The sequence below is a fragment of the Glycine soja genome, chromosome 10 (assembly GCF_004193775.1).
Source record: "Glycine soja cultivar W05 chromosome 10, ASM419377v2, whole genome shotgun sequence".
Lineage (NCBI taxonomy): Eukaryota > Viridiplantae > Streptophyta > Magnoliopsida > Fabales > Fabaceae > Glycine > Glycine soja.
The window spans coordinates 25,197,512-25,269,600 of record NC_041011.1 but is presented as its reverse complement, the minus strand read 5'-3'; the positions used below and the strand labels follow the sequence as shown (position 1 = coordinate 25,269,600).

Here is a 72,089-nt window from a genome sequence, read left to right as displayed (position 1 = left end):
TTGTGAAATAACAGAAATTTTTGCAGGATCTACTTCAATACCCTTATTGGAAATAATGTGGCCTAAAACTATACCTTGCTCAACCATAAAATGACATTTTTCAAAATTTAGAACAAGGTTAGTTTCAATACATCTATTCAAAACTTTTTCCAAACTATTCAAACAACCATCAAAAGAGGATCCATATACAGTGAAATCATCCATAAACACCTCTATGCAATTTTCTAAAAAATCACTGAAAATACTAATCATGCACCGCTGGAAGGTACCAGGGGCATTGCACAGGCCGAAAGGCATCCTCCTATAAGCAAAAGTGCCGAAGGGGCAGGTGAATGTGGTCTTTTCCTGATCCTCAGGAGCAATAGTAATTTGCATATAACCAGAAAAACCATCAAGGAAACAGTAGTGGGATTTACCTGCCAGGCGTTCAAGCATCTGGTCAATGAATGGCAGGGGAAAATGGACCTTTTTGGTAACCTGGTTCAGCCTCCTATAGTCAATGCAGACTCTCCAACTGTTCTGCACCCGAGTAGGAATCAGCTCCTCCTTCTCATTTCTGATCACTGTGAGGCCAGTCTTCTTCGGGACTACCTGGACGGGACTCACCCATTGGCTATCAGAGATAGGATAAATGATTCCAGCTTGCAAAAGCTTGGTTATCTCCTTCTTTACTACATCAAGAATCCCCGGGTTGAGTCTTCTCTGTGGTTGTCTTACTAGTTTAGCTCCATCCTCTAAATTTATTCGATGCATACATGTGGATGGGCTAATACCAGGAATGTCCGCCAGGGTCAGCCTATAGCCTTCTTATGCTTCTTGAGAACTGACAACAACTTCTCCTCTTGTTCATCAGCAAGGGAGGCAGATATAATCAGTGGAAAACTCTTGCTATCATCCAAGTAAGCGTATTTTAAATTTGATGGCAGAGGCTTCAATTCTGGTGTGGTCGGCTGGACAGTGGTAGAAGGAGATGGTTTCTCAGCCTTTACCTCATAAAGAAAGTCAGAGGTATGTGTACTTCCTGAAACATGGTTAGTCCTATCTGACTCTATAAAATCAATCTCAAGAGGTAAAACACCACCTCCAGGCATGCAATCAATATCACTCTCAGATTCACTCTCAGCATCAAATTCAGACATATGATCAAGTACAATTTCAGACTCAATGCATGAAGAGTGAGAGGCATGCAGATTAGAATAAAGATCAGTCATGTATTCATCAACAACATGGTCAATTATTTCAGCACGAAATACAGAAAGATCTTCAGATGGGTATTTCATAGCATCCAGAATATTAAAATGAACAGTTATGTCACCAAATTCCATAGATAGTGTGCCTGCATAAACATCTATCTTAGTTCTAGCAGTTTTCATAAAGGGTCTGCCTAGAATGATGGGAACTGATCCTTGAGAAAATCCATCTTCCATATTCAAAATATAAAAATCAACAGGGAAAATCAGTTCACCAACTCTAACTAAGACATCTTCTATGAAACCAACAGGGTAGGCAACACTTCTATTAGCTAAATGAATTACCACATCAGTTGACTGCAAGGGGCCTAGAGATAGAGAATTAAAAATAGACAGAGGCATAACACTAACAGAAGCTCCTAAATCTAGCATGGCATTGTCAAACTTACTATTCCCTATGATACAAGGTATGCTGAATGTACCTGGATCTTTGCATTTTTCAGGAATTTGAGGAACAGATTTACCAATCAATGCGGAGACATTTCTGCCCATGCTAATTCGTTCACTTCCTTTAAGCTTCCGCTTATTAGTGCACAGCTCCTTCAAGAATTTGGCATATCTTGGAATTTGCTTTATTGCATCCAACAGAGGTATGTTTACCTCTACTTTTCTAAACATTTCCAAGATCTCTTTCTCTGCCTCTTCCATTTTTTTGTTGGAAACTGCTCTTGGAGGGAATGGAAGAGGGGGAATGTGCTGCTTCTGCAAATCAGAATTACCTGTGGAAGAAGATTCACCTGCACAGAAATTGTTAGGTAAATTTTTGTCATCACCTTTTTTCTGGAATAGAGTGAAGTTTGGCAGGCTCATTTGCAGATAAGGACGGTGCTACGGGTTGAGGTCCTTGACATTGCTTTCCCGACCTCAATGAAATGGCACTGACATTTTTGGGATTTTGGACAGCTTGAGAAGGCAGCTTGTCAGAATTTTGGGACTGTTGTTGATTCAATTGAGTAGCCAATTGTCCCATCTGATTGGTTAAGCTCTGAATGGAGGCTCTGGTCTCTTGCTGAAACTGCATGTTCTGCATAGTCATTTGCCTCACAAGTTCTTCGAGGGAAGGTTGTGGAGGGGCCTCAACTATTGGTTGTTTCTGGGGTTGTTGCTGTTGTTGGATTGGTGGAGGAATGTGTGGTCTGCTTGGGCCAGCAGCATTTTGGAAGGAAGGAGCAGGCTGCTGTTGTTGTTGCTGAGGGCTGGACCATCTGAGGTTAGGGTGATTCCTCCATCCAGGGTTGTATCTGTTGCTGGAAAGGTCATAATTGCTCTGCTGTGGTTGATTTTGCTGCTGAGGTTGAGGAGGTCTATTGTATATATTTGCTGCATAAGCTTCAGGCTGCTCAATTGCTCCAGGTTGCTGCATGGAAGGGCAAAGGTCTGTATGGTGGTCAGCAGAGGAGCACAAACCACAAACCCTTGCGACAGGTACAGATTTCTGATTCAAGGCCAGCTGGGTTACCAAGTTGACCAACGCATCCAGTTTGCCTTCAAGCTTCTTAGTTTCAGATGATGCAGATGGGTTTGTAGCTACCTCATGCACTCCTCTAATGACTATGGCATCATTTCTGGCACTAAACTGCTGGGAGTTGGAGGCCATCTTCTCAATTAAATTTCTGGCTTCAGCAGGAGTCATGTCTCCAAGGGCTCCACCACTGGCAGCATCTATCATACTTCTCTCCATATTACTGAGTCCTTCATAAAAGTATTGGAGAAGAAGCTGTTCTGAAATCTGATGGTGGGGGCAACTGGCACATAGTTTCTTAAATCTCTCCCAGTACTCATACAGGCTCTCTCCACTGAGTTGTCTAATACCTGAGATATCCTTCCTGATGGCTGTGGTCCTGGAAGCAGGGAAAATTTTTTCTAAGAATACTCTCTTAAGGTCATCCCAGCTCGTGATGGACCTTGGAGCAAGGTAATACAGCCAGTCCTTTGCCACTCCCTCTAATGAATGAGGAAAAGCCTTCAGAAATATGTGATCCTCTTGGACATCTGGGGGTTTCATGGTTGAGCAGACAATGTGAAATTCTTTCAAATGTTTGTGCGGGTCTTCACCTGCAAGGCCATGAAACTTTGGAAGCAAATGAATCAGTCCAGTTTTAAGAACATATGGGACATCCTCATCAGGGTATTGGATGCATAAGCTTTCATAGGTGAAATCAGGTGCAGCCATTTCCCTTAGAGTCCTCTCACGAGGTGGAGGTTGTGCCATGTTCTCAGAATGTGCAAAATCAGAATGCTCAGAATCAGAATGCTCAAAATTATAATGCTCAAGATCAGGATGTTCAAAATCACCAATAACAGAATGCACAAATTCACCAATTATGGAATGCTCAGAATGATCAAAAGGTATAAAATGATGCCTAACTAATCTATGAAATGTCCTATCTATCTCAGGATCAAAGGGTTGTAAGTCAGATGGATTGTCTCTAGTCATACACTACATTCAGCATGCACACAACTAGTTGCCTTGTCATGTAAATAAAGGTGTAGGTTTGAACTACAGCTACCCTCAAATGATATCCAAATGACATGAAATTTTGTGAGCAACCTTATAAAATGATGAGAAGATAGCACAAAAAATTTCAGACAAAAATTCAAAGTCTAACTATGAAAGCTAAAATTGGTAGGTTAAGAAAAATAAGTGAATAAAACTTGAAAAATAAAAAACTTTTGACAAAATCGCTTTTTTTGGACGATGGAGACCTCAGCCGGCCTATGGCAGGCTGCCATGACGTAGGAAATTTTTTTCTACCCCAAATGCATATATAATAATTGCGATTCTGATAACCGGAGCAAAAGTTATGGCCGTTTGAAGTTTTGACAAACACAAAATTTGCTAGTTTTTTGGAACTTTCAAATCTGACCAAACTAAAGGCTCTAGCTATTTTTCCCACAAAATATGGATTAAAAGAAGTTACCACAAAAAAATTAAGCCAAAAATAACAACCCTAGCTACTAAAACAAAAAATCCCAATTAATTCAGCATGGGTGGTCGCTAAAATCCGTCTCTAGCTGATTTCTACTATTACTCTGTTTTTGCCGCAAGCTGATTTCTACTACTACTCTGTTTTCAAGCACAATCTTCACAGCAAAACACACAAGACTGAAACAGGGGAAACGCTTAATGAGAAAACTGAAACAGAACACACATTAAACAAAATACCAGGACACTAAACAACACTAACACACATACTAACACAATACTAACAATTAAACATAAAACACGAAAGGATTAAACACACAACACTAGCTATCTATTATGAACCTTTGGACACTGCTCCCCGGCAACGGCGCCAAATTTGATCGAGGCCGTACCCGAATCAAATAAACATGAAAATGCAGTAACTAGGAAGTGATCCTAGGTCGTTTCCCAACGAGCAGTGACAAGCCAAATGTTCATAATATGCTTGTAGTAACAGTAACGATGGGGGGGTTGGTTGTTTGGTAATTAAAGAGCAGAACAAATAAAATGGAATACGAAACTACTAATATTAAAAACGGGTTGTTTCCTCTGATTCAGAAGTCACTCTCTTATCCTGGGTTATGGAGAATTCGTCCCTAACAGTCAACCACTTAATCCAACCCTATTTCAATTTACTAAGCGAAAATCAACTTAGGGTTTTCAATACGTGATTAGGCACCACATACACCAGTTAGCCCTTCGTCCATTAAGCATGAACGCAAGTTAGGCTCAGAGGCAATTAATCGAACACGAAGCGTGCACTGATTAATATTCACGAAATTGGGATAACTGGTGAAGGGAAAACTGCCAGGAAACCACATTACAAGCGAAACCTCAAAGAGAGTTGGGCTTCGTCCTCAAAAGGAAACAACACCAGAAAATCTAGCCTTCCATGGATTCAAACAGAAAATGCAATTGAAACATGAAGCAGAAACGTAAATGAACGGAAATGTAAAATGGAACAGAAACGTAAATGAGAGTAGAAGAAGAAGCAAGAACGAAATTGTAATTAGAAGCAGAAAATGTAAAATTGCATTACGAACTCAGAAGCATCAAAACAGAAAAACGAAAAACCCTAAAACAAAGCTCTGAATGATGAATAGCATAACAGAATAGAATCCCCTACACGAATCCCAAGGCAGCTATTTAAAAAGAGTCACTCAAAGTCACTGGGCCCTATTACAATACTCTGGCCCAAAACGAAATAAACACTGAACAACATAAAATAAAATTGCGAAATTTCCTAATTAGAAATTAACTAAGGTAAGCGCTGCTTTATTTGCCCTCTTCAAGTCCACAACCAAAATTCGGATTAAGCCCAATGTTTCATTAATTCCTGAAATTAGATTAAAAACATCAAATTAGCTAAATGAGCCCAAATTATAAAACTGCCTAATTAATTGACAATTAAGACCAATCAATAATTAAAATGGTGCAAAAAGGGTTTAGAAAATAGAAGAAAATGATGGCACATCAATGTTCATCCCATGAATCTTGATCGACTTCTCCAGATTAACACGCAAGACAATCATTATAGTGATTGGATGAAATATCATGTGGGGTGGATTAATATCTAGGAAAAACAAACACAATGATGTTTTAACTGGACAACGGGTTAAAGGGTCAGTGACACATACACCGGAGTATATGGAATGGTATAGGCAAAATCTATTTTGTTATTATCTGTTGCCCATAATGTTGCAGGGACAATCATTGAAGAAACACATTTTCTAGTTCCACATCCTCAGTCAATGTTTTGTACTCCATCACATGTTCATCAAACTTTTGACCAAGCTCGCGAGTCAGTCAATGCAACTAACCATGAATGGATGACCAATTTATTTGGTGTCAATTTGAATACACCAAATTCTGCGGCATCATATTTAACTTTTTTACACTAGTTAGATGCACCATATTTGTTTGGAGAGCAAGGACAAAGTTCTTCAATTGTACCAATCCATAGTCAAAACCCTGAGACAAAACAACAACATCATAAGGGAGAACCCATCATACAGGAGAGAAGAAATCCGCAACATAATCGACGTCCATCGCCCTATGGGATTGATCATCGTCTTAGTCATTAAAGTATAAAATATTGTGATAATGGGATCAACTATGTTTAAGTATCCTTCTAATGTAGTTTTAAAAATTATGTTAAAGTGGTCATGCCATGTTATGTTATGTTTAAGTGGTCATGTTATGCAATTTATAAAATTTATGTCTAATACATTAAAAATATTTGTGGCAAATTTATTTCATAGTTTTGACGTCAAAGAACCCAAAAAAAATATATCATATAACAGTTTCATCAAGAAAGACCTCAAATAAATAGCAAAAAATAAAAAAATAAAAACTATGTTTTCGACCCTTAAAATAATGTTTAAGTGACCATATTATGCCATGCATAAAATTTATGTCCAATACATTAAAAATATTTGTGGTAAATTTATTTCATAGTTTTGACGTCAAAGAATCCAAAAAATATATCATGTAACAGTTTCTTCAAGAAAGACCACAAATTAATAGCAAAAAAAGTTATATTTATGACCCTTAAAATAATGTTTAAGTGGTCATGTTATGAAATTTATAAAATTTATGTCCAATACATGAAAAATATATGTGGCAAATTTATTTCAGTTTTCATCTCAAAGAATCCAAAAAAACATATATTGTGTAACCGTTTCATCAAGAAGGACTTCAAATTGATAGCAAAAAAACTATGTTTTTGACCCTTAAAACAATGTTTAAGTGGTTGTGTTATGCAATTTATAAAATTTGTGTCAAATACATTAAAAATATCTGTGGCAAATTTATTTCATAGTTTTTACATCAAAGAATCTCCAAAAATATATCTTGTAACAGTTTCATCAAGAAGAACCTCAAATTAATAGCAAAAAAAAAATGTTTTCGACCCTTAAAACAATGTTTAAGTGAGCATGTTATGCAATTTATAAAATTTATGTCCAATACATTAAAAATATCTGTGTCAAATTCATTTCATAGTTTTCACGTCAAAGAATCCAAAAAGCCTTATCGCATCTCGAGCCTATGTGCTGGTCAGGTTCGCATGTCAATTACCAGTGCATGTGATCGCGCGTTGAACACCTGCACACAACATACAAAAGCCTGTGTGAATGATTCAAACTCTTTTTTTTATTATTATTGCTCAATGTATTGACCCTTATCGCATCTCGAGGCCATGTGCTAGATAGGCTCTTATGCCAATTACCAATGCATGTGACTGCACAGTGAATACCTGCACACAATTGACAAATTCTATAAATACCACTACTAGCTAAAGACATTCGTAAAAATTTCAAATATTCATATGAACCCCTACCACTATGCGTCACCCAACTGCATATGTTTGTGTTTACTACAATGGCCAAATCTGCAACACTAGTGAGGGCACCACCTTCATTAGTAACAATACAAAAACTTTCATGGTCAACAAGGTCCTAACCCTTACGCAATTGGTTGAACTTGTTCAACAAAAAATAAACATTGAACCACACCAACATCTCCAACATCTCCACTTTTGATGCTCCATATTTGAGCCAGGACAACCACATATGTACACATGTTTTATCTGAGAGATGATCATGATGTTCGATAGAAGTTCAACATTTTTTACAACAACATAACACTACCTTTTGTGGAGTTGTTTGTCACAATTTGTAACAACAGTAACCCATCAAACAACCAACATGACTCAACCTCCAATCTTGAGGACTTATTAGATGAATACGAGAACAATGTAGATTTTTGGGTCAAAGACCATGGTAGTGATAGTGATAGTGAGAGTAACATGTTTCCTTCCCATGAACCAATATTCAAACGAGGTTGGTAATCTGGGGATGATTTGTGTGTTACTTATTTTTGCTTTGAGGTTTTCCCATGGTGTGCTATGTCGGTGTTCATTACTTTAACATTATGTCATTGTGAATTTGCATTGCCTACTTCATTCCATTGTTGTTGTTTGTAGTACTTACATTATGTAATGAAATAAATCATTTGTTTCAGTTTATGTTAACAACGAAAATAAAAAAAAAATGACAATTACCTAAAACGCAAACACTTGAAATTTTTAAGTCTATGCAAATTAATCAAGTCTCTATTATTTACAGAAAGCTGACTTTGAATTGAAAACTCACAATTTAAATTTAAGTCTAAAAGTAGTAATGGATTTCTAGTGCACCATGTACCAGAGTAAAATGACATTCAAAATTGACAACACTTTGCAATTTACCCAAGTCTCTGGAAAAAATAGTGTTTAGTCAAATTGTCTCATAAAAAGCATTGTGCAGTCACATCATCTTGAAACAAGTAATGTGAGGTCAAATCGTATGGGGAAAAGTAACATGGGGTCAAAGTGTCTCGAAGGAATGAATGTTCAGTTAATTTGTATAAAAAAAATGCAATACTCAGTCAATTAATGCATTGTTCAATGTTTATTCAATCAACAAGGGCAAACTGACAATCAACATAATATGACATAATTAACAGGGGCAAGTAATTAATGTCATTTGTGTCCACCAGTTCCACATCTGGGAGGTTGCTTGTTTCTTGTTGGCTATCGACATACACGTCAATGTTCTTTTTCTCTCACTCCCGAGTTCACTAGTTCATCCTCATTTATTCACGCCAGGAAATCCAATGCTTCATATCCTCATTTATTCATGTCAGGGAATCCAATGCTCCAAACCCTAACCCTATATCATCAACCCTTAACCCTAACCCCGAACCTTACATTTAATAGGAGACAAATTTTCTTTGATTTTTCTTATTTTCTTCTTTTTCTCTCACTCACGGGTTCAGAACTTCATCCTCATTTATTCACATTAGAGAATCCAATGCTTTTGATCCTCATTTATTCACGTAAGAGAATCCAATGCTTCAGACCTTCATTTATCCACGTCAAGGAATCTAATGCTTCAAACCTTAACCCTAGGTCGTAAACCCTTAACCCTGACCCCTATATATAGAACTCATATTCACCTTCGTTTAACACATCCACACAACACTTCCTTGCTCAATTACTTTCTTCCAACCTTGCAAACATAAACCTTCTGTCACATTTCTTTCTCAATTGTTTCTCTATTACACAACATGTTTTCCTCATCTATGAAATGGTTAGTGCACTACAATGGTTAAATAATCAAAACAAATGAATGGGATACATTTAAATGCCCCTACCCATTGCTCTTTCAAACAAAGTGAGGCCTCACACTTGAAGTCTTGTCGCAGCCTACCCTTCGACGGGAGGACGGGGCGAAAAGGATAAGCCAAAGCGTTCGTCTCCAAGGGAGAAAACGAGTGGGGTCACCACCAATGTTTATTTGAGGAAAACATTAGAAAAACCAAAAGTGGTTTGTGAATATTGAAAATAAGGGTTCGAGAGTTGTTTACGCATGAGAAAGGTATTAGCACCCCACGTGCCCATCACAAGGGATGGTAGCCTTTAATCGAGTGTGCACAACGTGACTTCAAAATCATTTATTTTCCCCTTTTTATGTTTTTTACTTTTTTGGGGTCCACAAGGGTGTTGCCCTTGCTCCTATGCATCCTCAAGTGTGATGAGGAATTCAGACCTACGTAGTTCTTTATGGCAAAAGTTTGTGTGTTAAATTGATTTTATGTTTTTTGAAAGATTGATTTTAATTGCGAACAAAAGTCGTTTAAGGCGTTGGACCTTGAAACGATGCTTTAAATTTTGAAAAGCGGAGAAAGTCGTTAAGGTGTTGGACCGAGAAACGATCTTTGATTTTTGAAAAGAGGAGAGAGTCGTTTAAGACATTGGACCTTGAAACGATCTCAAGCGATATTTGATGAAATGAAGAAGTTTATGAGTTGGTTTTATTTTGCTTTTGCTTATAAACCTTCAATATTTTTTAAAGATAATGTACAATATTAATGATCGATTAAAACTTACTTTACAAGAAGGAAATGAGATTACTGATGATAGAAGAAGATGAAGATGCACAAAACAAGAAAGAGGACCCCAAAGGGTGCATAGATCGCATTCAAATCCTTAAAACAAAAACTAACCGGATGACGAACAAAGAACACCAAACGAAGAATGATGTAGAAGTTGATTACAGTCGCAATTTGGTAGCGTCGCAATTTGGAACCTTTACTCATCCTCCCTCACGCATATTTATAGCAAAAGATGGCATTAGGGGTCATGGAAGCTTGCCCAAGCGACCTGTTGCTTCATCCTGAAGTAACCTTGCTCGCCCAGGCGAGCTGAGCTCGCCTTACTTCACCCTTAAGCTATTTGGGGGCCCAGGTGAGCCAGACGCTAGCCTGGATTCAGAAAAAGGCTTAAAATGACCCTTTTTGCCTCCTGAAAGAAAGAGGAAAAAGAGCCATGCTCCCGCTAATTCACTCTCGACAATAGCAAAAGACTATCAGAAGGATTTTGTTGTTGTCATCTTATGTAGAGCTGCCACAAAGAGGGTCCCCTAGTACTTATTGTACAACCATGTTCCATCTACCTTGATGCAATCCTCCCTAGGAAGGGACCAGTCACTAGAACCATGAGCAAGAGGCTCCAAGAAGATTGGGCTAGAGCTGCTGAAGAAGGCCCTAGGGTTCTCATGAACCTCAGGGTAGATTTCTGAGCCCATGGGCCAAGGTTGGGTCCAATTATCTTTGTACATATTAGACTAGGATGTCATTATATTTGGTCCTTGTATTTAGGGCTCCATATTGTAGGTAGGGTACCCTAGAAATATAGGATTTTTTCAGCCCTTGTATTTTAGGGCACCTAGACTAATTTTTGTATTAGGGGTAGTTTTGTAATTTCACATGCACTTAGTGGATATTTGATGTGTGTGGTTGGAAATAAATTTAATTGAATTGGTAGGAGCCCAATCCAATTAAATTTTAGAGGGGGAGGTGAGCATTTGCTTACTACACCCCATTGTCACATCATATAGTCACACTTTGTGCATGTCCTTCATGCTTTTCATGCCTCATGACACCTAAGCACACTTAGTGGAGAATCTTGGAATTGATCTTGGATTAGTGGGCTGAACCATAACTAAAATTCACTAATCATAATTAGTGAAATTTTGGCTCCAAAGTTTGGCTCCACAAATTCAATTTCAAATTCAAGTGAAATTTGAATTTCCCTCCAATTTTGTGTGACACTTAGGCTATAAATAAAGGTCATGTGTGTGCATTTTTTAAAACTTTGATCATTTGAATATTAACTTCAGATATAGAGCTCTTTTAGAGCACAAAATTTCATGCTCTTCTCTCCCTCTCCCTTCATTCATCTCTTTCTTCCTCCAAGCTCTTATCCATGGCCTCCTATGGTGGTGAGCTTCTTCTAGACTCATCTTCTCCTTGAAGTGGCGTCTCCTCTCTCTCTTCCTTCTCCATTCCGCTGCCATTTATCTTCCAAGAAGCAAAGGAATCCATTGATGAAGAAGATCCTAGGCCTACAAGCTCCAATGGAGCTTACATCATGTGGTATCAAGAGCATCTTCATCTAGGTGATGTTCTTTTGCTTCCTCTATCTTTTTGTTCGGTGAATTCTCTTTAATTCCTTGTTCTTCATCTTATTCTCCATGTATATCCTCCATTGTCTTGTGGTTTGGTTTTGTTTAGAGTAGATTCAAAAAAAAATAAACCGATTAAATCTTAGATCTACACTTGTTCTTGCATTTCTATGGTTCAAATTTTGTAGATCTACTCTTGAATCTTGTTTTTGTATTGATTTTAGGTTCTATCATTCTTCATTCATAATATTCTTGTGCTGAACCTTAGATCTAAATTTTCTTCCAAAATATTGATTAAAAAAAACACAAAAAATCTAAGTGTAAATCACTTAATCCATGTTGTCTTAGAGTCATATATGTTTAGTCATAGTAATTGTCACATTATGTTCTAAGTTTGTGTTGAATTTTATTTTGTTGATTGAATTCTAGATACATTTGTTCATGTATTCTTGTCATTCTTAGCCTATCTTTTGAATTTGGGTCTAATTCATGCATGTTATTTAGTTCATAACATGTTCTAAATCAATTCCTAGAAGTAGTCTTGTTCTTGAACTTTTTTTTGTTTTCTAAGTTTCCTACATGATGCCTATGATGAAGTTGAGTTGTGGTGCTGAGTTGTGGCTGGATTTGTGAATCAAAATAAGTCTTAAGCTCTCTTAAATTGTGTTATTCAAGATAATTGAGCATAAGCAAACACAAATTGTAACTATCCAAGCCTTAAGCAACATAAACACTACTCTTGATTTCTAGGTTGAAATCGTTGGTGTTGGCAGCTTGAACATACGAACTTGTATAAATTACTGGGAATTGGTCACTACGTTTTTTGAGCTGAAAGTTTTACTGAATTTTCTAGACATCTAGACCAAAATTATAAAAAAAAAAGAACCAAGTGATTTGGATTAAAGGAAAAAAATAAGAAAAATCGCATAAGTTGGCAGAAAAATCAGTGTCCAGGAAAAAAAAGTGAAAGGAAAATGTGCTTGTTGTTTTGGCTCAAAATTTGCTCTATAATTGGTATGGCGTCCCTAAATAATGACTAGTTTAATAGTAATAAATTAAATAGCAGAAACCATGGGAAATTTTTTTTTTCTTTTTCTTTTTCTCCTTCTTCTTTTTTTTTCGCACTGTTATTCATTTCACGGTAATTAAATTCAGAAGGAAAATTATCACTATAGAGTCCCGAATGGCCAGTTCACAACTCTATTCGGATTCATTTCTTTTTTATCACTCATAATCTCTAAACTATTTTCCTCTTTCAAAAAAATATGCCAGCCATCATTTTAGGTCGTCACGTGAAAAATAATAAGATGCGGTCGGTAAACTCTTTTCAAATAACAAGATAAAACATAATTATATTTATCATCTAAAACTGTCCAAAATATGGGAGTTTGCAAAATAACATAGTGACATCCAGAGCAAAGGTAACAACTGTGGTGGCTTCAGCCACAATATATACAACCATCAAAATTTCTATACAATAGGTCTACCCACCCAAAAATTAAAAGAGTAAACCTAGCAATCTGAACTAGATACACCCACCCACAAAAAGGATGTACGCCTAGTCTAAGGAGCCGTCTGCTATGATGAAGAGCCATCACTATTCGTTGTCCCTCTAGGGCCGCTCTCCTCTGTAGAGTCTGCCTCAGATGCTAACATAACATCCTCTGGAGAATCAACATCAGGGAGTGGGTCCTCATCATCCTCTGGGAAGTCAAGAGCATCCACAGCAGGTTCAGGAGGTAACTCCTCTGGTTCCTCTTCAAGATCCTCTTCAGAGGATGACACCTCTATCACTTGAATTGGCTCCACTAGTCAATATAGAGTAGGTGTAGGTAGTATCCACTCCACAGGCTGCTGAAGTATGTGTGCGGGTTCCTCCGGATGTACTAATGAAGTAGCAGTGAGTCGAATTGTGCCACGGAATCGGCACCTCTCATTGCCTTCGAGGGTCTCCCAAACACCCTCTAGGCACTCCATCTCAACTCGATCATGGATCAATTGTGCTGCCATTGGGATCTACAAGAGATAAAAGAAAGAGGGTAGACTCTTTCACAAGAAATCTAACTACAGGTAACAATACAATGCGTCCCATAACGGCTACGCATAGTCAAAATGTCTTTCTCGAGGGATTTCCTCTCTGGTAATCGATTACCAAAGTATGTAATCGATTACCAGTGCCTAAAAACGAATTACTCAGCCTTTTCACATTGGAATCTACAAATTACACTGTGTAATCAATTACACCTAAATGGTAATCGATTACCAGTGGCAGGTAGCACTGTGTAATCGATTACACACAACTGGTAATCGATTACCAGTGCCCTATCATCCTGTGTAATCGATTACACACCATTGGTAATCGATTACCAGAGGCCATTTAACATCATATCTCCATTTTTAAGCCCTGTAATCGATTACTCACAAATGGTAATCGATTACCAGAGACTAATTTCCAGATACCACCCAAGATACATAGCTAGCCAGCCGCCACACAAGCTTCCTTGCTTCGTGGACTTTGTTCTTTTATTGGTTGACTGCCAGGAGCTCGCCTGTTTAGGTACGTCATAGGTTCTCACTGACTGACTATGTCCGGGTTGGGTCAGGATTAGTCAAGCTTGGTTTTGGGCAATAGCACCCCACCTAACGTCCCCAAGGTCTCCTGACCCCCGCGACATATCTCCAGGTACCACTCTGTGGTCAACAAACAAAAGTAGGAAGACTGACTCTTCCACGCTTTCTCGCATCAAGCTTATTGGATTATGGGGCACCCGTCATATGTGGTACTAGGTGGCGATCGGGTGATGGCGCAAATCAACTCTACCACTTCCACAAGTCACACATAAACACACCATCCCCAGTTGCCCACCTTTAACTTGAGCTCACGCACTCCTACGTAGCACTTATCCTCGTTCCTCTCAACACCGGGTCCCCATCAACCCCTCCAAGCTTTCACAATATCCAAACAATTCGATTTCATTTATCAGGAAACTACCCTAAACCAAGAAAACATAGTAGAGGCAGAAAACTCTGCCCAAAACTCATTCAAATTCCATAGTTTTCCCTACTCACATACCCTAGTAACATTCTCTTCATTCCGATTCGTTAACCGTTGGATCGCCTTGAAAATTTTACTGGAGGTTCCTAGTACATAAATCTACATTTTGGCCGTTGGGATCTACAAGAAAATGCCTGGAACACGAGATGTACTACCCTTCCCGTGACTAGCAATACACAACCATTTTTCTGCGCTATGGTAAAAATCTGTTGCACAATTTAACAACATTTTTCTGCATAATATGGCAGATTTCGAAATCCAACTTGCCCACATCCAATTTTACTCGAAGTGGATCCTACAACTCCTAAATCATGTATAAATCATATTTAAACCAAAAACAAACTTCAGACCAAGGCAAATCAAAATATAGGTATCCAAAGCCCACCAATTTAGTGAATTCTCAAGGTTTGAAAAGTGAAAATGAGAATTGGGTCATTTTGGGGTAAACTCTCATCTCAATCAAGTCTATAACATTGATTTAGACTTGCTCAAACTGGTTTTAAGGTGAAAACCCCACCCATTCAAAAGTTGACCTCTCAACACCCAATTTACCCTAGAAATGGCTCTTTTCTTTCACATTTGTCACTCATTTTTCTCATTTGCTCTGCCCAAGCTTTCTTACAAGTCATAATTGACATTCTAAACTATAATCAACTCACTTTAGACTCCAATTTCTACTAACCCCAAATTTGGCTTTTCTAACCCTCAAAATCTCACACTTTTCCACTCACAACACTACCATTCTCACATTTAACCCTAAGTTAACTCTCCCCATCATCTCTACCAGTTTTCTATCAACATTTTTAGCATACAAATATCACAAAGCATCATCATAAAACCTTAAATCAGCATGGGTAATTTGGCTCACATCAAACATGTCAAGTTTAGCATGATTTCAACAAATTCCTTCACAAATAACTACCCTAAGGCAATAACCTAATAGAACTACCCATTATAGCTCCCAAAAACCCAATACCCACGAATTTCAAGTGAGAAGAAGTCCACCCATACCTGAAATTTGAAGCCCCACGAAGTAGAGGTGTGCTTCAAGACTCCGAAAATGGCTTCTCCTTGCAATTTGGAGTAGAAATGAGGAGGAATTTTGGAGCTTCAATGGACAACAATGGTGGAGAAGAAGAAAGAAGAAAAGCAACGTGGAAAGAGAGGAAAAGCTTCTAAAATTTGCTGAAGGAAGAGAGAGAAGAGTTGGGCTTTTTATAAAAAAATTGATTTTCTTTTCTTTTTCTAAAAGCAATGCCACATGTCCCATTTTAAGTGGAGCAAAAAGGGCCCACCCTTTTCCTTTGATGTGACTTCATACTCAGCCACAAGGAGGAAAAATTGAACCTTTTTGGATGTTGAAATCCTGCCTCGGTTTGCGTGCCACCTCTCTGGTTCCAGTTCCTCGCGTTTCTCTGCACCCGTTGGGGTTCATTTTCGAAAGTAGGCAATATATATATCAAAACGCTCAGAATGAGACCCTGAACGTGGTTCAGAGGTTGGTTTTGTTAAATTTTAAGTTGCACGCAAAACGATAATTTTTAGACTAATTAATTGAGGATTAATCTATAACTGTCCAGTTATGGATTACTCTTCGCTAATTCGTCTAACACGCGTATCTTTCCCCTAATGTACATACTTCTACCAAGAATATATATATATATATATATATATATATATATATATATATATATATATATATATATATAATTATTTAAAATGTAACACTTACAAAATTCCGGGTAGAAATTCTAGGATGTCACAATTGGTGCCTATTTTATACCAATCCTAGTTCTGAAATTTCAATTGAAAATTATTGTGAAAACAAGTGCCAAAACTAGAGGTTTCTTGAGTCTTTTTTTTGTTTAGTTTTTATACTCTACTCTAGAGCCATTCTAGGTTTCTCTTTGAGTCCTAGCTTGTTTTTTTTGTGCTTTTCATTGCTTTAATTGTTGAATAATCCTTGGAAATTTGTCTTGTTAAAACTCTATTGGTTTAGCTTTCATTTCATTTTTTTTTGTCTTTGGTTATTGCTTTTCACTTTGTTTCCTTGCTTGTGAGTTGCCATATAGGGAATTGGAAAGGAGTATTGGTGCCATATCTTGAAGAATTTGAGTAAAGAAGCAAGGGGCCAGCCACCTTAAGAGCTATTGGATTAAGAAGCACTCCAAATTGAGTGAAATACTAAAGAGAGAAGGGTCTTGTCTATCCCAAAGTGGCCCATGAGAACTTTTTTTTTTTGTAATTTTGTAATTGGCAATTTGTTTTGCTTTCAAATTTTGTAACAAAAAGGCCTTTCATTGGAAGTAAGTTGGGAGCCTCCAATAGGTCACCCTACTTCCATTTGTGTGTAATAATTTTAGGCAATTTTCCCTTAGGATAGTGAGTGTTTTGTTGGGAACCTTAAATGAGGTCATCCAAACACTTAAACCAATAGAGTTTTAACAAGACAAATTTCCAAGGATTATTCAACAATTAAAGCAATGAAAAGCACAAAAAAGCAAGCTAGGACTCAAAGAGAAACCTAGAATGGCTCTAGAGTAGAGTAGAAAAACTCTATAAAAAAAGACTCAAGAAACCTCTAGTTTTGGCACTTGTTTTCACAATAATTTTCAATTGAAATTTCAGAACTAGGATTGGTATAAAATAGGCACCAATTATAGAACAAATTTTGAGCCAAAACAACAAGCACACTTTCCTTTCACTTTTTATTTCCTGGACACTAATTTTTCTGCCAACTTGTGCGATTTTTCTTATTTTTTCCTTTAATCCAAATCGCTTGGTTCTTTTTTTTTAAATTTTGGTCCAGATGTCTAGAAAATTCAGTAAAACTTTTAGCTCAAAAAACGTAGTGACCAATTCCCAGTAATTTATACAAGTTCGTATGTTCAAGCTGCCAGCACCAGCGATTTCAACCTAGAAATCAAGAGTAGTGTTTATGTTGCTTAAGACTTGGATAGTTACAATTTGTGTTTGCTTATGCTCAATTATCTTGAATAACACAATTCAAGAGAGCTTAAGACTTATTTTGATTCACAAATCCAGCCACAACTCAGCACCACAACTCAACTTCATCAAAGGCATCATGTAGGAAACTTAGAAAACAAAAAAAAGTTCAAGAACAAGACTACTTCTAGGAATTGATTTAGAACATGTTATGAACTAAATAACATGCATGAATTAGACTCAAAATTCAAAAGATAGGCTAATAATGACAAGAATACATGAACAAATGTATCTAGAATTCAATCAACAAAATAAAATTCAACACAAACTTAGAACATAATGTGACAATTACTATGACTAAACATGACTCTAAGACAACATGGATTAAGTGATTTACACTTAGATTTTTTGTGTTTTTTTTAATCAATATTTTGGAAGAACATTTAGATCTAAGGTTCAGCACAAGAATATTATGAATGAAAAATGATAAAACCTAAAATCAACACAAAAAAAAAAGATTCAAGAGTAGATCTACAAAATTTGAACCATAGAAATGCAAGAACAAGTGTAGATCTAAGATTTAATCGGTTTATTTTTTTTGAATCTACTCTAAACAGCACCAAACCACAAGACAATGGAGGATATACATGGAGAATAAGATGAAGAACAAGGAATTAAAGAGAATTCACCGAACAAAAAGATAGAGGAAGCAAAAGAACATCACCTAGATGAAGATGCTCTTGATACCACATGATGTAAGCTCCATTGGAGCTTGTAGGCCTATGATCTTCTTCATCAATGGATTCCTTTGCTTCTTGGAAGATAAATGGCAGCGGAATGGAGAAGGAAGAGAGAGAGGAGACGCCACTTCAAGGAGAAGATGAGTCTAGAAGAAGCTCACCACCATAGGAGGCCATGGATAAGAGCTTGGAGGAAGAAAGAGATGAATGAAGGGAGAGGGAGAGAAGAGCACGAAATTTTGTGCTCTAAAAGAGCTCTATATCTGAAGTTAATATTCAAATGATCAAAGTTTTAAAAAATGCACACACATGACCTCTATTTATAGCCTAAGTGTCACACAAAATTGGAGGGAAATTCAAATTTCACTTGAATTTGAAATTGAATTTGTGGAGCCAAACTTTGGAGCCAAAATTTCACTAATTATGATTAGTGAATTTTAGTTATGGTTCAGCCCACTAATCCAAGATCAATTCCAAGATTCTCCACTAAGTGTGCTTAGGTGTCATGAGGCATGAAAAGCATGAAGGACATGCACAAAGTGTGACTATATGATGTGGCAATGGGGTGTAGTAAGCAAATGCTCACCTCCCCCTCTAAAATTTAATTGGATTGGGCTCCTACCAATTCAATTAAATTTATTTCCAACCACACACATCAAATATCCACTAAGTGCATGTGAAATTACAAAACTACCCCTAATACAAAAATTAGTCTAGGTGCCCTAAAATACAAGGGCTGAAAAAATCCTATATTTCTAGGGTACCCTACCTACAATATGGAGCCCTAAATACAAGGACCAAATATAATGACATCCTAGTCTAATATGTACAAAGATAATTGGACCCAACCTTGGCCCATGGGCTCAGAAATCTACCCTGAGGTTCATGAGAATCCTAGGGCCTTCTTCAGCAGCTCTAGCCCAATCTTCTTGTAGTCTCTTGCTCATGGTCCCTTCCTAGGGAGGATTGCATCATACCTGAACCAAGAGCTTGCAATATTGAAACCCATTGATACATGGTCTGAAACTCCAAAAAAGATGATGGGACATCATGAAACCCTCTACCAGAGACTAGCCTTGAAATGTCGAATAATCTTTCGTCTTGTGTGGCAACTGGTGTCAAACAACTTAATTCGGCTAGCGAGAATCAAAACGTTAGTGAATGATAGTCCCAAGACAAAATTAGGGTATGGCAAGCCTTGAAAAGAAAAATCCACGAAAGGCTCTATCTTCAACCATTGGACCAAGTATGTGATATTTCATTTTGATACCCACAAGTAGTGGGGCACAAAATGCTCAAATTTATAGCAGTGCAACTTGTTGACGACCAAGATGTTAAAGGTATGATTTATATTATTCGCCAAAGTGAGATTAAGCGTAATACACTTCTCACCCCAAACCCTCAACTCGTACCTCATCAACCACAATATTATTCTCAGTCTTGTTATTCACACACATCTAATGCAATTCAAAACACTTTTGCTTTAACCCAACCACAACAAAATTTATTTGAACCAAACATGTCTTCTTTTACCCAACTTCTTTTTGTACCATTTTTCACCAATTTTTTAGACTCATAAGCATTTAATGCTATTGAGGATCAACCTCACTCATACTTAAGTACCCCTGCAGTAGAGCCTACCTCATCAACTCGACCAAACGAGCCTGAGTTTATAGTAGAGCTGGCTTACGTAACAAAAAACTTGGTCCCTCTAGTGAGGATGAAGACGAAGTTCTACACAATCAACCCCATGAGAAAGATGATGAGGAAGAAGCTGGGCCTGTTTCACCAATCACAACCGTACCACTATATTACATACCACCACACTTACAAAATTGTGAAGAATCTAATTTTCAAGATTCTAAATACGGCTATAGCTCAGATCACGAAGAAGTCCAACATTCGATGGGGACTCTCTTTGAAGGAATGCATTTTCTGACAAAACAAGAAGTATGACATGCTTTGCAGCAATATCATGAGAGCAAAGGAGCTAACTATAAGATACAACCATCAAACCCAACAAAGCTAATTGTTATTTGTGATGATGATAGTTGTGCTTGGAGGTGTAGGGCATCATACATCCTTACAAGTAAGTAGTGGGAAATAAGAAATCTCTATGAAACCTATACATGTTCAAGTCCATGAATCTCACAAGATCATGCAAAGATATCATATTTGCTCATCAGTAAAAGCATCCTCAACTTGATTGAAAATGATCCATCAACTTCAGTGCTAGCCTTGATAACACACATCAAAAGAACTGAAGGATACACCACCACGCACCGCAAAGTATGGTTGACAAAGCAAAAGGCTATTGAAAAAATCTATGACGACTGGGAAAGATCGTACAATGATTTACCGAGATTGTTACAAGCTATGCAACAATTTATTCTCGATATGGTCATGGAGAAGGAAACACTACCAATACCACCACAAGAAGGTCAAGCAGTAGAGGGTTTCATGATGTCCTGTCATCTTTTTTGGAGTTTCAGACCATGTATCGATGGGTTTCAATATTGCAAGCTCCTGGTTCAGGTAGATGGAACATGGTTGTACGGTAAGTACTAGGGGACCCTCTTTGTGGCAGCTCTACATAAGATGATAACAATAAAATCCTTCTGATGGTCTTTTGTTGTTGTCAAGAGTGAATTAGTGGGAGTATGGCTCTTTTTCCTCCAAAATTTAAAAAGGCATGTCACCCTACAACATGGTATGTGTTTGATTTTAGACAGATATAAGTCAATAAAAAGTGCTTACTTAAGACATGATAGTGGATGGACGACCTAGAATTTTGTGCATGTGTTCTGCATTCGACACATTGCACAAAATTACATAAGGAGGTTCAAGAACAATGTCATCAAAAAACTAATTATCAATATGGGTGAGTGACATCTTATTTCTCTTCATATTAAATATCACTTCATTTTGTATTATTCACAATATTGAAATTGTATGTTTATAACTACCCAGCATATGCAAGGACAAAGCCTATTCTCAATCATTACTACAACATTCTGAGGGATGAAGTAGATGTTGACCAAGCAATTAATTGGCTCAGTGAGATTCTGCTTGAAAAATGGACTCTTGCATGGGATGGTGGCCGACGATGGGGGCACATGACCACCAATCCTACTAAGTTGATTAATATGATACTCAAGAAATCAATAAATCTACCAATAGGTGCACTAGTAAAATCAACATATCTAAGGTGTAATGCATTGTTCAACAAAAGAGGGACAGAAGCCACAACAATGCTTGCATCTAGACAACTTTATATGCAAGTACTAAACAAGGCCATCAAAGATGCATAGAGAAAGGAAAATGCTCACATTGTTCTTTAGTTTGATCGACGTGATGCATGGTTCTTGGTCCAAAAGATAATAAACCTGAGAGAGGTTCGATCTGCAGGAGATTTCACAATCAGGCTGGATGAAAGGTGGTGTGACTATGGCAAATTTCAGAAATTGCACATGCATTGTTCTCATGTTGTTGCTGCTTGTAAGCAAGCTCACCATGAGTATAGGAACTACATACATCTTGTGTATACGTTAGAAAGTGATTCCAACGTATACAGAGGATTATTTGCAGAATTGCGCAACGAAGCATTTTGGTCATCATGTCACGAGCCAATGATTTATCCCGACCCAAACAAGAAAAGAAATTCTAAGCGTCATCTTGTCTCCTCTCGTATCCACACCAAAATGGATATCAGAGAATCGGGTCAACCAAAGTGATGTTCCGTGTATTACATTCCAGGTCATTCAAAGAAAAATTGTCCCCACCATGTAGGCTCAAGCCAACAACATTGACTTCATCTCATACTCTTTCTATTTTCAAATTTTTGTTGTATTGTTTCAAATTTAAATACTTTAGTTCAATTTAACTTGTTAATATATTTTTTATCTTCTTTTGCTCATTTAATTTTCTAACTAAAAAAATTAAAATTAATAAGTAAGAAAATATATTATCACTTAAAAATATGTGCATTTTTGGTGAAAATATATTAAATAAGTAAAAATATTAATAAAATTAAGATGTAAATCATAACAAGGAAAATTTAAAATTGTTTTTTTTAATGTTTTTACATATGATAGTTACACATTATATCAAGGAAAATGTTTAACTAAATTTAAATACAATATAAATCATATGAAATTATATTTTTTATAAATATTTAACTAAATTATATTTATATTGAGTATTTAAATATATACATTTTTCTTAAATACTATTGAAGATAAATTGTATTTTTTATAAATTAATATATAAAAAACAAATTAAAACAAAAAACAGTTAACTTTCTTTAAAAAAACTATAAGAAAAAAATATAAAAAAATTGTTCAGATTCTAAATTGTGTTTTAAAAAAATCACCTTATGAAACTGGTTTATGGGAACCAATTTCATAATGACATTTAGAAAGGAAAAAAAACATTATGAAATCACTTCTAGGGAATCAATTTCATAGCATCAACAAAAAAATGCAGCTGAGAAATCGGTATGGGGGAGACCGATCTCTCATAATGACCGATGTGTTATATCATTTGTGAATATAATTTTTGGGTTATATTATTTAGATGATTATTTATTTTTTTTTGTATTATAGGAGTGAAAAATCAATACCTACATGTAATCTTAATACATGTTAATTTATTCATGTCACATTTTTTTAATCAAACATAAGCTACAATTATTACTTGTTGAATATATATATATATATATATATATATATATATATATATATATATATATATATATATATATATATATTATTCATGTTAATGTTTGGAATTTAGAAATAAAGTTAGTTATATACGAAAAAAGATGATGAAACTCAATAAACCAAGAGGGGGTGAATTGGTTTTCAAAACAAAATGTACCTTTAAAAATTAAAGTTACAAAAAAAAACTTTTCTATGGATCATATCAGAAACAAATATATGAATCGAACGTAATCAATACTTAATCAATCCTTCCTTAACATGATCATTCATTAGCATCCCTTCTTTCACAATTATAAAACTTGAATCCTTATGAAAAAATTGATTAGTACTTGACTATTTACGAAAAACGTGATTAATCCTTGAATGAGAGAAAATGATTAGAACAAGAGAAGAAAGACACGATCGTTTTATATTGGTTCACTCTCTATTTCTAAAGAAGCTAATCCAATTATCTAATCTACAACCTGAATTAGATTTCCACTATGCATCAAGAATTCTTACAAGATATCACAACCAATCTATAATTCCCACCCCGAAAAAAGACACTAGGCACCCAACACTAGGGTCCTTTGTGAATATAAGCCTAAGAGAACCCTACTCTTAGCCCAAGTTAGAAAACCTTGTTCTAGCATGATGTAAGCGATTCACGCATAACCAAAAAGACCATGTAAAAACCAAACACAAGAAAAATGAGTAAGAGAGATACAACTTGACCAATCTTTTCACAAAAACTTTGTTGGATTGAGGAGGTGATTTTCTTCAACTCAAAAGACACAAATCACATCCAATAAAAGATCTTCATAACCAAACGATTAAGAAGTTGTAAGTTACTCTAAAGCTCTTTTCTTCTCTTCTCTTATTCATTAATGAAAGCATGAAATCTTGCTCATTTAGAGACTAAGATGTTAATTTCGAGATGTATTGAGTATTCATTTTGAATCACCTTGACAAGTTTGTGAAAAGCATCAAAAGCTTCATTTATGGTTTTCAAAAACAAAGTCCAAGTGAACCATGAATAATCATCCACTATTACCAAGCCATAGTAATTTCCACCTAAACTCATAGTTTTAGAGGGACCAAATCAATGTGAAGTAGTTCAAGGGGTTTTGAAGTAGAAACAACATTTTTACTTTGAAAGGAGTTTTTAACTTGCTTCCCTTTTTGACAAACTTCACATAGTTTATTTTTCTCAAACATGAGTTTTGGAAGACCAATTACTATGTATTTCCTAACCAAATGATTTAAATGATGCATGTTAATGTGTGCAACCCTACAATGCCACAACCAAGAATCATCTATATTACTTACCAAACAACTCAGCTTATGAAATGATGCATGATCAACATTCAGCATATAGATATTACCTATTCTCTTGCCAATGTGGACAACTTTACCGGATATGGCTTCACTTATAAGACAATAGTTCTTGTTGAACTCAATTTTGCATCCTTTATCACAAAGTTGGTTTTCTTTGAAAAGGCGGTTTGCTTGTTATACCCCAAACTCGTCTTGTCTGTAGTATTCTTTTGCACACTGAGCACGTGATTGAGATCACTCTTTCTTTTATTTAATTTTCCAAACAAATTTTTAAAGTAGGAAAACTCAATTTGCAATTTCATACATTCAGCATAGTGATCCTTTTTTAAATTTTCAAATTTATTTTTCAAAAACTTGTAATCATCCATGTTAAAGGAAATAGAGATATCATCACAAGCAGTGGCTTTACATCTTGAAACAAGCTTTTCATTTTCTTGCTTCAGTACATTTAGCTCACCTTGTATTGAAGCCAATTTATTGATATGCAATTTCAGTTCACTTTTCAGTTTTTTGTTTAACATAGCAAGCCTTTGAGCTTCCTCTTGAATTTCATTAAATGCTTCTAAAAGTTCTTCAAAATCAGGATTTGCCTCAATTTCTTCACTTGTTGACGGATCATTCATGGACTTTGCCATTAAGCATGCATTTGCAATTTCTTCATCACTTGAAGAGTCAGAAGTTATTGATGCAGTATCTTCCCATGCTATGAAGGCTTTCTTTTGCTTTGTGTCCTTCACTTTCTTTTCACCAACATGTTTTCTAAGGTAGATAGGACACTCAGATTTTATATGACCTTGCTTACCACATTCAAAGCATGTGTAGTTGTTGTTGTTCTCAATCTTCTTGGAGGATTTGGAGAATTTTCTATCCTTAGCTTCCCTAAGAAATTTTCCAAATTTTCTTACCATTAAATTGAAGTTTTCTGCATCTTCCTCACTAGTGGAACTATCTTGATTTTCTTCCCTTGAGGAGCTTACTTTAAGTGCAATTCCTTTCCTTTTCCTTTATGTTTCTTCTACATAAGATTGTTGAGTCAATTCATCATAGGCTAGCAATTTACCGAAAAAGAGCTTCTGTCGCCATTGTAGCTAGATTCTTGGATTCCTTGATTGTTGTAATCTTTGGTTCCCAAGTTCTTGTAAGACAATTTAAGATCTTGAAGTTCAGCTCTTCATCTTAAAAGGAGATGGTTTCTCAATGTGAGTGAATCTTGTTTGAAGTTCTGAAATGGTTTCCCCATTCTTCATATGAAATACTTCATATTCGGATACAAGAGTATGCTTTCTTACTCTTCTCACATCTTTGTACCTTCATGAGTGACTTCAAGCATATTCCAAATTTCTTTTGCACTTTTGCACCTTGCAATACGAAAGAATTCATCAAAAGATAAACCAGAAGTTAAAATGTTTTTAGCTTTTTTATCATCTTACACTTTTCTTTTCTCACCATCTCTCATTTCATCCCATTCTTTAGGTATTAATTCACTATGCACTTCTTTAGTAGGAATGAAATGACCTTTAATGATGACATTCCATGCACTGGGATCAATTGATTGAATACAGATTTCCATTCTCTTTTGCCAAAAAGAAAAGTGTTCACCCTCAAACAAAGGAGGTCAATTCAAAGATGCATCCTCTTTGAAAGTAATTTGTTTTGATTCCATCTTGTTAGAAAAACTATGATCTTGAGTACCTTCTAAGACTTAGCTTTGATACCAATTGAAAAAAGATGATGGAACTCAATAAACCAAGAGTAGGGGGGTGAATTGGTTTTCAAAACAAAATGTACCTTTAAAAAACAGAGTTACAAACAAAATTCTATGGATTGTATCACAAACACATATATGAATAAAACATAATTAATACTTAATTAATCCTTCCTTAACATGGTCCTTCATTAACATCCCTTCTTTCACAATTATAAAACTTGAATCTTTATGAAAAACTTGATTAATACTTGAATGTTTACGAAAAATATGATTAATCCTTGAATGAGAGAAAAAGATTAAAAGAAGAGAAGAAAGGCACCATTTTTTTATACTAGTTCACTCTCTATTTCTAGAGAAGTTAATCCAGTTATCTAATCCACAACCTGAATTAGATTTCCACTATGCATCAAGAATCCTTACAAGCAATCACAGTCAATCTACAATTTCCATCCCGAAAAAAGAGACTAAGGCACCCAACACTAGGGTCCTTTGTGAATATAAGCCTAAGAGAACCCTACTTTTAGCCCAAACTAGAAAACCCTATTCTAGCATGATGTAAGCTATTCATACATAACCAAAAAAACCGTGTAAAAACCATACACAAGAAAAATGAGTAAGAGAGATACAAGCTGACCAATCTTTCCACAAAAACCTTGCAAGATTGAGGAGGTGATCTTCTTCAACTCAAAAGACACAACTCACTTCCAAGAAACTATCTTCATAACCAAACGATTAAGAAATTGTGAGTTACTCTAAACCTCTTTTCTTCTCTTCTCTTATTCACTAATGACAACACAAAGTCTTGCTCATTTAGAGACTAAGATGTTATTTTCGAGACGTATTGAGTATTCTCTATTGATCTCTTGATCTGTAGATGTGAACACAAGCTAGTTATTTATAGAAAAAATAGTTATAACTGTCTGTAATTGATTAAATCTATTAAGTAATTGATTATTTCAACAAAGTAATCGATTAAATTATGTAAGTAATCGATTAAAGTTTTCATCCCAACATTTGGAAATAACTCAAGAACAATGTAATCGATTAAATGTCCTAAGTAATTGATTAAAGTGTTCTTGTTCACCTTTGAACAACTAACCCATAGAGAAGTAATCGATTAATCCACTTGATAATCGATTAAAACAAAGACTCTTGAATAAATCATTCATTGTCTCAAACAACAATGTAATCAAAATTATGAGACTACTGTAATCGATTAAACTGATACGAGACTCAATTCTTTAAGATTCAGACATCTTGTTGTAATCGATTATGACAACTCTGTAATCGATTAAAACATAGAGTTTTTTCCTTTGAAGAAACTTTTCTTCACACTAACCATGATGATTCATGATGCAACACAAATATCAAGTGTACTAAGATGCAACAACCAAGATAACAACCAATACAAATGTCACTTAAGGGAGTTGGGCATGTAAAAGCCAAAACTTCTTCAAAAAACTTCTTCAAGCTTTTCCTTGAGCTTCAAGCTTTAGCCTTTGGGTTGTTCACCATGTTGCTCATCTCATGTTGTTACTCCCCCTATCTCTAACAATATATTTTAGTTTATTACGACAATATAATTTTTTTTTGTGTTAACTTTATTTATTATGAGATATTATATATTTTGTCATGATAATATATTTTAAATTTGAAGTATGAATTAATCAATCAATTTATGTTAGTTATATATATAATTTAATTTTTTTAATATATATCGAGTCAAATCGGTTCAATTAGCAATCCTTGGTTCGACTACTAATTTATTGATCCAATGTCTCAACTGATTTGATTATCGGGTTAGTTTTTATAATACTACCTTTTGCACTCTACTTTAATTTCAATTTTTATTTAAATCCCCTTTATTTTGATTCTCTAAATCAAACACAACATTAATTATCCATGAGGGGAGTGATTGAGAGACACCACTTTTGGAAAGTTGGAATTTTTTTTTTTTACAAAACTAGTTCGATACCCATGCGTACGCACGGGTCATACCTACGTATTTTTTATATCGATTGATAAACAATATATATATGTGAAATGAGAAATTAATTAAAACTATATATTTAGGAGAAAGATATACTATTGGTTGGATTTTTAAAAAGCAAAATATTGCTAGTGGTTGTCTTTTTAAATGAATATATGTAACACAACTAGGATTGGTAATAAACTACATAGCCAAAAAGATTACAATATTAAGAAAGGAGTTTTAATTAAATCTCTTATCTTAAATATAACTATGCCTATTACAATAAATTAGCAAAACAACATAATTGTATTTAGATGTCCTAATATAGCTGCTACAAACTTATAGTCCAAATTGACAAAAGTTGGTCAATATATAGTTTGTTGCATGTACAGTCGTGGTTGAATCTATTGTGGTAAAGTGGTACCTAGTGACAAATTATATTAGCAAATTAGTATTTTATGCAATACAAAATTTAAATATTGATTGATTAGTGTCGGCACAAATGTATATCTCTAAAAATATTTATTAACAGAATTTGTAGCATAATAGTAGGCATCATTCTTCTTCAGATTTTTATATCAGAAAAGTGTATTATCAATTATTATTGTGAATTGGAAGCAAGAGTACTGAATTTGAGAATATCATTTCCTAAAAGCACTTAATGGAATATATTCAATGTCTATTCAAAATGCACTCAATTGTTGTTGAAGTGTGTAAATATGCATAATTATCAAGAATATGATTAGTATTTTGTAGAAAGATAATATTATAAATACAATGAATCAATTTTAAGATACTTACCATATTTGCTTATAGAATTAAATTTTCATATTAAAATAAACATAATTAATTATTTAGTATTTATATTCTCTAAACATGAAAAAGTGATTAGAATAATAGAGCAACAAAATAATTCAACCATATTCTAATTTTTAGGCTATTTAAATCATGGTATGCTATTATTTGAAAATTGAAACTATTGTTCATATTCTTACTTGTTTCCATCTTAGTAAAATTTATTTCAATATATTTATTAAGTATTTATGTAAAAAAATATTATAATTAATTTAATTTATGATATTATTCAGTACATAATATTTTGTAATGAAATATATTTAATAAATTAATATTAAAATATTTATAATATAATTATGAAATAATAATATTTCACCTTATTTTATAAATATTAAACAAAGAGACAGCATAGTATTTTATAATAAATATATCAAGTAATCAGATTTAAATTAATTTATAGTATAGAAATTTCAAATACATAATATAAATATTATTAAAAAATAGTTTATTCATAAAATTATTTTGTATGATTTCCAAATAAAAATGATTTTATAGGATTTTAAATTAAAACTATCACTCATAATGGTTTGCCTATAATAGTGTTGAGCATGATTATCTCTTATTAATGATACTTTTGGTCTCTATCATAAAAAATAATTTAATTTATGATTCTACTAAGTAATACAAATATATTTAATAAATTTATTTTAATATTTATTATGTATTTATGTAAAAATGAGTTTTCAAAGTAAAAATAAACATTGTTTAGCCTTTGATATGTAGTTGCATTAACTAATCAAAGAAAGAACTTCGCGTCTATTATGACATTAATATGATTATTTCCTGTGAATGATATTTGAGGTCTCTATCATAATTAAAATTATTTTTAACTTATGATATGATTGAGTCTTTGACATGCACTTGTGTGAAATACTTGAATAAAAAGGTTATTTAGTAAATAATTTAAAACTATTTTGTAATAAAAATACATTTTATTGTTACTACATATTATGTAAAAATTAAAACTAATATAATTTATGATATTATTGGATAATTAATTTAAAATTATCTTGTGATAAAGTAGCAAAAAAATTGAAAGCACAATAAAAATATATTGTAATAAAAATATATTTAATAAATTAGTTTTAAAAAATATTATATATTTTATGTAAAATGATTTCTAATTAAAAATGATATCATATGATTTAAAAGTAAAAAAAAAATATTATTGAGTTTTCTATTTGCAGTTGTGTTAACTATTCCAATAAAAAAAACTATATATTTATGATATTATCTAGTCTTTGATATGTATTTTTGTAAAATATTTGAAGAAAGAGTTTTATTGCACATAATATAAATTCGAGTAGGATTTTTACTCATGAATGATATTTGTGATTTCTACTCTACAAAGTTTAAACTAATTAAATTTATGATAATATTAATAAAACAATTTAAAATATTTTTAATAAAGATATATTTATTAAATTAATTTTAAACAGAGTCAAAATATTATTTTGTAATAAATATGTTAAATGATTATATTTTTTGAGTTTAACAATTTCAATCTTATAATATAAATACTAATCAACAAAATATTTATTTATGAGATAAACTTAAATTGATTTTATACAAAATCTAAGTAAAACTAATCTTATAGGTTTTTAAATTTTAAAAAAAATTGTATAATTTTTTATGATATTAACAAAATTTCTTATATATAAAGTTAAATTTTTATATTAAGACAAACATAATTAGCCATTCTCTAGACATGAAAAAAAGATAATATTTATGCAATAAATAAAAAATAATTTATTTACAATAATATTGAAAATAAATTAAATTTATTTTCCAGTAAATATATATTTAATAAAATTTATTTCAATATGTTTATTTTGTTATTTGTGTAAAATAATTCAACACTATTATATTTCAATATATATATGTAAAGAAAGTATTATATAATAGGCTTGAGACACATAGTTAGATACTCATTCTTGTTACTAACAACCATTGATATAAGAGATTGTAACTTGTGTCCCTTAACCAAGTGATCTATGTTAGAATCCTAGTTGACCTTTGAGTGTGAAATAAATTATGTAAGGAGGAGAATATCAACTTTGTGTATGCTCAAGGTGTCTAATGAAGATTTGTAACTGTTTTCTGTCGAAACAACTTCATAGTTATACCATGGTTATAAAAATAAAAAGATACTAGTGATCAGTTAAAATGGATATTTTTGTCAAAGTTGAAATGAATTTAGAATTATTTGCCATGCCTAGTTAAATATTATTTATGTAATAAATAAATAATTTAAAAACTTAGTTATTTATTTTAAAAATATCAACATGGATCTATAAATATTAATCAATAAGATTATTTTGTATGAAATTATTAAAAATATAGTAAAAATATTATTTTGTAGTAAATATAATAGCTAACAATACATGCATTTAAATAAAATATTATACAATAAGTAAAGGATATGTACTTAAATTCTCATCCTCATTCTAGTGAATGATACTTGTAGTTCCTAGCAAAAAAATTAAAATTAATTTAATTGATTATGTTATTGTGCATGTAATATTTTGTAATAATTATATATTTAATAAGTTAAATTTAATATATTTATTATATGATTATGTAAAAATTATATTTATATATTAATAATAATTAACAAAATTTTAATATATAAATTTATTGACAGAGATAAAATATTAATTTGTAATAAATATATTAACTAATTAGATTTAAAATAATTTTTATTATTAATTATTTAACCACATAATGTAAATATTCTTCAACAAAGTGTTCATTTATGTCATTGTTTTATAAAATTTCTTATTAAAAATAATTTTATAGGATTTCAAATTAAAAATAATTACTGCTGAGTCTTTGATGTGAATTTGTGTTAAATACTCGAAGAATTTTGTTATCCATAATAATTTATTCATATTGATGTCAAGCACGATTATTCGCCCGTGAATAATATTTATGGTATCCATCTTAAAAAATAAAATTAATTTAATTTATAACATTATTGAGTAAGTATTTTAAAATTATTTTATAATAAATATATTAACTAATTAGATTTAAATTTATTTTTAGTACAAAAATTTAAACCTTAAAATATAAATATTAATTAAAAAATATTCATTTATGAAAATATTTAAATTTATTTTATATGATTTTAAATTAAAAATAAATATTGTTGATTGTTTGATATGTAACTATGTTAAATATTCACAAAAAGAATTTTTTTTCATAATGATTCACCCATGATGCCGTAGAGAATAATTATTTTTCTTGAATGATAATTGTGGTCTCTATCATAAAAAAATAAAATTAAAACTAATTTAATTTATGATATACTAAGTAAGTAATTTAAAACTTTTTTATAATAAAAACCATTTTAATAAATTAATTTAATATATTAACTATATATTTATATAAAAATATTTTCTAAGTAAAAACAATTTTATAGGATTCCAAAAAGTAAAAAAAATATATTGTTGTATTTTTTGTGCGCAATTGTATTGAATACTTAAAGAAAGAACTATGTCGTTTATATCTTGAGCAAGTTTAAGTGTAGTCAATCATATTTTTTGTCTCTATCATAACTAAAAGTATTTTAATTATCATATTATAGATAAAATAATTTAAATTAATTAACTTTGGTTGTCCTATAACAAAGAATCCAACAATTATTTTATAATAAATATATTAACTAAATGTTATTATTTTGATAAACATAAATTATTTAATATTAAAAATGTTAAAGAATAAAATAAAATGTAGAATAGAAAAAAAAAGAAATAATATAACATAAAAAGAAAAAGATAAATACAATTGTTTTTAGGAAAAATGAGTAGGATAAATAATAAAATGGTTATTTATTTTATAGAGTAAAGTTATTCTAGTAAGTTAATCATGTATTAGCACAAATCGTGTTCATTCTTATTTTTTTTCAAATACAACTTATGTGCATAACTATTTATTTAAAAAGTAAACAATAGAACATATGAGACCGAACCAAACAATTAATAAAACTTTGTATATGAATTTATTAAACATTCAGTCAAAATTTTATCATTTAATATTAATATTTGAAGATAAATAAAAAAGAAAAGGAAATATTTTTTTAAAAATATTGTAAAAAATAATGAAAAGAAAAAAGTAAGAAAAAAAAAGAGGAAAGACAGAGTGTGTGAGAGATGAAAGAAAGAAGACAAAAGAAAAAAAAAAGTGTGAGAGAGATAAAAGAAAATATATAATCAACATTTAAGATTCAAAAAAGAAGATTGGCGTGTACATATGAAAAAGAGGGTACAGTTAGCAATTTATTGTAAGGAGAAAAAATAAATCATCTTAAATAGAATAGAAAGACTATAAATAGATTAGACAGACGTCCCTCCTCATTCTAGCCCCCTTGGATGTAAAACCTCAGTCTCTCACTCGCAGATCTTTCACTCACCCAAAACCAAGCTAGTCCGAGGAAGTCCTCTATTCAGAACCAGATATGGAGACAAAACCCACCGAGATCAGCAGCGGCAAGATGTTCGGAGGCTACAACAAGAGGTTCAGACATTTCAGCCCTACCCTCGGCTGCTCCATGAACTTCCACATCTACTTCCCTCCATCTCCTTCTCCCTCTCACAAATTCCCAGTCAGCCCCTCTCTCAATTTCCCAATTTCTCATTCCAATTTAACCTATTTTTTTGCACTTCCTTGATTGGTTGACATGGTTATCGTGCTGCCAATGAATAATAGGTCTTGTACTTTCTCTCTGGCCTCACATGCACGGACGAGAACTTCATTTTCAAGTCGGGTGCTCAACGCGCCGCTTCCGCTGAGGGAGTGGCCTTGGTTGCCCCCGACACTTCTCCAAGTAAATCAAAATGCTTTCATTTATTTATTTTTGCCGTCATTTTTTTTCCGAATAAGGCTTGTTTGTTATCGGTTCTACCTACCAAACTTTATTAAAATTAGGCTAAAATAGAATTTTGGTCTTTATCTGAATTTTTTTGTTTCAATTAAATTGAGCCAAGAGCCTTGGCTGATAAGGAATGCAAAACCAGCAGAGGAGAGGCCACAGAGAGACCCAAGAGGAAGATCGTGCCACCCAAATATTTACAAGATTTTGTTTAACAAATTAGTTAGTGGAAATGATACTTAGTGGGGTAGGAAATATGCTGTCTGCCACTTGTCTGTTTTGGCATTTTATTTTCTGTTAGATAATGTTCCCTGCATTGGCAACTCTGTTACTTGTCTGTGAGTGCAGAATCATCACTAGCTATTATAAATTAGGACCTAATGTAATGAAGAAAGGCAGACCAATAATATCAGTTTTCTATTTCAATTTAGTAAAAGGAGGCCCTCTCTAGTCCTCGAATTCTAGAGAACATATCATTTCTGGTGCTTTCATTGAGCACTATGGCAGAATCAACACGTTCCAAATCAAATATGGATTGTCTTGAGGAAGCTATCGCAAAACTTACCTCAAACCAGCTTTTGTTAACAGCCAACCAAAACTCCATGACCCTCAAGCTTGATGAACTCTTACAGAAGTTGGCCAATTTGGAGTCTCGACCTCTGTGGTGCCGACTTGGTTCTCGGAGTGCAATGGTTGAAGTCTCTGGGACCTGTCTTGACAAACTACAATGACCTCACCATGAAATTCCTTCACTCCGGTCGTGTGGTTGAGCTCAAAGGGGATACCAATTTTGAGCTTTGTGCCATCAGCCCCCCCAACTTCGTTGATTGATGCAAACTGATGGAGCTAGTGCATATTTTTCCACATCTGCCTATTGGCAGCAGAGTTCCCTTCGAACCAAACTCCTTCTTCTGTTTCCGCCATTCTAGCAATAGCCTCCCTAATTACCCAATTTGAACCCCTCTTCCAACCACCCACAGTCTTACCACCATCTCGACCCACAAATCACCATATTCACCTCATTCCGGGCACGGGGCTCTTTATTGTGTTTTTTGACGATGTCTTGATCTATAGTTCCATTATCGAGGAGCATGTCCGGCATCTAGAAAAGACATTCCAAGTGCTCATGGAAGGCAGCTTCTTCCTGAAATTATCCAAATGTTCTTTTGGTCAGCAACAGGTGAAGTACCTTGGCCACTTCGTTTCTGCTCAAGGGGTCGAACCAATACACGCGAAAGTGCAAGCTATACAACATTGGCCCTCCCCAAACTCATTGAAGGCACTGCGCAGCTTTTTGGGACTTGTGGGATTCTATCGCCGCTTCATTTGTGGCTATGCTTCCATAGCAGCGCCTTTGACCACCGTGTTGACTAAGGATAGCTTCGTCTGGAACCAGTCAGCCCAAATAGCCTTTGATCAATTGAAGAAGGCAATTTCGTCCGCCCCTATTCTTCTGTTGCCTGATTTTTCAATTCCATTCGTCTTAGAAACATATGCCTCGGGGATTGGTATGGGCACAGTCCTATCTCAAAAAGGTCACCCCATTGCTTTTTTCAGCAAGACCTTCAACACAAAACTCCTCATGGCATCAGCGTATGTCCAGGAATTGGCCGCCATTACCGTCGCCGTTAAGAAGTGACGTCAGTATCTTATTGGTCACCACTTCACGATCCTGACCATAGAAGTCTTAAGGAATTGATGACACAAGTAATCCAAGGGCCAGAACAGCAACTATACGTGGCCAGGCTTATCGGCTACGACTACTCTATTCAATTTCGATCCGGAAAGACTAATCTGGTAGCTGATGCCCTTTCGTGAATCCCTCAAGCCCCTTCTGGTGAATTTTTACTTCTCTCTATGCCACATTTTGAGTTTATAAATGAACTCAAACGTGAACTAGTTCGACATCCTCAGTTCATTGAGCTCAGACAGAACATCATCGAGCTACCTCAGCACCATGCTGATTACAAAATCACCCAAGACTTGATTTTAAAAGACGGATGTATTTGGCTGCCATCAGGCTTCCAACTCATTTCATCGTTGTTGATGGAATTTCATTCAACCCCCTCCGGTGACCACATGGGCATCATGAAAACAATGGCCAAGCTCAGTGATAGTTTCACTTGGTCAGGTATGAAGAGGGATATCCAAGAATTCATTGTGGCATGCTTAGATTGTCAACATACTAAGTATGAGTCGAAGCAGTCTGCAGGGTTGCTCTACCCTTTACCGGTGCCGGCAAGGCCGTGGGAGGACCTATCCTTAGATTTCATTGTTGGGTTACCTCCATATCGGGGCCACACCACAATCCTAGTAGTTGTGGATCGTTTCTCCAAAGGGGTACATCTAGGAATGCTTTCCTCGCTGTACACTGCCCACAATGTCACAATGTTGTTCATGGACATTGTCGGCAAATTAAACGGCTTACCCAAAAGCTTAGTCTCTGATCGAGATCCTTTGTTCATAAGCAGATTCTGGCAGGAGTTGTTTCGTTTATGTGGCACGACACTACGCATGAGTTCTATGTATCACCCATAGTTGGACGGTCAGACAGAGGTACTGAATAGAGTCGTTGAACAGTACTTGTGGTCTTTTGTTCATGGGAAACCTACATCATGGGGAAAGTTCCTATTATGGGCAGAATATTATTACAATACTTTGTGTCATTCTGGTTCTGGGGTCTCTCTTTATGAGGTTACTTATGGCAAGAAGCCATTAACAATTCCGCAATATATTACCGGCACATCGAGAGTAGAGGCAATAGATGACTTTCTAAGTAATAGAGAATCAGTTTTCACAGAATTGCGGAAGAAACTCTTAAAGGTCCAGGAGCATATGAAGCTATCTGCAGATATGAAGAGGCGCAATGTGAATTTTGAGTGTGGAGACCTGGTGATGGTCAAGCTTAGGCCTCACCGACAAACATCTACTTCAGGATCCAACGTTCCATATTCCAAACTTGCCAAAAGATTCTATGGTCCTTATCGAGTTCTGGAAGACTGGAACGCATTGGTAAGGTCGCCTACAGGTTGGAATTGCCTCTAGGATCCCACATACACCCTGTATTTCACTGCTCCATTTTGAAACCTTTTTGGCAATTATTGGATGGTCCACCTTTGCCCTTGCTTGCAACTGCTACGGACAATCAACCCCTTATTTCACCACTCGTGATTTTAGGCACTAAATGGGCTCACGAATCCACTCCCCCCAAGCTAATGGTCCTGGTTCAGTGGGATGGACTATCCCCAGATGATACCACATGAGAAGACTGGGAGGAACTCAAGTCTAGTTATGACCTTGAGGACAAGGTCTTTCTTGATGGTGCAGGGGATGATAAGGAATGCAAAACCAGCAGAGGAGAGGCCATTGAGAGACCCAAGAGGAAGATCATGCCACCCAAATATTTACAAGATTTTGTTTAACAAATTAGTTAGTGGAAATGATACTTAGTGGGGTAGGAAATATGCTGTCTGCCACTTGTCTGTTTTGGCATTTTATTTTCTGTTAGATAATATTCCCTGCATTGGCAACTCTGTTACTTGTCTGAGAGTGCAGAATCATCACTAGCTATTATAAATTAGTACCTAATGTAATGAAGAAAGGCAGACCAATAATATCTGTTTTCTATTTCAATTTAGTAAAAGAAGGCCCTCTCTAGTCCTCGAATTCTAGAGAACATATCATTGGCTCAGCGGTGAAGTTGTGCCTTGGTGACCTGTTGGTCATGCGTTCAAATCCAAAAACAGCCTCTTTGCCTATGCAAGGGTAAGACTGCGTACAATGACGCTCTCCCATACCTTCGCATAGTGAGGAGTCTCCAGGAAATGGGGTACGCTAGTTCGTTGTTTCCTAAAGTTTAAAAAGTTTCATTTTAGTCCCTTAAAATGTTTCTATTAGAATAAACTGGTTCTTCCATTACTTTAACACAACTTGTTAACACGTGACAAACTCTGACGCCCAAACTGTAAGAGAGGTCATGTTAGATGGACGTTTGCCGGGTCAGCACAAATTGACATCGATAGTGCCAAATAGGCAAAAACTGATGAAAGGAACAATTTGGTCTATCAGAAACGCCTTATGGATCAAAATAAAACCTTTTAAACTTAAAAGACCAAATTGAAAATAATGTAGACAAGGGACAAAAATTCTATTTTAGCAGCTACAATAAAGTCTTATCCTACTAGGTGAGGTCGTCACATGAATCACACGACGTCATTCGGCACAAAAATTATATTTTTGCCTTAAAATTTAAAAAAAAGGCATAAATAATCTTTTGGTGTATTATTGAATAAGGTGTTATAATAAGTAATACATGGACAATGTTAAGGTAGCATTTTATACCATCATCCGATTATAAACTGTTATTCAATCATAAACCACCATTTATAATAAGTTTGTTAATTTTTATAATAATTACTTTAAAATATATATCAAGATGATTTCTGATTGCATGCCTATTAGAATGAAAAATGAATCCTAATGTCATAATAAATTAAAAAGAAAATTTAATAGGGACCAAAACAGAGGAAAAAAAAGGTTAAGAGAGCTGGAATGAAAATGACTACATTATAGGGACTATATAGTTATTTAAACCAATTAAAAAATATATATTTTTAACTACTATAATTAATTGGTGATAGAGTTGCTACTTTTCCTTTTGCAGTTAAGCTTCAATTTGTTCTCAGTTTTAACTTCATAATGCAGGAGGCTTGAATGTGGAAGGAGAAGCAGACAGCTGGGACCTTGGAGCAGGTATGCCACATGAGACCATTATATTTGGGCCTTAATTGAACCTTGGGCCTGACTTTGTTGGGCTGGGGATGGGGCCTTAGTTGTGTAGTCTTGCAAAGTGTTTGTCATATGAGAATGTTGATCTTTTTGAAATTGCCATTTAGATATGGTATTGGGCGTGTAATGGATGTTCTGTTTTATCTTCTACCATTGTTGCTAGTGACTTAGTGGCTAAACTTTCATTTTACATGACCCAAGTACTGCCTATACACTTGGTAATGAGTATATTATGCATATAGAAGTACTGTTTTTAATTACTCCTATATTTGTGTAAGGAATTTTATATGTATAAATAAGAGGAACTTTTCCTAATATAATTCCTTCAACATGGTAGTGGGAGAGATCTCAGGAAATAAAGCAACCTAACAAGAGTTTACAAGACTTGTCAGTAAAGGGGAGTAAAAATTATTGTTTGTTCTCCAAGGCTATTTGTTTTTGTTACTGAATGTGACTCTCATTTGCATAGTAAATATATTAAATATGCTGTGTTTTTTTTCCTCCTTGTTGTGTTTTCTTGCTAAGTCTCTCTTCATGTGGTTTTTGGGATTAGATATGGAACTTATGATGTAATTTTAGACCTTCAATTATAAAGTCATTGAGTAAGGGACAGTGTATTTCATTGTTATATCTTGTTACAAAATAAAGATATTTTTATATTCATTGTTAAACCTTTAACCCTGGTAGCGGTTGATGTGTGTGGGTAGGGTGAAATAAAGTCTGGGTTTAACTTGTTATGGCTAGTTTGCATAAGTTAAATTCTTTTTGGTAATTAATGTATTTCTTGAGTTTTTGACCTTTGGAATATTATGAAGATTGCTGACTGAAACCCTTACCTTTGATTATGGTTACCAAAAATTGTTTCATAGTGAGTAGGGAAAAAAAAACTTTGTTATAAACTTTGTGATATGATGAATGTATGTATGTGGGTGCATATATACATGAGGAAATTTATCCCAGGCTAGATGAATAGCACTCTTGTTTAGACAAGTCCATTACCATGTGCATGCCCCACTTGGTCCTAATGTCCAATATACAATGCATTTCAAAAGATTTACACCATCAAGTCCATTACCATGTGCATGCCCCACTTGGTCCTAATGTCCAATATACAATGCATTTCAAAAGATTTACACCATCAAGCTACCTGGGCTTCTTCATGTTTGCACCTGAATCAATGGTACGGTACCCATAATAATGTAAATTGTTTTTTTTTACTCAGCAAAGATAAATATATTCATATATGTGAAAGAGTACCAGAGGTACTTAAATACAGCTATTTGGTTTCTGAGATTTGGTTCCTTAACAGATTAAAAGAAATCTGGATAGGAACCGAATCCAGGCACCCATTACACTATTAGCAAGTAGCTCAAAAACCACAATTGCATCATCTACTAGTACTTGAACCCTGCTCTAATAAACAAAAGCCAGTGACATGTTAGAGGACCAGTAGCTGTAGGGACAGTCAAAATCCTTCTCAAAACCCTTTAACCACGTCCATAGAGTAAATATAGCATCCTCCATCACCTTGTTGCCATCAAAAGTTCCATTTGAAAAAATTGTTATTCCTCTGCTGCCACATTGTCCATGTAAGGGCCAGCCACCAACATCTCCACCTGGTATCCTTAATACCCTGGGCCAAACAGTTCACATGTTGTGAGAAATGCTGCCTTGGGTTCAAAGGAAAAACACCCTGAATGCTCACCCACGACATCGATTCCCACCATAGGGGGAGAATTTTGTCACAGAAAGAATAAGTGTGCTTCGTTTTCCTCGGAATTCCTACAAAATGGGCATAATGTATCAATGAGATCCACCTGTCTCCTTAGCAAATTCTTTTTGGATGATAATCTTTCTTTAAGTAATCTCCATGCAAAAACCGCAAATTTAGGTGGGATCTTTAATTTCCATATGTCTTCAAATACCTTTACATCGTCCCCCTCGATCTCCTCTTCACTCAACATGTGATAGGCACTTCTAATTGAAAATTGACCACTCAGGTCTGGTTTCCAACTCCAAGCATCCCTTCTGTGAGACTGAATAGTGGCTCCATGCACATCATTGAGGAAGCAATCAGCCATGTGAAGCTCACTCTCGAACAAGTGTCTTCTCCAATTGAATTTCCACTCCCATCCATTAGCCTCCTGAGCTCCCATCTCCTGAATTGTTTGGTTCTGCTAGTAGGAAATTAGATACAGCCTAGGATATTTTGCAAGAAGTGTTGTGTCGCCATCAAGCCACCTATCCTCCCAAAATTTGATCTTTTCCCCATTCCCCACCTTCCATACTATTCCTCCCTGTAGGGCTGTCTCATATTGCGGATTATGAATAGCCAATTTTAGGTCTCTCCACCATAACGAGACATTACTATCACTTGAAACTTCATCAAGACCCCTCTAGCCGCCATACTTTGATTCCAAAACCCTTGCCGCTCTCCACCATGATTGAATAGGTTCCACTTCCATTTGCTAAGCAATGCAAGATTGAATTTGTTGATGTCCTTGATGCCCAACCCTCCTTTGTCTTTAGGGAGGCATACTGTCTCCTACTTGACCCATGCAATCTTGTGTTGATCAACTCCACCTCCCCAGAGAAACCTTCTTTGTATGCCTACCATCTTGTCTATCACCTTTCTGGGAACCCTGAAAAAAAATAAAAAATAAATTGGAATAAAAGTTAGGATGGACTGGATAAGGGTGACTCTCCCCCCAAAAGATATATGTCTCTGTTTCCACTTTGTCAATTTCCTCTCACACTTTTGGATGACTGGATCCTACAACTGACACCTCCTTGGGTTTGCCCCTATGGGTATTCCCAAGTAGACAAAAGGAATGGCCAACACACTACAATTCAAATAATTTGCTGCGTTTTGCTTCCACGACTTCGGCATATCAATTGCTCCAAAGCTGCTTTTTGCAAAGTTGATTTTAAGGCCAGACACCATTTCAAATATCCTCAAAATGACTTTGATTGCTTTGGTATTCTCCATTGACGCCTTCCCAAAAAAGATGGTATCATCCGCATACTGCAAAATGGAAACATCCACTTTGTCTCTACCCACTGCAAAGCCAGTGTATATTTTCTTTTCAATAGCTTCCTTCATCAATCCACTTAGACCCTCAGCTACAATATTGAAAAGAAAAGGTGCCAATGGATCACCTTACCTTAGACCTCTTTGGGGTGTGAACTCTGCCGATGGACTCCCATTCACCAAAATTGAAACGGACGCGGATGATAAGCAACCCTCAATCCATCTAGGACAAAAGCCCATCCTTCTTATCATATAAAACAAAAAATTCCATGAGACTGAGTCGTATGCCTTCTCATAGTCTACTTTGAACACAAGACAAAGCTTTTGCTTTCTCTTAGCTTCCTCCACCACCTCATTTGCCACTAGCACTCCATGTAATAAGTGTCTACCTTCTATGAATGCTGATTGTCTTCCATCAATAATGGACGACATCACCTTCTTTAGTCTTTTAGCCAAAAGCTTGCTGACGATCTTGTACACATAACCTATGAGAGAAATAGGTTTGTAATCCGACAATCCTAGTGGATCAGATACCTTATGGATTAAGGCTATGAATGGCGTGTTACAACCCTTCGAGAAGATCCCATTCATCTACAACTCATCTAGGAAACAAAGGATGTCAGGCTTGAGGGTTTGCTAGAACTTCTTAATGAACTTGAAGTTAAAACCATCTAGGCCCGAGCTTTTCTCACTACCACACTCCCAAATCGCCTCTTTTACCTCTTCCTCAGAAAATCTAGCAATCAATGAATCATTCTACTGATGGCTGATTACCTAAAACCGTATCCCATCAATCAATGGTCTGAGGAGCTCTAGCTCTTTAAACCTTTGTAGAAAAAATTGTCTGGCTGCCTCTTTGACCTTTTGAGGTTCATCAACCCAGGATCCTTCAATCATGATGCCCTTCAATAGGCTGTTTCTATGAGACTTGTTGATCATGAGGTGAAAGTACCTTGAGTTGCAATCTCCCTCAATCCATCTTGTTCTTGCTTTTTGCCTTAGTAAGGACTCATGTGAGTGGGCAGTCACCCACAGTTTTTCCTGAAGTTCCTTCCTGAAAATTGCCTCCTGGGGTGATAATTGCCTATCCATTGTCATCTCTTCAAGGTTGCTAAGCTCATCTTGTATCTGCTTTACCTTCTTGTATGTGTCCCCATATTGCTCCTTATTCCATATCTTCAATCTATTCTTGAGGCGTTTTAATTTTTCTTTGAGCACATAGTCCCCCCACCCACTTTGTTGGGTAGATGACCAGCAATCCTGTACAACTTTGATGAAGGATCTGTACAGAAGCCAAGAGTCCAGAACCCTAAACGGCTTAGGTCCCCAATCAATAACTTTTGACCTGAGGATAATCGGACAATGGTCAGAAAAATTTCTGACCAAAGTGCATTGCATAGTTGCAGGCCATTTGTTAATCCAATCAGGTGAGACTAGAAATCTATCAAGCTTGCTTTTGGTTGTTCCATTCGGTCTATACTAGGTGAACTTTCTTTCCATCCACGGTGCATCCTCTAGCTCCAAATCCTCTATCCACACGTTGAACTCCCTTATACTGTTTTCCCCTCTCTTCTGTGGCAGCTGCCTAGCCTTTCTGAATTGTTTCTGACATTGTTGAAATCCCCTAGAATGCACCACAATCCTCCAAGATATGAACTTCTTAGCTGCTTTATGTTCTCCCATAGGTTTCTTTTGCTTTGAACTGTGGAAGCAATGTCTTCCAAGGTTATTTTCATGATGTCAAAGAATCAAGAGTTAAGCAAATTCCAAAGATTCAAGAATCAAATTTCAAGAATCACGATTCAAGAATCAAGTTTCAAGAATCAAGATTCAAGAATCAAGTTTCAAGATTCAAGGATAATCAAGATCAAGATTCAAGACTCAGATTCAAGAATCAAGAGAAAACTCAATCAAGATTAGTACTAAAAAAGTTTTCCAAAACATTGAATAGCACAAGAAGTTTTCACAAAATCATTACCAAAGAGTTACCAAAGAGTTTTACTCTTTGGTAATCGATTACCAGAAGGTAGTAATCGATTACCAGTGTTTTAAAACGTTAAGATTTCAAAATTCAAGAGTTACAACTTGTGTTTAAACATTTTCAAATCATTTTAAACTTGTGTAATCGATTACACAATACTTGTAATCGATTACCAAAGCCTCTAAACGTTTTAATTTTCAAAATTCAAAATGAAGAGTCACATCTGTTGATGTGTAATCGATTACACCTTAATGGTAATCGAGTACCAGTGACTGATTTCGAAAAATAAATTTTCAAAAGTCACAATTCTTCAAGTGACTTGTTTCTGAAGATTTTTTCAAAAGTCACAACTTTTTAAGTGATTAGTTTTAAAGAAATTGCCAAAAGTCACAAACTTTGACTTGAGTCATCAAGAGATTATAAATATGTGACCATGGCATGAATTTCATAATCATCTATCTTTAATCTATCTTTACATCATCTCTCAACATCTTTCAATCAATCTTTCAATATCTTTCTACTCTCTCTACAGAATTCTCTTATTCATTTTCTCCATCTTTCTAAAAGTTTTTGTTCAACACTTTTTTTTTCAAGAAAAATTCTTTGTTAAAAAACTTGTGATATTCATCTTTTTCATTCTCTTCTCCCTTTGCCAAAAGAACAGAAGGACTAACCGTTTGAATTCTTTTGTGACTCTCTTCTCCCTTACAAAAGATTCAAAAGACTAACCTCCTGAGAATTCTTTTGATTCTTCCCTTCCCCTTAAGCAAAAGATTTCAAAGGACTAACCGCCTAAGATATCTTTTGTTTTCCCTTACAAAGATTCAAAGGACTAACCGCCTGAGAATTCTTTATCCCAACACATTGGAGGGTACATCCTTTGCGGTACAAGTAGAGGGTACATCTACTTGGGGATTGTTATACTGAGAACAAAAGAGGGTACATCTCTTGTGGATCAGTTCAAGTGGAGGGTACATCCACTTGGTTTTTCAAAGAGAACAAGGGAGGATACATCCCTTGTGGATCTTTGGCTTGTAAAGGATTTTACAAGGTTGAAAAAAATATCAAGAATTGTAAGTTGCTTGGGGACTGGATGCAGGCATGGTTTGTTACCGAACTAGTATAAATCTTGTGTTTGTCTTCTTCTTCCCTACACTCTTTAATTTCCGCTGTGTATTTTTAATTATCGCTTTTACTTTTGATTAAGTTTCTATTTCTGTTCTTTACTTTCTTAACTTTCTAGTAAAAGCCTAATTGAATCTAATAACATTAAGAATGATTAGTTTTTAAATAGTCAAGGCTCATTAATAATTAATTCAACCTCCCATCTTAATTATTTCGAGGCCACTTGATTCAACATGAACATCACAAGGTGAACAAATATTACAATATGGACCGTTTGAGCTTCCTTGAGCCATTGGCCTACCAACAAGATGAATCCACTACCAATGACTTTGTTTTGTAGTTTGAAGACTTCTTCACTCCATAAACATAATAACCCGCCTGCTGAGTTTACTGCTGCCTGCCATTCCCATGTTACCTCCTTGTCCCCCCACAAAGCTTGGCACAAGCCCACATCAATGGTCTCTTTCTTAGTCTCTTGAATACACAACATGTTGATTTTTTCTTTTCGAACCATTCTCCTAATCGCAACCCACTTTACCCGCCTCCCTAAACCTCTTACGTTGTAGGAAATAATATTCATGGGTTTTGTATTCTTGCACCCAATCTCTCTATCTCCTTCAAATCCCTTTCCTCCATTTCCTCTATGTTGTTAATCAGCCCTTCATTGTGTGTCTCATCTGTCATGCCCAACACCTTATCCATTTTCAAAATAGCTTATGCCTCCACTAAATGAGAATTGAAACTATTATTTACAGGCTGTATGTCTTTCTTTACTGGTGTGTATTGTTGCTGTCCCAATTGCCCACTATAGGTGGAGACACCTGTGACATTCTCTGCCATTTGCTGCTGATGTGTGATCTCTGTTAGATTATTTTGCTTCAGACAACCCTTTGCTTTTTGTCTTTGATTCCTCCTTGTTCGAGAGTAGCATTAAAAATTGTCGTTGGGGGCAGAAAAAAGAATATGTGGGCTGTTTTTGCACTTAGTCTTGTTAACTATGGGGGTGTGATTAGAAAAGCCCAGCCCATTTCCTCCAACTTCATTTTCCAGTTGGCACTCATGTGTTATTTCTTCCTCATACGCCAACATCTCTTTCTCAGCTTCTGCACTTTTAGTTTCTAGATTTCCTTTTTTATGCTCCCTTTGTGCCCCCTCAGGATTCTCGATGACTCCCACCTGCTCCCCCTTCCTCTTCTGATTGCGTTCAAATGTGGGTTCCGAAAAACCTTCTGTCAACTGGTGACGCGCCACGTGGCATTGACTGGCGGCACCGCAAGTGTCCGTTACTCCAAACGTCGGATTGGGCAGCTGTACCCGCTGGACAAACAGAGCTTCTGCTGGTCCAACTCCAGCGGGATGACTGCTGGTTAAAACGCCACCACTGACTGTCCCTGGCGGCGCTTCTGAGCCTTTGACGGCCCTTGCCTTGACCACGCTTGGTGTCACCGGCGGTGTCTGTCCTTTCGAGCTGTTCTTCTCTTCCGTCTCGTTGTCGTTGGGAGCTCCCTTAGTATCCTTTGTTGGCGAGCCCCAGCAACTGTCGTCGGAGTCAATTTCCTCCGACGACCACGTCTCCCTCCTTCATCGGCAATTGCACGTGTCAAGGCCTCGGCTAAGTTCCTCCACCACCTGCACCTGGTACACTTCTCCCCCAATATCGACACTCATGGTGTGATGGATGGCGGGGCTCCACGGCATGCGGATAAGCACCCTAGCGCGATCCACCCTTCGAGCCTCCTCTGTATTGTCGTCTGCATCCACCAGTTCCCCTATTGCAGCCACGATTCGCTGGATATATTCCCTATCCAGGCTATCGGAGGTATGCCCCAACAGTGAACCAAGCTAATCTCTGGCCCGTTCTGAGGCTCGGGTGCCATTTCTCCAGCGAATAAAACTTATAGTCTACTTCCTCCGATGTCTCCTTCACCATGCGTTCTGCTGTAGCGTCCGTGAGTCCTAGTAGAAGCACCATATCATCCCCCATGTACTTTGGGGTTATTTCTGCTCCGAAATCCCATAATGGGTCTTCTTCAAGTCTATCCTACCACCTCAGGTCTTTCAGGCACCCCACCCATGCTTGTCTGAGCCAGTGCTTGTCATTCATTGGGATGTCAAGGTATAACGATGATCGAGATTCGCCTCTCTTTGTGTCTTCCTTGTATGTTTCCTTTGGCTGTTCCACTTTGTACCTGTCTCTGGCCACTACCTCCTCATACGAGGTCAAACTCCTTGTTGCTTGATGGTGACCTCGATATGGTGCTTCATTCTGCTGCTTCCCCTCTTGCTTGTTTGGTACTGGTGGTGTCTCTGCCTTTGTTGCCATGTCCCTCCCGTATTTAGGTATGTTGACATACAGTTTCAAGCCTCCGATGACAAGCTGGTCCAGTTGTCTAGCCAACTCATGCACATCTTTCACTCCCTTGAATCTAGCGAACCCATATCTCCTGCCATTCATGTTTTTTTTCTTTGAGATGAAAATCTCCCTCAAATCGCCCCACCTCCTGAAGCGATACCACAGGTCACGTTCTGTGATGTCGTCTGAAAATCTTGTGAAGTAGAAGGTCGAAACGTCCTGCTTATCCCTCCAGTTTTCTCGTCAGCAGCTTTGCTGTTGGCCATCCCTGTTGTCGGGATGTGTCCGTCAAGGATCCACGTACAAGCTCACTCTATCTCTCACTATTGTCCGGCCTCTAGTCCTAACTCTCTCCCTCCCCGTGTTTCTCTCTCTACTATTTCTCTCACCTCTCATGTCTCTCTCTTCTTGCCAATCTCATTAATAGCACCTTATAATAATGTAAATTGTGAAATGTTGAAGATTCTGTCTGTGCATACAGAAAATTCACTTCAAGAAGTTGTAGCAGATGTTGAATGTTATGTGTTAGTTCCTTTTTGATGATTTGGGATTTGTGTTGTGAAGTTGTTGCATCATTCATAATTATTATTTTTTTATTTGTTTAAACTATTAGTATTGCTATTGTTGTTGTTGTGATTGAGAAAGTTCTGTAAAAATTGTGTTTATTTGGAAAAAGTGTGTTATGAGTATGACTCCACCAAATCAATTAGCTAGGAGCATTTTTGTCATTTGTCAACTCCCATCCCCTTATATCACCTTAACCCAACCCTCTTTCATGGAAAACAACATTTGGCCTATACTCCTCACCTTCAACTCTCATACATTTCCTCTCTCTTCATCTTTCCAAGAATTATCTTTGCTCTTCTCATCCCATCTCACTTCATTGCAGATTGTGAGGGTTAGGGTGTGCACTGTTACACCATGCTTCTTTACCCTTTAACTCATGAAGCAATCCCATGGATCTAACTATATATTCAGATTTGGTATGAGGCGTAATGAATTTAGGTGTGGGACTTATAAGTTAGTTAGGAATTTTGTGAGAAAATCAGATAGTATAGTGTATAACTCTGGAAATTGTAGTGATATAGATGGTAACTCCAAGTGATGTGTTGAGCAGCATACTGGAGGATGCTGATATGTAAATATAAATAAGAAAAGAATGTTAGTCAGCTACTGTTAATTCATAGCTGTTGGGTAGCTGCCTAATATATTATGACTGATGTGCAGTTCACAGTTTCTTTGATCCCTCTGTTTCTCTCCTCTTTCTCTCTATCCTCGCTATTCTGTTCTTCCCCTTTCGCCTCTCTTTCTCTTTCTTTCTGTTTCTCTTTCCCACCTAAATCAGATGTGGACTGTCTTGAACATTATTGCTGGGTTAGTGGATATTGGCATATTTTACTTTTCTGAATATTTCTCCATAATTGGTAAATATTGGCAATTTAGCATATCTGATTTTCATATACATTCTGGAACAGGTGCAGGATTTTATCTCAATGCTACACAAGAGAAATGGAAGAATTGGCGCATGTATGACTATGTTGTCAAGGAGTTGCCAAAGCTTCTGAGCGATAATTTTCCACACCTTGAAACATCAAAGGCTTCTATATTTGGTCATTCTATGGGTGGGCATGGTGCTCTAACAATCTACCTAAAAAATCAGGATAAATATAAGGTGTAGTGTTGATTACGCAACTGAAATCTTCTGGTTTTAATATAGTCATAGAATTACTTTGAAAAATTTGGCAATTTCCTGAACATTATGGATAGTTTTACTTTTGAAAAAGCATGTGTTTTGTTATTAGTTACTATTATTATTTTTGTCTGCAAATACATTTTTCATTTCTAGGGATATCAATTACATTTAGATTCTGAGCAATTATTCCAAGATGTATATTGCATAAGGGTTAGTGTTTTCTGATATTTGTTAGGATATCTGGTAGTCTTGAATCTTGATAAGCTTAAGCTTATATTATAGATGGAACTATTACTGTTTAATAGTTGTGAGATAATGTCTGATACAAGGTGGATGATCATTAGAGTTCCTTTTTTCCCTATTGGATTTTTGGTACAAGTGATGAGTTTATCTTTTATTTCTTTTGAGTTGCCTTTGCATAAGGCTTAGTGGTTTCAAATATTTGTTAAGATATCTTTACTCTTGATATGATGTGTGTAAAACAAATCTTTTTTGTTGAACTTTTCCTATTCAATAAATGGAGAAAACATCTGAGTAATAGAGGATGATCATCAGAGTTCATGTTTTCCCTATAGGACTTTTAGTACTAAATACTTTGGGATTAGGGCCTAACTCAACCTTACAAAACCATCTTGTAAGGTGATGATTGCCCAAGCTTTATAAGTTCTATTTAGTTATATCTCTAGTCAGTGTGGGTTCCCAATTTGCTAATAGCCGACATCTCGGTGGCTCCACACCATGACAGTTCACTCAGTCTTTCTGGTCCGTTCCTTTGTAGGTAACTCTTTCTGAGGCAGTGCGGCCTAAGGCTGATCACAACTGAGGCAGCTTTCCAACACACCCCCTCATGCTCCAGTCTATTGACCTGGAGCGTGGCAATGCAAGTGGCCCAATAATGGATTTAGGATAGACTCTAATATTATCATAGAATTTGGGATTAATGCCTAATTTACTTCTACAAAATCGACTTGTAAAATGAGGATTGCCCAAGCTTTATAAGCTCCATTTTTTTTTTTTTTGATCGGCAAAGATAATATATATATATATATGAATATAAACCAAGTACCAGAGGTACCATGATTACAGAAGAATCCAGTGGGATGGTTCCCAAGACAGACTACATAACAGTCTCGGAGGGAACCAAACTGGAAGATAGATAAATACAGCTACTGCTACACTATAAATTCTACCCTCAACTAAGAACAAAAACATCTCTAAGGTTAGAGGACCATTGATTATAGTGAATTGTGAAATCTTTCTCAAAACTTCTAAGCCATGACCACAGTGAGAATAAAGCATCCTCCAACAGTTTGTTTCCATCAAAGGTGCCATTTGAAAATATGATCTTGTTCCTCAACTGCCAGACGTTCCAAGTAAAAGCCACCCACCATACCCTCCATCTATTACCCCGAATTCCATCCACCCAATCAATCATATGTTGGGAGAAATTTTGCCTTGGGTGCTGAGGGAACACACTAAGCATGTTCACCCAAGACAGAGCTTCCCCCCATATCGGTGTAATTCTGCTGCAGTGGAAAAAAAGATGAGCTGCATCCTCCTCCGATCTCCTACAAAATGGGCAATGAAGGTCATTAATCTCCACATTCCTCCTACACAAGTTTAGCTTGGTTGGCAATCTGTCTCGAAGTAGCCTCCAAACAAAAACTGCAGCTTTAGAAGGGATTCTTAGTTTCCATAATACTTCAAAATCTGCAGTATCGTCCCCCTCTATTACATTTCCCCTCAATGCAAGATAAGCGCTTTTTACAGTGTATTGGCCAGTAGGGTCCTGCTTCCAAACCCACTCATCCCGACTGCTAGGTTGGATTCGGATGCCTCTCACGTCCTTTAGAAATGAGTCAGCCATGGGTATCTCGCTGTCGAACAAAAGTCTCCTCCACTTGAAGTCCCATTCCCAACCTATGTCTTTGAGGACTCCCATTTGCTGAATGAAATGATTCTGTTGACATGAGTTGAGATAAAGCCTCGGGTATTTGGCTATTAAAGCTGTCTCCCCATCAATCCACCTATCCTCCCAGAACTTGACTCGCTCACCACACCCCACCTTCCACACCATTCCATTATGAAGAACCAGCTCTTGTTGCGGATGATGGATAGCCAATTTCAAATCTCTCCACCATATAGAATCATTCGAGTCAATCATTATAAGCTCCATTTAAGCCATATTTGTAGTCAATGTGGGATCTCAAGCCTCCAACGTTGTGGTGGTCCACTCTAAGGTTTCACTCAGTCTTTCTGGTCAGCCCATCCATAGATAGCCCTTTCTGGAGACACTTCAGTATAGGGGTGACCACAAATAAGGCTGCTTTTCATATATTTTACCTATGTTAGTTTGGAATGAATAGGTAATGAGTGCTGGGAGCTTAATTTTGTTGCTTGATCTTTAGCAAAATAACGTATTAATAATCCTGAGTCCTGACAACATGGTAGTAACTCAGTCACAAACTTGTGAGCTTTAAGATTTGAAAGCCCCATTATGTGGTTAAATGAACCAATATTATTTTTTAGATTATGGATTGACAGAGTTAGTGGGGAAATGAGGTATAGTTAGGAATTTAAAATGTACTTGACAAAAGCATCTATAACATTCAGGAGTCATATAGATGGGGTTAATATTCTTTGGAAGGGTATACTATTGATGTTCTTAAAAGTTGCTTTTTGTTTTTATTTTCAATTTCTCAGTATAAAGAAACTCTTTTGTGAGTGGTTTTATAGAGCATGATTGGAAGAATTATCATATGATTGCAATAAGATAATTTCACATTTTTTAAAGAAAAAACAAAGGCAACGATTTTTGAGTTAGATTGTAGGTGGTGATTGTACATAACTACATATAGGTGCTGCACCCCTTTGTTTATCATCTTTCTTCTTTGCATCAGTTTTTAAATACTGAATGTTTGGATACTTCTTGGGGCATCCATTTCTTTTTTGGAGTTTTAATAATCATGAATCTTCTGAAGTGGAATTGAGAGTCAACACTAGGTTTTCCTATATTAGTAGGATTGCATAAGGCTTGACATTGCAACCATATTTTCTTACCTTAGTATAGCTTGATGCTTCTTACAAATGATAGTCCTAGTTTATGTGTCAAGGAGTCATTTCTATTTCTTAATTTGAGGTTTGAATTGAAGCTTGGGAATAGATGTTTTTGTTTAAATAGGAGTAAGACGTAACAGTATGTGCTATGCAAGCTTAGCAAAATACAAGTTAATGATGTTTTTTTCAGTATAAAATTGGGATTATATCACCTTTTGCATATTCAACATATTATATTGGATCCATCTTATGAAGTGATGAGGATGCAACAAATACAATTCTAGTTAGTGGATAAAATAAATAATGCTTCAAGCATAACCTGTGATTGCAGAGTGGGTATGAAAGCAAAATTGGATTGGATACTTTTAAGTCTGGAAATGCTTTAAAGTAGTGAATTTTGAAGAGTAAAGTGCTAACAAGAGAAAAAAAAATGTGCAGTGGAGAAGAGAATGTTGAGATGGGGATGAGTTCATTAGAAAACAGATAAGATTAGAAATGAATGTATTCAGGAGAAAGTTGGAATAGCAGCTATCCAGTTAAGAAGATAGACACACATTCATAGCTTATTGTTCAAAAAACATGTAATGTGAACTGGTTGCAATCTTCATACTTATCATGTATGTTGCACGTTAGAAGCAAACCAATTATTTCATCCTTGTGGTGAGCTTTTGAAGTTTGTAGAACATTATTTCCTAAGAGGCTAAGATAACATATAGACTGTACCTTGTCATGATGTCATGATGAATTTTTTTTCTTATTATTTGGATTCTAACTTAATTTTCTTGTGTTTCTTTACGTAACATGCTTGTTCCAGTCAGTTTCTGCCTTTGCTCCAATAGCAAATCCTATAAATTGTCCTTGGGGACAGAAGGCATTCTCAAATTATCTTGGTGACAATAAATCTGATTGGGAGGTATTAATTAAATGGGGAAACTGCATGTTCGCTTTACTTAACGGGTCTTAATATTTCATATTATAATAAGAAGTTGAAAAACTGCAGGATTACGATGCTACTTGTTTGGTAACGAAGTTTCCCAATGTTTCTTCCACCATTTTGATTGATCAGGTAAAAAATTGTGGTTTCTGTTTTTTTTTTTTTTAAATACTTGTGAATTATTGATTTAAAGAGTTGCAAAATTATGGCTACTGGTATCCTGTACAGTTTTATTAGATTGTATTTGATTTTTATGTTTAAGAAATCTAGTTTTAGTAGCAGTATAATAAACCAATATGGTATGTTAATGTTATATATTGTACTATTCTTCTTAGGGCATGGTTTCAATTTATAAAAACATGTACCCACATACTCGTAGCAAGTTTCTGCTGGTTTTATCATCCTCTTATTGTCAATCCACTTTTCAGGGGGAAGATGACAAATTTTTGCCTGATCAACTTCTGCCTCACAAGTTTGAACAGGCTTGCAAAAAAGCCAATGTTCCCCTACTGCTACGTTTCCAACCTGGTTATGATCACCTTTACTATTTTATAGCCACATTCATAGATGATCACATCCGACATCATGCTCAAGCTCTTAAGTCTTAGTTAAGTTGTGTGCACTCTGATGAGTGATGATCTATAAGTATTTTGTGAACTCTACTGAATCCACTCAGATGTTAAGTTGCTCGTGGTACCCTGGTTGTATTTGAGTTTGGAATGGAACTTCTTCCATGTTAGTTTAAAACTAATCCTTTTGTCTATGAAATATATAATTTTTTTTTCTAATGACAAATTTATCATAGATTGTAGTATATTTTGATAGAAGTATTTTATTATTAAAAAATAGTCTTATTAAACAATTTATTATAAGGATAAATATGAACAAGGGTAGGCTCCTGACACTAGTTTACCAAATGTGACCATTGCCTTAGAAGGAGTGCTCATGGTTTGGATATTTATATAATTAAAATCATAATTAATGAATAACTAGATTATAAGTGAGTATTATAATTATAATCATAACTAGTTTTTGAAATATGGATATATAATTGGTTATAAATAACCTAGTTATATAACCAGTTATATAATAAGTTATATCTAAAATCAATTAAATAATTCAGTTATGAAAAAATAAAAATAATTTATTAGAAATAATCATAATTATAAAATTGATTATAGTTTCATAACTATTTTTATATAACTAGTTACACTTATACTTGTCTTATTAAGACTATTTTTTAGCAGCCTTATAACCCAATAGTGCTTCTCGTGTGTAGCATAAGAGTTTGTCTCCGGTTTCTTTTACTTTAACCGTGTGATAATGTATTGAGGAGGATGTTGCAATGAAAGACAATTGAACTTTTTTTAAAAAAAAAAAATAAGTGAAAAATGAGAGTTTTTAAAATATAGGAAAAACTGAAAATCCTTTTTATTTGGAAAATTCGGTCTTTAAAAATTGAGATTAGGCTTGCAAGTTAGTTTTTTTATTATCCATAAAAATTGAATATGATATCATGGGGTTTATAACACTTACATCTTTTCAATTAATTAAACTAAATCTCATTGGTTGCTAGTTAGATCATGTATAAAGTAAGTTGAAAATTTAATTTTATTGTATTCTCAATACATTTAATAAAAATAGTTATTTTATATTCAATTGTGTAATTATTAATAACTTTAAGAGAATTTATTTTATTCATAAGATAAAACAAATGAAATTTAGCTAAGAAAATAATTTAATACACAAATATTTTAAAAAAGGTCATTTATGAAGAAGTAATTGTGATCTGATAATTCTTGTGCCAACTATCTTTCAATATATCGAGAAACTTAAGATATGTCAGATTTTTTAAAACATAGACTTAAATATACTTTTAGTTTTTATAATTTTATGATTGTGTCATTTTGGTCCCTATAAAGAATTCTTACCTTCCACATTTTAGAAATATACTTAATATGATCAATTATTAGTTTGTCGTTAATTTGACATGACAAATGACATGGTGGTCTGACACATATATTAATGTGTCATATGAGCAATGTCAGAGCGTCATGTCACCATATATTAAAATTTCATATCAACATGAAAAATCATGTCATCACAAATGTATCATGTAAATAATTTTTATTAAAAAGAGCTAAAATGTTTTCTGTTCTTATAAAATTAGAAATGTTCAAATTTCAACCTTGCAATTTTTTTTTGTTTTCATAAAATTGAAATGTGTTTAGTTATGGCCCAAAGCAAGGTTAAGGTAGATTTGAAACTGTTGAGGATTCTGGGGGTTAAAAAGTGTAACAAATTGCAGAGCTATTTCAACAAATTGTAGAAAGAAAATGCAGTTTATGACCTTTTTTTTTGTAATTTGAGGTGGTTTTTCATCAATCTGTGATGGTTTCTATGTAATTTGTGATAATTTTTACCCCTAGATTTTTAACCTCCACAAATTGTTACACATAGGTTTGAATTTACCCAGACCTTGTTTCAGGCCAAAAATTAATACATTTCAATTTTATGAGGACAAAAAACCAACGAAAAAATTTGCAGAGACAAAATTCAAATATTTTCAATTTCATAAGAATGAAAAACATATTTTAGTCATTAAAAAATTGTCAAACTAACAATGAACCAAAATAAGTTTATTTTATCAATGTCGAGGACCAAATATGCAATAAAAGTTTTTAAGGGACCAAAATTATACATTCATAAAACTATAAGGACTAAAAGTGAATTTAAGCATAAAGTATAATAATTTTTTGATTGATTTTAGTTAGATTCTTCTGCCATAGATAAATTAATTTTTTTTATTAAGATAAATTCATTTTTAATTATATTTTTTTTCATATAAATGTATATTTAGTAAAACTTGTTAGAAACTAGATGATCCATCACTGGATAATCCACACATCTTTTAAGGTTTTGATAAAAATAAAGATATAAATTTTTGTTAACTATTTAGTTATATGTAAGTTAACATGATTGATGACTAAAAACAACACGAGGTAAGACTTGTCTATATATGTATACCTCGTCCATGGGAAAAAAGATGTACTTGATCTTCATTAATTAATTATCATACAATGGATCCAAACACATGTTTAAATATCCACTTATTAAAGTAAATTAGTTTGTGTCATGTCAAATGGTATTATTAGAAGGAATATATCTCATAATCTATATTATCATTCCTTTTATATGTCTAACGATAATGTTGAGCTATGAAGAACAAATTTAGAAAGTATTGATCCAAAATCAATCAAAGACATGAATCAATTGTCAAATAGTTGGAAATAACAATCAAAGATCAACAACAATCATATTTCAATATTGAAGATTCTCTCCCTATTAACAAATATCTCAGTATAAAGAGAATGTCAATGACTCAAAGAAAAATAACCAACAAGTAAAAAAATTGATAAAGCCGTGCATTCAAAAAAGAAACACAAGAATATCATTTTCAAGAGAAACACTAAAAATGAACATTAGGGCAGTTACTCAAAATAAGCATTTCCTTATTTTCTAAGCTATTATGTTATACTATACACATTCTCACAATATTTTGTGAGCTGTCATTTCTAGGATGTAACAAAGATCATTTAAATCCCTAGTCAAATTCAATTGTACTAATCTTATTTTAAAAAATAAACATATTTTTTAAACCATCCTTTCTTAAAAATTAAAACTTGATATCAAGAATAAAAGATAATCATTCGAAATAAAGTCTCAATTAAATGAAACACGTTTTGTAAATAATCTTGTTAAATAAGTTAAAATTAATTAAAATTTACTTATATTTGAGATTAACATACAAAAGATTTTTTTCTTGTATTTATTTAAGAGCAGAGGGAATATATAGAAAGAGAGAAAGAGAAAATTCAATTGGCAGTGAATGAAATTGCAGGAATGAAATTGGCACAATATGTAGGAACGACATTTGTGAGAATGGAAAAAAATAGAAAGGAGCATTGAGAATGTAGTAGGGTGGTGAGTAGTTAGGATGATCTATATGGATTTTTAATCATGAAGAGGAATTCATATCATTTGGGAATAAATTTTTGTTATTCTCTCTGTTGTGATTAAATGTTAATTCAACATGAGATTGGTATACTGGGAAATAAAATATGTTCATGATTAATTATTTTATCACTTTAACCCACGAATATATATGAAAAAATATTTAACATAATTTTATTTTTTATCATTAAATATTAGTTGTTAATAGTTAACTTTTTGTTAGCGGTGGGATGGAACCCCGACCTTTCCCTCATTTCCTTCTCTTTTACCCACAAATCTATGAATATATATGAAAAAATATTTAACCTGGTAACTTTAAACAATTACTCTTAGAATAATTATTCAACTTGTGCTTACAAATACAAATACATATACATCTGGTGCCATTGCTAATATAATTTCTTTAGCCAAGCAATATTTAAAGATCTTGGATTTTTTATCCTCCAAAAAATGACTTGATTGCATTTTTGACATACATTCCCATACCAAGGAACAAGATGACAACCACCAAGTTAGCCAGTTTCTTTTGCTTAACAACCTCCCCAACCAAGCCATAAAGGGTTGTAGGTAACCTTCGGTCAACCTTCTTATTACTCAACTCATCAATTGTTTCATGCATATTCTGAGCTTCAGAAGTGGTAGCTTTGGCTCTATTCTGAGCAACACAGTTATCATCTTCCCCTACTTTCCCCATCTCCTTTGTCTGAGAAACCTCACTTGTCTTTGGTTCTTCTTGTGTTGGTGTCTCTTTGGTTCCTCTTTGGTTGTCATCAGCTTCAAGATTTGGTGTTGGTGATTTTGTTGTTGACTTAGCTTCAGTGATGATTTTGGGAAGCCTTATATATAGTAGGCCACCTTGTAACTTGGCTTTGATCCCATTGGTGTTAGAATGAGGAGGAATGGTGTATTCTTTGTTAAATCTATGCCATTTGTTCTCACTTATCTGTTGTTCACCACTGAGTTTTAGTCTACGGTTTGTGCCTATTTGAACCCTCAAATTCTCCTTTCTAAATCCTGCCCATCCAAAGTAGATAAGTTTTGTTGGGTGGCAATTGCATTTGGATTGGTGGAATAAGATGAAATTGAGTTATATTTCATTAATGTTTGGATTGCTAAAATTGAGGATGGAATATAAAGAAAAATATGAGAATTATTTCACCATATTTTATTGTTTCCTTGCATTTTTGTAACCATAGTTTGAAAAGAATGAGATGAAATTAGAATTTTGTTCTATTCCAAACATGTCTAAACAATAAAGTAAGACTTTACATTAACAGCATATCAATATTAAAATCTTTAAACATTTTAGGTAAAATTTCTATTTCTATATAATAACTTTTATCATTTAATATGTAATAAAAAACAATAAAAACAAAGCCTCATAAATTAAATGCGTTTTTGAATCAACTTAATTTCTCAGAAAAAAATCAAATCTCAAAGAGAATTCTACAGAATAAAAAAAACTATTTTGTTTTAGAAAAACTAGAAGCTAGAAAGCATCAAATCAAGTAAAGTTAGAGAGAAAAAAACAATTTCACCTTTAAGCATAAGAATAAGCGTGTCACTTTCTTCATCTTGAGCCCATTCATAAGATGGTTCAAAATCTTCGTAGACACGATTAGCTGCTTGATGTGAGCTTGGATCCGTTTGTGCCATTGATAAAGTAATTTTCGCCTCTTCTCTTGGAAATGAAATCTCTGGCTATACTATGTTTCTTTTATATATATATATATATATATATATATATATATATATATATATATATATATATACATCATCATTGCCTACTTTTTCTTCCAATATGGTATCCCTTTCCCTGCAAAGATTGATTTACGTTAAGTACTATTAATTTGTTCCATTACTTTCCATGCAAGAGAAATTGAAGACAAGCTTTGTTTTGTGTCAATACACAACTTCCACGCTAGGTTTCACGTGTTCCTCCAAGAAACATATATGTAAATGTAAGTAATTCCATTGTGAGGGTTTTGTACTTATTCTTCCTTACCGTGCTAGTTTATGATTCATATACGCAATGAAAAATTAAAAATTGTCTCCCTTTTTAACTAAATAAAATTTACAGCTTTGAAAAAAAATTGAGTTCTTTTTTTTTATCATAATTATAATTTAACAGAGGAGATAGGGAAGAGATATTAAAAATTTGAATCCTAATCCAAAATTTGAGTCATTCAAAACATGCAATTAGAGACAGAGTAAGCTTAAAATAGTTTGCAACCGTAATTGTGACCTCAAGTTTTTGGGGCCTGCATGAGTACATATGACCATGTGATCGCAATTGTGATCCCGTCAATCACATTTGTCCAACAATATCCAGGGTTACAATGAGACTACAACCATAATTTAAACCTTGGAGAACAGTATTACTATTACTTATGTTATTAGGAGCCGTATCAAGTCAAAGCATGAGGAAGAGTTAATCTTGATTGTACAAAGCATACATGAATAACCAGGATTAGAACTTTAACCATTCAATTTAAATGTATGGTCAAGATTTACTCTTCTTACACTCTCATCTCTAACTTGATACATGTCTTATATAAAAGTGAACATTCCTTCCAACACCAGATATGTCTCCTCTTCCTATGCATCCCAAATGCTAACACTGCAGTTGCTCCCAGCATCCTTGGTTTGACTTGGCCCATGTTCCGTTTGAAGAGCTTGAATTATTTGATAATAGTTGAAGGATTTGGAATTTTTGCTTTAAAAGTGCTTGATTTCACCTATTCCATTTAGTGCATTTGGATTAAAGTTTGCAAACTGAGTTTGTAAGTGTATCTCAAATGTTGCTTTTGCGAAACTGAATTTTTAGGCAAAATTTTAGTCTCAAACATACTTTTGAGGAGTAACTGAACATGATCTCAAATTCATTTTTCTCTTAAACATTCTTTTAGACCCTTCTACTGGAAATCCAAACACATCCTTAGTCTAAACAAATAATACAACTTAGACTTAGTAAAGATTAGTGGTATGAGTACCGCATTTTAGGTTTCCAGTGCCAGCAGGTTTGGAAACATCAGTAGTCTAACATGAAATGAGTTAACATCTGTATTCAGACAAAACTGGACTGTGCATGCAGAACTCAATCATAACACAACACAGAACTTAGAAGACTCCTTACTTCTAATGTCTATCAATTACAGACTAAAAATATATGACTAAAGATATTAAAACAATACGTAAATCAAATTACAGAACTTGGAAGACTCATCAAATTCATACAATTCCTTTAAATTAAAACAATACGTAAATATATTTTTTAATTACAAAAACTATACGTAAAAGTAACAGAAAAAACAATTGTGTAAAGGAAATGGATAATAGTAAGTGTGTTCCTCAAAATTAATCAGCGAGTAAATTAAATTGTTGGACATACAATTTGAATGCATACGTTTAAATTCTATATTAATTATCCTTACTTCCTTTCCTATCTTATTCTGCCCTCCCCTCCCGAATAGAAAAAAAAAAAACAATGGTAAGTTTTTCCCATTGTTAAAATTAAAGTCATGTTATAATACTTAAGAAAATTAATTAAAAATATTTAATATATCTTATTAATATTTTTAATTATTTTAAATAATAAATATTAATAACATTTTATATTTTAATACAATAAAATTTTTTATGAAATACTTTTAATATTTAGAACATTTGCCTAAAATTATCATATTCACTGTTTTGGTGATTGAATAAGCGAAAATATTTTGTTATCTGTGACACCCTCTATCCCATACATATGTACCAATAATAAAAGAAATAAGAAATAAAACTTAATTAAAAAAATTTTAAAACACATCTAAATACAAGCTTTTCAAAAGGGTAAAAGACTCACATTCACCTTTCTAACATCATAATAAAACTTGTCCAAATAAATAATAAATTCACTTTGGCTCAAAACAAGGCCGTCTAAAACTTCATACAATTAATATAGAACCTATACCCTAATGTCACATCCTATCAAAGCATTGTGTTCTCGTGTCATCTAGCATCAGGTTCTTCATAGTCATCCACCTATTCATCTGCTCCCATGAACACAAGGTTCGAGATCATCATAGGATCCAAACACAAATAACACACCGAGAGTGAGTTATCACATTCCTAACAAATAACACACCGAGAGTGAGTTACCTCATGCTAGAGGACGCGGGAACACAATGCTCTGATAAGATGTGACATTGGGCTATAGGTTTTTATATTAATTACATGAAGTCTTGGACGACTTTGTTTTGAGCTGAGATGATTTTATTATTTATTTGAACAAGTTTTATTATGATGTTAGAAAAGTGCATGTAAGTCGTTTACCCTTTTGAAAGGCTTTTATTTAAATGTGTTTTAAGAACTTTTAATTAATTCAGATTTCTTATTCCTTTTATTATTAGTTCATATATGTGTGGGGTAGAGGGTGTCACACCAATCACCTTTCTTGTTTCTCCATTTCGCTGCCATTGATCTTCATGACGCAAATAACTCCATTAATGAAGAAGATCCAAGGCCTACTAGCTCTACATGGAGCTAAATCAGTAGTGAAAGTGTAGTGATGGCCCTGTAGAACTCTCCCAAAGACTCCGTGAAGTTTTATAAGGAGGTGTTTGGAAGTGTAGTAGGCAGGAAGAGAGAAATTGAAGCCAGACTTAAGGGTATTCAATGAACATTGGAAGATAGAGATTTGATGCAATTATGTATGCTTCAGAAATAGTTGCTTGAAGAATATGAGAGAATTTTATTCCAAGAAGAGACTCTATGGTTTCAAAAGTCGCCAGAGAAATGGGTGCGTTTGGGGAGTAAGAACACATTCTTCTTTCATGTGTAGACAATTGTTTAGCAAAAGAAGAATAAGATTCATGGACTTCATATCTCTTTAGGGGAGTGGTGCATAGATGGTGAGGTATTGAAGAAAGAGGCATTAAGTTACTTCCAAGCTCTCTTTTGTACGAAGGAGGCAAGGGGAGGAAACTTGATTAGTGAGAATATAGTGAGGCTTCTGCATGAAGCATAGAGGGATCTTTTAAAACCAGTCATGAAGGAAGAAGTCTATAGAGCACTTATGTCCATGAAATCATACGAGACTCCAGGGCCTGATGGTTTCCAACAAATATTTTTAAAGATGTTTTGGGACGTAGTAGGGTATGAGGTTTGGAAGTTTGTGGTGAAGGCATTTGAGAGAGGCACTTTTGATGCTCGGGTAGCAAAGGTTCTAATGGTGCTCATTCCTAAAGAGGATGCCCCTTACATTTTAGACCTATCAATTTGTTGAATGTAGTGTACAAATTGATTTAAAGTTCCTGTTAGTAGGTTGAGACCGCATTTACTAGACATTGTGAGATTGCTGCAAAGTAGCTTTATACTAAGTAGGTTGAGACCGTATTTACTAGACATTGTGAGCCTCAAGAGGAGTCACATGTAGAAGAAAGGAGGAGATACAAGGAGTGTTGGGTATACAATTCACAAAGAACATATGGAAGTACCTAGGGTGTAAGATATCCCACAGGAGTTTAAGAATAGGTAATTTTAAAGAACTCGTGGATAAGGTTAGCTCAAAACTGTCAGCAATAAGGAAAATTTGTTAAATAAGCCAAGGCGTTTGGTGCTAGCTTCGCTCCCATCTTACGGGATGAAAATAGCATGGTATCCTCGATATATTTATGAATTTGTTGACAGAGCCATCAAGGGTTTTATTTGGAAGGGCAATAGCAATAAAGGGGTGCACTTGGTGAATTGGGATGAGGTTACTAAGCCTAAAGGACATAATGGGTTGGTAGTGAGAATCACAAGAAACCAAAACATTACTCTATTGGGAAAATTAGTTTGGGATCTCCTTTACCCAAATAATCAATTATGGGTTTCTGTGGTTAAGGATGGATACTTTCTAAGTGGAAATATTTTTTTAGCGGAGGAATGTAATAGATCGACAACTTGGAATACACTTAGGAAAGCACTACAACATCTCCAAGATGGATTTCGTATGAAGCTAGGGGATGGGGAGACTGTTCTATGGTATGATTGATGGGTCACTAAAATGTCGTTTGCCCTTCAGTTCCCATGGATTGATATCCATGATGTAGGTTGAAAGTGAGAAGCTTATGGAGGCATGGGAACTAGCATTTGGATGAGTTATACCCAATGATCCCTGAGGAGATTAAGGCACTCATTGAGGAGGAGAACCCAAGCTTTGTTGAGGGTACGTCAGATTTATGGGTATGGAGTCATAGGATTGATGAAGTTACTCATGCAAGAGTGCCTATGACTTTCTTCAAGTGGTTGAGGAGGTAGAGAGTCAAGGAAGAACATGGAGTTGGATCTAGAAATTGAAGGTCTCAACTTCAATTCAGTTTTTCATTTGGCGGGTCGTTCATAAGGTTTTCCCAGTAAGAAGCATGTTGAAGCATAGGAAGATTGTGAAGAGGGACGATTGCCCGAGATGCAGTTAGGGTCCAAAAACTTTGTTGCATTGTTTATGTGTAGGCACGCTCAACGTGGCTGGAATAAGTGTGGTATATCAAGAAACAACCTCCTAGTGAGTGAGGAGCAAGTTCCGTCTTGGGTAAGTAGTCAAGTAATAACGAGAGTTATGATAGTATCCATTATTTTGTGGATGATATGGCATGCGCAGAATACCCAAATCTTTAAGGGTAAGGAGGTTACAACAGCAAAGACCTATACTTATATCCAAGTGCGTTGGATCCAATTGAAGGAAGCTTTTGTAAGGAGCGGGGAGTAAATGGAGGGGTGAGACATGTAGTTTAGGAGAATCCAAACAAGGGGGAAGTGGCCTCGAACGTTGATGGCAATGTTTCTAGTGGCTTTGTCGCAACCTACCCTTCGACGAAAGGGCGAGGCGAAAAGATAATGTGTGTCTTCTCATGAAGAAAAGGCGTAGAGTCGACACCAACGTTTATTCGAGGAAAATGTTAGAAAAACCAAAAAGAGCTCTGTGAATTTTGAAAATAAGGGTTCGAGAGTTCTTTATGCACGGGGAAGGTATTAGCACCCCATGCATCCATTACAAGGACAACAACCTTTAATCAAGTGTGCAAAACATGACTTCAAAATTATGTATTTTCCCTTTTTATATTTCTTTGTTTTTTTAGGTCGACAAGGGTGTTGCCCTTGCTCCTATGTATCCTCAGGTGCAATGAGGAATTCAGACTTACATAGTTCTTTTAAGGTTGAATATTTGTGTGTTAAATTGGTTTTTTTATGTTTTTGAAAGAATCATTTTAATTGCAAACAAAAATTCATTTAAGGCGTTGGACCTTGAAACAATGTTTTAAATTTTGAAAAGCGGAGAGAATCGATAAGGCGTTGGACCTTGAAACGATCTTTTAAAATTTGAAAAGCGAAGAGAATCATTAAGGCGTTGGACCTTGAAACAATCTCAACTGATATTTGATAAAAAGAAATTAGTTATGAGTTGGTTTTATCCTGGTTTTATTTATTAACTTTCAATCTTTTTAAAGATAACTTCACAACACTAGTGATCAGTTAAGATTGAACTTTACAAAGAAAAACGAGATTGCCGATGATAGATAGAGGAAATGAATATGCAAAAAACAAGGGGGACCCTATTTCGCCCTCCGGGATACTGCTTGTTTGTGTGGATGCGAAATCTACCGGCAAGTGTACTGGGTCATCAAGTAAATAATTAAAACGATGTGAACCGAGTATCGAACTCAGGGAACTTGTTCATTTGGTAAAGGTTTGTTGAATAAGCAGGCATTTGCAAACAGAAATCATGATTGTGACTGAAAGTAAAAGTATGTTCTATTCTAATTACAAAGCAATAAACGTGAGCAAGTAAGGATGTTTCTCTAATTAAAGACGTTTATGTGTTCTATGCTGAAGGCTCAAGTACTAAACATCGATGTCTTGTGAGTTTAGCCTAATTCTAATTAAACTTTGTTCGCAAATGTCTCTTGTTGAACTTAGCTTAATTGAACAGCTTTATGATCACAGCATAATAAAAACTAAATTACCGCACTCCGTGTCCAGACATACGGTAACCTAATCCTGCTCTATCATGTTCTAAGGAGACAATACATCTTTCAATGCTAAAGCCCCTAACAGTACACCATATGGGTGATCAAGCCACAAACATGCAATAATAAAGTACTGATAGAAACAATGAACACATCAGACAACCTTAATTAGATAGGGAAAGAGTTTACATCAATTACTCAGCAAGAATCCCCAACTGAGGATTTAGCCTTGCATAGCAAGGAAGCTCCTTTTACAATGAAGAAGAGGAATTAAGAGAAATTGCTCACTTACAAAGGAGTGAGGATGTCTCCTCCACCTCTAGGAACCTCATAATCACTCAAAAACTCACAAATCTTCCTAAAAGATCATAACTTGGCTTTTTTGCTCTGTTCTTTGCCTCTGTGTATTTCACTCTTCAAGCTCTTATGGCTATTCAGCGCTCTCTCTAGAACTCTTTCATTCTCTGCAAGTCAGGCTTAAAAAAAGGGCTCACTGACCTTGACATCGTGCTTAGCGCCATTTTCGTGCTTAGCACGAGTAAGTGAACTTTCACTCAACGCCAAACTCGCGCTAAGCCTGGAAGGTGACAAACAACTCGCTGAGCGAGCTGATGACCCGCTGAGCGCGTTCCTGCGTGACAAATTCCCTTCTAGATTCCTCCTATCAGCTAAGCGCGTTGATGCCCCGCTTAGCGGATGACACTCGCTAAGCGCATTGAGCTCGCTTAGCGAGACATCAACTTTAGCACTTCTTCAAAATAACTCCTTTTTGCCTGAAATTGAAGAGAAATTGACATTAATTCCATACACAAGGCTTCTACTGAGCATAGATAAAAAAAAAGCAAAGTTTATTTACAATCCTACAAAAAGAACCATAAATTTGGGAAAATATATACATTTTGTAAAAGTTTTCTACACAAAAGTTAGTCTTATAAGACAACTAACAAACTCCCCCAAATTTACAGTTTTGCTTGTACTCAAGCAAAGAAAGAACAACTCACTTGTCCTCAAGTGACAAAATCACAGTGGTTATTTACAAGGTGTTTGCTCCAAAGAATTCAATCACATGAAAGGAATGGCATATAATGCTTCAATCACAGCTTCTCACAAGACATGCAGCTTTTCCAAGCTGTGAACATGATTATTAAGGAACACAACTGTAATAAGCCAGTATGAATGACAGATATCCAGGAAGGATCATTAACCAAAGCCTCACAGCTACTGTTTCACTCAAGCACAAGTGTTTAGGTTATCCATCAATCAACAACCAACATAAGTCTCAATCTTTGCACTTCATCTCATATCATATAGTCAAGAACACACAAACTGAACCTGAAGGACTTTACTAGGCTTGTAACGAGGCTGGGCTGCAATCAATTCATGATTTTTCTACGTTGCAAAAGCTTAGGTTCTAAGAGATCATTCATCCATAGATCAACCTTTTTCTTTTTATTCTAGCTCTATTACTTGCCTTTCCGCACTTAGCTTTTCTTTTTCTTAAATAGCAGCACACATACTTTTATTTTATACTTTCAGTTTTTTTTAAAAATACTTGTTGCTTATTAGATGACTGTGTGTGTTGCTCTTTTCTTACCATTCAAAGCTTTCACCCCATAATTCCCCCAAATTTGGGAAAATTTGCTTTGAACCAAAATTTCCTTTTATGAATGATGCTCTCCTACAACCTAAGACAAGGTAGAAGGAGATAAACTGTACAGGCTCAAGGTTCAATCAAACAATCATACTTTCAGCTCAAAATGGGTGCAAGGGATAAATCAATCATGCACAAGGTAAGCTTTTTAGCTAAGTGGCTATCTTTAATCAAAACATGGCCTTCATGATCTTCAATTTAACGCATTCATTCCATACTCAGAGATTCATGCAAAAACCATTACTTAACGTTAGTCATTCTCTCACAATTAAAGATCACACTCTCACCGGGTTGCGGCTAATGCGTTCCTTCACAGTCAACTTGACAAACCAACTAACATTTCCAGTCATGATCCTAATTCCATGTTCTTTCTCTTCTAATGACTACATGCTCACTCAAGGCATATAATCCACGCATTTCAATTCACTCACATCATACAATTGATCAATTCAAACCAATCACAAACACTGAATTCCAAAATCAAGTATCAACCACTGGATAATATAAATGCATTGTTCAATCAAGCTTTGTACAAGCTATCAACCAAATAAAAACTATAAACTGAAATTTAAAAGCTGAAACATAAACATAGATCTAAATTATAAAATGTACTAAAGATGAGATAATAATAAAACTGTTCAAAAAGCAGGGAAATAAAAATCATGATCCTGTCAATGATCCTATGTAGAGTCCATGACATGCTCATTCAGGTCTAGTGTAGGAGTGCCCGATGGTGAATCCTGAGGAAGGGGCAGGTCTGGCACTGGTGCAGATGACTCAGGCTGAGAAGAAGACATGTCCAACACTACAATGGAAGGCTCTGGTGTCACCTGTGGGGTAGCTACTACTGGATCAGTCTAAAAAATGAAAGGCTCAGGTGGAGTGGGCTCTGAGGCCTCTAGAATGTCGTCCTCCTGGTCCGGCTGAGGCTTCTAGGCTGCAGAGGCCTCACCCCCTCCCAAAGGAGAAGGCTAGACTCCTGGCTAGGCCACCTTTTGCAGAAACTCCTCCATGCTCATAACTGGCCACTGCTGGACCACATCCTACAAACTCTGCATGATCAGGAGCTGGCCCTGATGTAGGCTCTGCATCATAGACAAGGAAAGCTTTGAGCTCTGAGTGGAGGGACTTGGAAGAACTGGAGCTGTTGGTGATGAAGGAAAAGTAGAAGTAAATGGAGCTGATGTAGGGGAGCAGGGACAACTGATGTAGATGGGGCCTCAGATCTTCTAGCCCTGGATTTTTGGGTCCCTAGAAAAGTGACTGAAGGTTCATCTAGGTTCCAACAATTCTTCTTAATATAAGCCAAATTAATGGCTGGGCTAAGTGACTCAAAGGTAAGAGAATCTGAGGTGACTCCTCGGGCCTTGCACAAGGCAGTAATCAGGGTTGGAAATCCAAGACGCGAGGAGTTGGACTGAGCAATGAGTGAAATCTGACCAGAAATAAGTGAACCTAAGTTCATGTTCATCTTCATTACAAGCCTGTAGACTAACTTGGCCCTATCCAGATTAAGATCAGAAGTATGGGATGTCGGGGCCAAGTTAGAATAAGATAGAACACTCAAGGTTTGGGCCATAGTAGTAAGATCCTTCCTCAAGAGCTTCCACGGCAGACCCTTGGCATTAAGAACAAATCCCCTCCCAGGGATACACAGCCGGGCTGCAAGCTCCTGAGGATCAGGCCTAGTCTAGCAAACCTGGAGTAAGAGAGCAAACTCTCCCCTTACTCCACAACCACTGGAGTCTCCAAGAAGGTGTTGAGGGAATCAACATCAAATTTTATTAGGTGCCCTCGAACCCTAACTTGCTTGGGAGACTTGTCGTCTAGGACATATAGATTTGCATAAAATTCCTTCATAATTGCCACATCAATGGTTCCCTCAGTCAAGTTGGTCAGCTGTTTATGCCAGTTTCTTCTAATCAATTCTCTTCTAAAATCATCAAACTCATTGATATATAGTTTGACATTTCTTTCTGGCAAAATGTTTCTAGCAAGCACATTATCTGAGTAACGATCCCAGGCCTCCGTGATACAAATCGTGATCTATCATAACCGACCTAAGACACTAAAGCTGTGGCTTTTCTATTATGGGAAGCCATCTGCAATACAAAAGAATCAAAACACAAGATCAAACAGGAATTTATTCAAATTAAAAAGCAGAAAATAAAATTGAAAATCAGACTGGGCACTTAGCGCAAGTGACTCGCTTAGTGCACCTTAGGAAAAATGACTCATGAGCTAAGCGTGATAGCCACGCACTTAGCGAGTGAACACAGATCCAATTTTTTTTCAGCAGAATTGGTTTAGCCAGCAGGCTTGCTAAGCCCAATTCCATGAATTTTCAAAACAGAGAAGGATTTGCGCTTAGCGTGGCAAGGTGCGCTTAGCACGACTACTCTACTGAACAACACTGGCTTAGCGAGCAAGCTCGCTAAGCCCAATTCCAACAATTTGAAAAACAGAGAGATAATTACGCTTAGCGTGACAGGGCATGCTTAGTGCACAACAAAACATAAATTTCTAAGTGTCTGAGAACACATTACTCGCTTAGCGCACAGACGCGCTTAGCGAGTTAATAAGCAATTGAATTTTTAATCAGAAAAGATGAACGCGCTTAGCGGGACAAGGTCGCGCTTAGGAAGTTCATCTGGAAATCCAGATGTTCAACAGAAATGATGAACTTGCTTAGCGCAACAAGGCACTTAGTGCACTCATCGCGATTTCCAGAAAAAGCAAGGGCTTCTCACCCCTCCACTTAGGCCCCTATTAGGCCATCTAACCCTAATCAAAACAAGCACATTGTATCCATAATAAAACCCTGATTCTAGTCTAACTAACAACTAACCTAACAGAACTAAGTATTAATAGAAATTCAACCTAACACTACTAAGTTAACTAGCCTAAAGTTTGAAATTTAGAAATAAAATGAACAAAGGTAAGAAGCTTACTTGTGCTGTTGAATATGGGTGCAAAGAGGGAGCAAAAAGGCAAGCAATGCAGGGAGATTTAAGTACTGTGCAGAGGGTGAAAATGCTCAAAGGAAGTAAAATGGCAACTGCCTAAGGCAGTTGCCTTATTTACTGGAAGTTTCAAATGACTCGCTTAACGCATGGACTCGCTAAGCGAGCCAACATGCGCTATTCCAAACAGAGAAGGAATTGGGCTTAGCGAGAGCACTCGCTTAGCCCAATTCTTGAAATTAATCAGACAGAGAATAATAGCGCTTAGCGGGTTTGTGCGCTTAGCGAGATAACTCGCTTGGTCCAATTCCAAAAATTAAATGGACAGAGAACTTATTGGGCTTAGCGTACAGGTCACGCGCGTAGCGGGACCATACATCCAATGATCAAGGGTCAATGCGCTTAGCGCGAACAATAGCTCGCTTAGTGCGTGAAGAAGATGGCTCTTAGTGCGAGGAATGAGCTTAGCGAGTGGACAACAAAAAAAAATTCAAGTTATTTTTCTATCCACAACTTCACCAAAGCTTTTTAACCCCTTTTCAATACTAAGCATGTTGAATTCAAATAATCACAAGCAATCAAACTTAACTAAATGCAAGAAAAATAGAATTAAAAAGGGCTGGGTTGCCTCCCAGTAAGCGCTCTTTTAACGTCATTAGTTTGACACAAAAGTCTTTGTCAGCCCGGATCAAGCTTGGTTCTCTCCTTCAGAACCTTCTCTTCACTCTACTTCACATCTAGACAAACATTCTGGTCTAGCAATTTCCTTTCTTCATCAAATAGCTCAAAGCTAATCTTTTGGTCTTCAATACCCATTTCTAGCTTCTTCTTTACCGTGTCTACTACACAGCTTGCAGTAGCCATAAATGGACATCCCAAAATTAAGGGAATATATGTATCTTCCTCTATGTCCATTACCACAAAGTCAACAGGAAAGATAAGGTGTTTGACCCGAACCAAAACATCTTCTATCACTCCATAAGGTCTGGTGATGGAGCGATCTCCTAACTGTAAAGTCATCCTAGTCGACATTATCTCCAACCCTCCAAGCCTCCGGCACATGGAAAGCAACATCAAATTAATATAGGCTCCCAAATCAATAAGAGCCTTGCCAACAGAAACTTCACCAATTGCACACGGAATAGTCACACTCCCTGGATCTTTGTGCTTAGGTGGAAGAATCCTCTGAATTACAGCACTGCAGTTTCCTTACACAATAATGTTTTCACTGTGAATGTACTTATTCTTCCGCGAGAGCATATCTTTTAAAAACTTAGAGTACAACGACATTTGTTGAAGAGCTTCTCCAAAGGGCATAGTAATCTCCAATTTCTTGAAGATATCAAGGAAACGAGCCAGATGTAGTTCCTTGTCTTTCTTTATTGGTACCAATAGATATGGCACCTCCTCCCTTTTGCTTGGACTTGCCTCCTTTCTCTTTTCTCTAGCCAACTCACTCTTGTTCTTTTTCTTCTCTTCTTTTCTCTCATTCTCTTTTTCATTTTCTTTTTCTTTCTCTTTTTCTTTCTTTTCCTTCTCACTTATTTCTTTTTCACTCACATTTATTGGTATCTCCTTCTACTGATCATCTTCTGCTTCCACTTCTTCCTCAGTCTGACTCAAAGGTTCCACCACTAGGTCAATTTCTGGTTTAGTCACCAGCTGTTGTTTTTCTTCACCTATCATTTTCTCACCTTCATTCATGCTCACCATTTTGCTTCTAGTCATAATAGCCTTTCACTCCTCCTTAGGATTCTTCTCTGTGTTGGCTCCAAAGCTTCTTGACAGTTGGTATGCCAGTTGCTTTGTCAATTGTCCCACCTGGACTTCTAGATTCTTGATGGCTGACTCGGTGCTCTTTTGATTGGACATGGATACTTGCATGAATTGAGCAAGAGTCTCTTCCAGCTTCGTCGTTCTGTCATAGAGACTAGGCCCTTGTTGTTGTGGCCTATTAGATGGCCCACCCTAGTCTTTATTGAACTGATTATCAGGGTGAGTTCTCCACTGTCCCTATTGCTGATTATATTGCTGGCCATATTGAAATCCAAAATATCCACCTGCATTAAAGGTTGGTCTTGGCTAGTTCCCTATGTAGTTCACTTCATGTGTTGTATCTTCTATGGGAATACAACAGCTAGAATCATGCGCTCCACCACATATAACACAACCTGCAACCTGTAAAACAGAAAAGGGTGAAGGTTGTCCAACATGCAATTGAGTTGGAAACTTACTTAGTGTTTCAGTTAAAGCTTCAAATTGCTTGGATAGCAACTTGTTTTGGGCCAACAAAGCGTCATGTGATGAAAACTCCAGCGGGCTTCTTTAGGTTGGGATGTGTGCTCTATCACGCAAGATTGCATGGTCACTAGCAGCCATATTCTCAATCAATTCCATGGCTTCTTCAGGGGTCTTCAATTTTATTTTTCCCCCTGCAGAAGCATCTAAAAGCTGCTTGGATTGTGGCCTTAACCCGTCAATGAAAATATTGAGCTGGATTGGTTCTGAAAATCCATGAGTAGGCGTCTTTCTTAGTAACCCACAAAATCTTTCCAAAGCCTCACTCAAGGACTCGTCTAGAAATTAATCAAAGGATGAGAT

At 35.4% G+C, this 72,089-nt stretch overlaps 3 protein-coding genes and 1 non-coding gene across 4 annotated transcripts; 2 read left to right on the top strand and 2 right to left on the bottom strand.

Annotated features, from left to right (window-relative positions):
• Positions 1 to 1,220: 1,220 nt before the first annotated feature.
• On the bottom strand, positions 1,221 to 3,348 carry LOC114371558 (the record flags this gene model as incomplete). Its single annotated transcript, XM_028328960.1, has 3 exons — positions 1,221 to 2,030; positions 2,083 to 2,238; positions 2,458 to 3,348. Coding segments are annotated over 3 exons (1,857 nt in total), but the record flags the coding sequence as incomplete, so codon positions are not given.
• LOC114372698 lies at positions 2,978 to 3,084 on the top strand. The gene has a single exon (XR_003658269.1). It is a non-coding gene; the product is annotated as a small nucleolar RNA R71 (small nucleolar RNA).
• Positions 3,349 to 33,382: 30,034 nt separating the features above from the next.
• On the top strand, positions 33,383 to 53,683 carry LOC114371899 (S-formylglutathione hydrolase-like). The gene is made up of 7 exons (XM_028329212.1): positions 33,383 to 33,640; positions 33,745 to 33,862; positions 38,612 to 38,659; positions 48,661 to 48,857; positions 52,750 to 52,848; positions 52,936 to 53,001; positions 53,298 to 53,683. Exons 1-7 carry the CDS (start codon positions 33,494 to 33,496, stop codon positions 53,475 to 53,477), a joined length of 855 nt encoding a protein of 284 aa, XP_028185013.1. The 5' UTR covers positions 33,383 to 33,493; the 3' UTR covers positions 53,478 to 53,683.
• A 3,496-nt stretch (positions 53,684 to 57,179) lies between these two features.
• Positions 57,180 to 58,592, bottom strand: LOC114370740. Its single transcript, XM_028328132.1, has 2 exons — positions 58,422 to 58,592; positions 57,180 to 57,897 (listed from the first exon to the last, which is right to left on the bottom strand). Exons 1-2 carry the CDS (start codon positions 58,537 to 58,539, stop codon positions 57,320 to 57,322), a joined length of 696 nt encoding a protein of 231 aa, XP_028183933.1. The 5' UTR covers positions 58,540 to 58,592; the 3' UTR covers positions 57,180 to 57,319.
• Between the last annotated feature and the right edge of the window lie 13,497 nt (positions 58,593 to 72,089).

Coding starts and splice junctions, on each gene's coding strand:
- LOC114371899 (XM_028329212.1), top strand. CDS start 33,494: ATGGAGACAAAACCCACCGAGATCAGCAGCGGCAAGATGTTCGGAGGC. Junction 33,863..38,611: donor TGCCCCCGACACTTCTCCAA/GTAAATCAAAAT, acceptor TTCATAATGCAG/GAGGCTTGAATGTGGAAGGA. Junction 52,849..52,935: donor ACAATAAATCTGATTGGGAG/GTATTAATTAAA, acceptor GAAAAACTGCAG/GATTACGATGCTACTTGTTT.
- LOC114370740 (XM_028328132.1), bottom strand. CDS start 58,539: ATGGCACAAACGGATCCAAGCTCACATCAAGCAGCTAATCGTGTCTAC. Junction 57,898..58,421: donor GCTTATTCTTATGCTTAAAG/GTGAAATTGTTT, acceptor TTGGATGGGCAG/GATTTAGAAAGGAGAATTTG.